The 60948-nt window shown below is 51.3% G+C and overlaps 1 protein-coding gene and 1 long non-coding RNA gene across 9 annotated transcripts; one reads left to right on the forward strand and one right to left on the reverse strand.

Annotated features, from left to right (window-relative positions):
• Positions 1-16110: 16110 nt before the first annotated feature.
• On the reverse strand, positions 16111-37214 carry LOC118910434 (uncharacterized). 8 transcript variants are annotated; one of them, XR_008993426.1, is made up of 3 exons: positions 36780-37014; positions 23299-25131; positions 16111-22629 (listed from the first exon to the last, which is right to left on the reverse strand). It is a non-coding gene; the product is annotated as an uncharacterized LOC118910434 (long non-coding RNA). The 8 variants fall into 8 exon arrangements; XR_005023966.2 differs by having other exon boundaries at positions 16111-21552; positions 22353-25131; XR_005023964.2 differs by having other exon boundaries at positions 16111-21726; positions 22353-25131.
• A 17975-nt stretch (positions 37215-55189) lies between these two features.
• IL17B (interleukin 17B) lies at positions 55190-59763 on the forward strand. The gene is made up of 3 exons (XM_036881560.2): positions 55190-55321; positions 57439-57728; positions 59431-59763. The coding sequence occupies exons 1-3, from the start codon at positions 55301-55303 to the stop codon at positions 59660-59662; spliced, it is 543 nt and encodes a 180-aa protein (XP_036737455.1). The 5' UTR covers positions 55190-55300; the 3' UTR covers positions 59663-59763.
• The last annotated feature ends 1185 nt before the right edge of the window (positions 59764-60948 follow it).

A 60948-nucleotide genomic window follows, 5' to 3' on the forward strand; every position in this document is an offset into this window, starting at 1 on the left:
CAGAATGTCTTATATATGGGTCCATCCAGGTGAAGGTGAAAAAATCTTGGGAGGACGGGTCTCGGGAGGCTAAGGCAGGGCAGCGATAAAAGGGTGTATGGATTTGGGACTAAGAGATGGATAGGGATGATGGCCATGTTGATGAGGCGAAGGTCTTGGACGAGGCGGAAAGATCTGTTGGTTTTTTAAACAGCTAATATGGGGGTATTAAACAGGGAGTGAGTGGGTCTGAGGTAATTTTGTTTAAAAGATCTTGAATGATGGGTTGGAGGCTTATGAGGGCTGAAGTGGTTAGGGGGTATTGGGCCTGACAGATATACTGAGAAGGGTCACGTAATTTGATAGAGGCAGGAGGACATAGAGCCACAGAGGGGCTTGTAATGTCTCAAACTCTGGGATTTACAGGGTGTATGAGGGCGGAATTGGAGCTTTCATTGGGTAGAGGGGGGTCGTCGGCTATGAGGGCCATTAGAAAGGAAGTACTGGGGGCTGTGGGAGTGGATATAGTTATGGAAACATGGAGGAGAGAAAGGATGTCTTGTCTTAGTAAGGGGATGGGACACTGGGGCATAACCAGGAAGGAGTGGGAGAAAGGTATGGGATTGTCTTGGATTGTGCATAAAAGGGATTTAATGGGAAAATCTGCTTACCTCTTACTCCGACTATAGGAGTAATGGCAGGCATGGTAGGGCCCCGGTATTCCCGCAAGACTGAGAAGGTGGCTCCTGTATCTAGGAGGAAGGAGATGGGGCGACCGTCTACTATTAAAGTAACCCTGGGCTCTTGTTTGGTAATGGAAATGGTCAGGCGAGAAGCCCCCGGGCCCCATCAATCTTCTTCTGCCAGCCCCACTACGGAGGGTTTAGGATGGGGGTTGTTCGTCCAGCCTCCCCTTTGGGTGGCTGGGCAATCAGACCCCCAGTGGCCCTTTTTGTGGCATCTGGGGCATGGGGTGGTAGGAGATTTGGGGGAGGGGCATGCCCTTAACTAAAGCCCTTCTTTCCCGCACTTGAAACAAGCTCCTGGGGGGGGCTTGTTTGTAGAGGGGCGCCCAGGTTGTGGTTTTATCAGCTGGGCCAACATTTGGAAATTGGCCTGATCAGCCTTTTGTTTTCGGCGTTCTTTCTCCTCATCCCGGTTATTGAAGACTTTAAAGGCCACTGTTAAGATCTCAGTCTGTAGGGTAGCGGGGCCCTGTTCTAACTTTTTGAGTTAAGCTTTAATGTCGGGGTAGCTTTGAGCTAGGAAGTATGTCATAAGGACATGCCTCCCATCAGGCGTTTCTGGGTCCAGGCTGGTATGCTGTAATAGGGCTTGAGTGAGTCTGTCTAAGAACTCGGAGGGAGCTTTTGAAAATCGACTATTTACGAGCTGCTTTTTTCAGACCTGCTATTAAGCAGCAGGCGAAGATATCTCGAGAGCAGAGAATCACGGTGGTGTTATAATCTCAGTGTGGGTCTTGTTTGGGGACAGCGGTGGGGCCAGGAGGATAGGTGGGGTCAGTCCTGTGGGTTTCGGTGGCGTGCGTTTGGGCGAAGTCCCAAACTCGTCTATGCTCTTCAGGAGGGAGGGTATTGGCCAGGAGCATGAAAATGTCATGATGTGTGAGGCTGTATGACTGGAGGGTCTATTGAAACTCTGATATATGTTGTGGGATCAGTGGAAAAGGAACTTAGGCATTTCTCAAGTTGGGCTAAATCTCTTAAGGAGAAAGGGACGTGAACGCGCACGATGCCTTCGGATCCTGCTACTTCCCGGAGGGGGGGGCGATAATTTTGGGAGGCTCTCAGGACCGAGTCTGAGGAGGACTGAGGGGTTCTGGCTCAGTCTGTGGGGGAGAAACAGGTGATGGGGGCAAGACAGAGGAGGCTCTTGGAACTTAGAGGGGGCCTGAAAGGCTCAGGCTTGAACTGCAAAGGGGTGAGGTGGGGGAGGAGATGGTGGTGGAGGAAGGGGGAGGGGCTGTTGTAGGAGAGGAGGGGGAAGGGAGTGAACGGGAGGCTTCTGTGGGGGAGACGGCTTGCAGGCCAGGAGAACTTGGGGGGACGCGGGGGGAAGAGGCGGAAAGCTTCGGTATAGGGAATCTCCTTCCAGTTTTTCAGGCGCTGGCAGTAGTTAAAGAGATCGTGAGTGATGTCAGGATCATGAGCTCCCCCTGCGGGCCATTGGTTGTGATTGTCTAGGGGGTATGTCGGCCAATCTTGGGAGCAGTATTTGCGGAGAAGTTTTGGTTTTATATCAGGCGTCAGGGAGAGGGTGGCTAGATACTTGAGCAGGCATTCAAGAGGTGAGCTTCCAGGGAGGGATGAGGAGGCTCCCATGGCTAAAGGACAGACAAGGAGACAAACGGGAAGACGAACGGAGACCCTCGGACTGGGAACAGACCGCAAGGAGACAAAGGGCGTCCCCGATGATCCTTGGGGGTCTGCGGAAACTCGTATACGAGTCGGTTTCTTAGGGAGTGTGGGTCGTCACCCAGACTTCTCTAAGAAGGCAGAGTGCCGGAGTCCGAGGTACCTAGTACTAGGAATTTTTGGCGGACGGAACGGATTTTGGCAGGCAGAACGGAAGGAGGAAGGGGCAAAAGGGAGCATTCTCATCCGCAAAGGAGTCACCTCGTTTATGGCTGTTGGAGGAGGGGCCTGGGGGTCCGCCGCAGCCGTGAAGGCCTGAGGCGGGGAGAGTTCCCTCCTCGTCCCTGAGCGTCAGGGCCTTGCTGGACGATCACGGTCAATGGCACTGCGATAGCTCGGGGAAGAGTGGCCCACTCTGGGGGAAAACTTACCTAAAGGCCAGAGAGGAGTGGTGAGTGTGAGGAGCCAGCGCCGGAAAAAGAGGACGAGGGCAAGCTGCTGCTGGTGTCGGGGGGAAGACGGGGCCCAGTTGGGGTGTCCCGTCTCCCGGGTTTCAGCACCAATGAAAGGAAGGGAACGACACACAGCAGCAATTCACCGGAGAATTCTGCTTTATTAGGGAAAGGTGCTGGGTTATATAGGAAGGGGCATGGGGTGATTGTGGTGTTACTTCTACGGGGCTGGTGGCTATTGGCTAGGTGCTGGGAGTGGGAGTGGGGAGAGGGGTGATTGGCCTTTAGGTGGCACTGTTGGGAACCGAGGACCCAGAAGAGAAGCCGGAAGTTTGCCATCTTACTGGTGGGGGCCCTTCAAGTAGCAAACCATGCGATCCTGGCACGCCTCACCCTTGGAAGAATTATAATCCCACAGGGGTTCCTGTAGAGAAACAGCCTCCCTGCCCATAGGTTCCTGCTCATCTGTGGCATGGGCCTCATTGGCACAGTGCTGTGCTGCTGCCGTGACACGGTCATATTCCTCCAGGGTTAGAGTGGATTGGAGGACTACATGTACATCGTGCCAGGTGACCTTGTAAGCTCCTGTGAGATATTTAAACTGTTTAGTGAACATTACAGGGTTGGAGGGAAAGGACCCCAATCGCTGTTCCACTTGGGACAAGTCTGCCAGGGAAAAGGGAACATGAACCTGCACTACTCCCTCAGCTCCTGCTACCTCTCTCAGAGGAGCTAGCACATGAGCTTGAGACCGCTGTGACTTAGAGCGGGTTACAGGAGGGCTAGGCCATCTGGGCGCTAGCCGCGGCAAGTAGGACGGCAGCGGGTTTGAAGGAGGGGATGGAGGAGGCGACTTTGGTAGTGGGGGATACAACCTGGGAATCGCAGAACTTAAAGGCTGGGGACCAGGATATGGGGGGCTTTTACCCGTTTTATCTGAAGTGGAGTCGGCACCTGTGGAGCAAGATGGCGGCACGACCAGAAGAGAAGGGGCACACGATGGCGGAGAGGTGGGAAGAGAACAAGATGGTAGAGAGACCAGAAGAGAAGTGGAACAAGATGGGGGAGAGAGAGGGGAGGAGGAGGGGGTGAGGACATGAACTTTGAGGAAGGAAGCTGGCCCCCACGGTGGGCCTGGAGGAGCGGGAAGGGGGGTAGCCGAGATCCTCCACTGAGTCCGTCAGAGAAGAGCCTCCCAGTAATAGAAGCGGTAGAGGTCGGCGGTCCTTGGCAGAGGCCTGGGCCAACAAAGCTTGGGAAGGAGAACACTTAACACACAGATCTGGGCAGGCGTGCAGAGTCCAAGAAGCCTGCATATATGGGATTTCACTCCACTTTCCACTTTGGTGGCAATAATTAGTTAAGTTGGTGAGGAGGCTAAAATCAAAAGTTCCCTCAGGGGGCCAGTGAGATTGGTTGTCCAAGGGATACTGAGGCCCGGCCTGAGAGCAAAGAAAGACTAGCTTCTATTTGCGAGCTTCCTGGGACAAATATAGAGTAGCCAAATTAGAAATGAGACACCGCAACGGGGTCTGAGCCTCTGCTTTTGAGGGCTGGTTCCCCATGTCTGCATCACCTCCCCAACTAATCCCACTGAGAGGAGCGCTCAGCGTCCCAAGCGCGCCAAGTCAGGGGAGACTGCCTGGGAGCCTGGGTGAGGGACGTCTCCCACACTGCAGGGCCAGGGGTGGGTATCCCGGATGCCCGCAGCAGATGGGCCGGATGCCCAAACCTGGACGTAGCTACGATTTCAAACGGACCAGGTGAAAACAGGTTAGGAAGGGAAACAGACCAGGGGAAACTGAGGGACTCACCGGAAAATAGTCCACGCAGCGGAGAGCGGGCTGAGGTCCTGGGTTGGGGAAGGAGGGGGCAGGGCTGCTGATGGCTGGTCGGGGCCCTGCACTCACGCTCCTTCCTGGGTTTCGGCACCAAATGTAAGATAAATTCTAACCGAAATAAGCAGGCGACGAGAGGCAACAAAGGGCCAGGCAGTTTATTTGAGTGCAATCCCGGGCGAGGTTCACCAGTCTGCACCGGGACAGGCTGGAGAAGTCGCCTCCAGGCAGACAGGCGGGGAGTTTTTATAAGCACAGGGAAGGGAGGGGGAAGTGGGTCGCGCCAGGGGTAGGTGGGGAATTTTTACTGGCTCAGGGTCGGGTGATGGACGGCCAGAGGTCTCCTCCTTCCGGATGGAGGGGGTCTGCATCTGGGGTTTGTTGGCACATCATGGGACTGGAAACCAGGACGAGCTGTTCGTTCCTTCCTTATATGGCACAGAGCTACTCGGTGCTGTCTACTTCTGCTTGCACTGTCCTCGCTTTCCTCCCTCTGGTACCTCCAGCCTTACAGATTTAATTGCTTATGCAAAGAGGTGCATTCTGGAATTTAGAATCAGGAAAATGCTTATCACCAGCTGAGCTCGCATGATTTTCTTTCTTTGTTAACTCAGTTCAGATAATGTAATGGCCCTCTGCTGTGTTTGCCTTTTTAGTGTTATGACCCCTCCTCCTCCTTTTGATAACATCACCTGCTTTCCTTTTGGGAAACCCTCCCTCCTCCACTATAGCTTTTTAGTCCATGTGGTTTGGTGGGGCTAATTCTGCCCCTTCTTCTTCTCTGGGGGGTGGGCACAATACCCAGGCCTGGTTAATTGGAATCATGGTGATTGGTTCCTGGATTGGATCATGGTCCAGTCTGGGCCATAAAATGACGCCCCTGGGAGTTCTGCTGAAATCATTGAGGGTTGGGAGAGAATCACATCTTGTATATGGGGAATGCTAACTGATAAGATGTAAACCTGATTGCTGATGACCATATTTTCACCTTGTAGAAAGAGCTTGCCTGAGAATGAGTGAACATAGAGGACAGAAGAGCGGAAAGTGTGATGTATTCCTGAGGACATCACTTGAGCCTTTGGATCCAGCCATGCCTGAAACCAGTTGGATGCAGCTGAATGCAGCTGCCTGAGTGGTCCCAACCAGCACCCCATGGAGCAGACCCATCCAGACAAGCCCAGTCAGCCCAGTGAGTGTGAGTGCGAGAGATAAGAAATTGCTGTTTTAAGCCACTACACTTTGAGTTGGCTTGTAATGCAGCAACAGCTGACTGAAATACACGTTTGAGCAGCTCTGTCTTCAGGGTTTATCACTGGGTGTCTTATTTGAATGAGGACCTCATTCAGTGGTGGTGGGAAGTGTTGGGACCTAGGGTGAGACGAGTGGAGTATGAGGTCAGAGACTCTAGAATATTGAGGAGAGGGACTCTGCTTCAGTGATGGGTGTGCCCTGGAGGGCTGGGAATTCACTTTGAAGAAGAGAAAAGCCAAATCTCAGGAGTCTGACTGATGGTGGGTGGGAAATTTCATCTGAGAGGTGGTCGTGTGAATGTCTTTTGGTCCAGCCTCCTGGGGAGCAACAGGGAAGCAGAGTCCAGCTGCCCTAACACCCCAGGCAGAGGTGGACACGCTGACAGGGAGTGAGCCCTTCCATGGCCACCTTGGGGCATGTAAGGGAGAGAGAGGCCTGCAAGGGCCACAGTGCAGTGGGTTGTTCTGAGAGAGGCAGGGTGGGCCTGTGGCTCTGAAATTACCATCCACTAGGTCCTTCCCAGGTTAGAAGGCCTAGGCCTGGAGAAGGAACAGCTAATTTTTAATGCCTCTACACTCCTGATTTTCTTTTTTGTTATCCATTTTTGGGGGGATTTAACCTTCTAAGCCACCTCAAACCCTTTTTGGAAATGGGTGCAAAGCAGTGGTTATCTGAGAGCTGGGATGATCTCTGGAACCTCAGCCAGAGGGACTGGAGCTGACAGCCGCACCTGGCTGCACCTGCTCACGTGTGTGAACGTGTGGGTGCAGTAGCCTGTAAAGTGTGCATGTGTGGTCTAAATATATGTAAGAGTTCTGTATGTGATATGTGTGAGAGCTGTGTGAAAAACTAGGTGTGTGTTGATGTGCTTGACAGTATGAATGTGAGTTCTGTATGCGAGTGTGAGTGTGAGAGGGCCTTGGGTGTGCAAGTTGTGTGAAATTGAGTGTGCATTCATGTGTATGGGTATGTTCATGTGAAAGTGTATGAGCGTGATTGTGAAATTCATGTGATTGTAAGTGTGTCTGGGAGTGTGAGGGCTGAGTCTGTGTGTCTGCAGGGCGCCCACTACTTCAAGGGTGGGTGCACTCCCATGACCCAGTGACCCCGTCCAGATCCACGCCCTCAGCGCCCTCCTCCCTTTCCCCGCAGTGCTGGGCACAGCTGGTCATTCCTGCCGGGCACCTGGACTGCCCCGGCAGCCTGACGTCTGCCCTGGGGGGGCTCCTTCCAGTACTGGAGCATGGGGGTGTCAGAAGCCCAGGACTGAGAGCATTCTGATGTTTCAGAGGCCCTTGTGAAACATTTTCCCAAGAGCAGTCAGGCTGAAATCCCCAGGACTCAGCCCCCAAGGTCACTGGCTTCCTACCTCTGGAATTCTGCTCTCTGCTGCCCTCTTCTGGATGTCTGCCCCCCCCCGCCCCCTTCCCCGGCAACCGCAGAGGGAAGCCAACAGCCCCCCACCAAACCAAGCCCCATGCAGAGCAGCTTCCCTCCAGCTTTCCTGCCACATGCGCCACATGGGGCCAGGCTGCACACTCCTCAAGGCCTAGGGCCGGCGCTCGCTGTCTCCTTGATGCTTACCGCAGGCCTGACACTCTGTGGATACGCTGTGAAGAGAAACTGGAAGTGTGAATTGGTTCAGCAATCAAAGAGGTAGCTGAGGCCCAGACAGGGGAAGCAGTGAGCTGGGTGCACATGCAGGACTCACACCGAACCCACCAAGTGCCCAGGGCTTATTCTGCGCTCACTTCAGTGGGGAGTGAGTGCTGGCCTTTTTCTGCTCAGCATGGGCCAGACTTTCTCATTTGATAGGGCTGCCCCAGGAGAGACAGGCTGTCTCCAAATTGGGGCAACTGGGCCAGCTGGGGAGGTGGGCAGTGAGGAGCTGGAATCCAGCCTGCCACTTCTGGGCATCCGGGCTGGTCCCGCTGGATTGTGCTGAGCTGGCCCACGCCCGGGCGGAAGATGACGCAGACACAGACACACCCAGGAGTCAGAGAGTGTGTGTGGGGCCCAGATGCCTCTGCTCCACCCAGTGCCTCCACCCTGATGGCATCGTTATACCCCGGAGCAGATGAGGGTACAGAGGTTCAGAGGGGCCCAAGGCCACAGTTCTGCATGTGCAAGCCTCTCCTACTTGACCCTGAGGGTCCCATACGAGTCCTGTGTGCTCTCTCCAGCTGCCAGGAAGCTGCTCCTGTGCCTCTCAGGAGAGTCAGGGCCACCAGATTCCCAGCCCAGGGCTCCCAAACAATGATAGCTTGCCCCTCTCTCTTCCAGTTGTGCTGAATGCATTATAAGGATTCCTTGCCTTGTCCTCAGAATTACTCTGTAATGGTGGTTCTACTGTAATGCCCATTTTTCAGAGGGAACTGAGGCCCAGAACTACTGAGTGATATCATCAAGGTCATATGCAGGACTCTGCCTTAGCCCATCCCCTACCCACCACCCAGGGTCTGCTTTTCCCTGCCTTATGAGCACAGTGGATATCTACCCTCTTCCCTGTCTCTTTTTCCCATCCTCCCTCTGGCTAGGCCCCAAGGCACGTCCATTCTGCTCTCACTTAAGGCTTAGAACCCAGGGCCTGGGCTGTGCAAGGCAAAGCTGGGACAAGTCTCAGGAGCCCGGCTGTGGCTGGGCATGCCAGGGAGGCTGCAAGGATAGGTTCTTCAGAGAACAGGAACACAGCTGCTCTTCCATGTGTCTGAACAAGATCCAACAGGCAGATTTTAAGTCCTGAAACTCAAGTTCCTGACATGAGCTTGAACTGATGCAGCACTGGAGAGGTCTGGTCTGGGAATCTGGGCCCAGACACCCCCACAGATTGGCTCTGTGAACTTGGGCAAGGAGCTCAGCTTCACTGAGCCTCAGCTTTGGAATCTGTACAATGGGCATGAGACTGTCCACTGTGCAGTGTCACTGGGAGGACTAAGTGTGAGCTGGCACGGGAAGGCATTGCATGAACTCTACACTACAAAGCTGCTAATGGAGGGGGGAAGGGATCCTGCTGTTCTGTGGGATTGGGCAGCCACCGCCTAGTGTAGAGGCTGGGTGGGGGGAGAGGCAGGACAGAGGCTGCTGATGCCAAGCACAGGTTTTTCTGGTTAGGATGTGAAAGGGGAGGGGAAAGAGGCTCATGAAGGGAGGTGGAGCCTCTGTTGGAAGCTGCTGAGGATTCCAGAAGAGCTGCTGAGTCACGCTTTTCCTCTTTGTCCTTTTTTTTGAGTCTTAATTACTTTTTTCTGCTTACCAAAGCAGAGTGTGCTCCTTGTATAAAAGTTCAAACAACACTGAACTGTATAGTGTGGAAGGTAGATAGTTTCCCATGTTCACTCTCCCCAGCTGTAACCATGGCTGACATTTTGGTGTATGTTCTTCCAGATTTTTCTTTTGATGAATACATGTGTATTTTTTAAGTTAAAGAAGCACATTCCTGGAAGATAATTCAAAGCAATGCGGACTATATAATGTGTACTCCCTTCCTCCCATGCCCCTCTCAGAACCAACCACTCTTAACAGCTTTGTAGGTATCCTTGAACCTTTTATATGCATCTATATTCACAAGTGGGCGTACATGAGGTGGGGGCAAAAATGGTATAGACACAAAAGCTGAAACGGCCAAGATGTAAATCTCAGTCCCAACATTACTAGCTGGGTGACTGTGGAAAGTTACTCAACCTTGCTGAGCCTTTTTTTTTCCTCTGTAAGAGGGGAATAATGGTAGTGCCTATTTCAAAATGTGATTGAGAGAATTAAATGAAATAAAGTATGCAGTGCTCAGCATAAAACCTCAGTGAGGATTAACTGTCATTATAAATACACATAAAGAGAGTTGTTTTTTTTCCCCCACAAAAATGGGATCACATTATGCATATAGTCCTGTTCAGTTTGCAGGCAGAATTATGGGGAAAGATTAGTCATGGGGATCCTGAAATTCACACTGGAGATGAGAAGTCTTGCATTAACATTCAAAGAATTGGTTGTGTACGTGCAGAACGGGAGAAACCTAGATCTCCCCAGCTGAGTCACAGCCACTGGCTGCAGTCTGGGCTGGTGTCAGTAAATGCTGAGCTTTCAACTTGAGGGAGGTCATGAGGCTTCTGTAGTCTGGGCTTGTCATCCCCCTGAGGCTTCCATTCCCTGAAAGGCTTTTGCAGCCCCCACCCCGTGTACATCTAGCTGCCTCCGTGGTATCGTCTACACTGAAATATCTGAAACACCTCCCACCCATGTCTCACCTCCCACCTTCCTCGAGCCTCCTTGACCTCCAATCTTCCCAGCCTCCAAGTTCCGCGCCTTTGCTCAAGCCAGACCCAGGCATGGGGGTGGGGACGCTGCTTCTGGCTTCCCCTCCCCTCCCATGTCAGATAGCGCTGGAGTCTTAGGGACTTTTGCTCCCACACATACCCCCCTCCCTCCTCTCCTGCTGTCTCCATCCTGCCACCCTACAGTTCATTTGCCACTCCTGAGCTAGAACGAAGTTTTCAAGTTTACCTTGATCTTTCTGAATAGGTATTGTGATGGGTTAAAAGGTGGTACCCCAAAAGACATGTTCAGATCTGTTCCTGGAATCTGTGAAAGTGATTTTCTTTGGAAAAAGGGTCATTGTAGATGTGATTAAGTTAAGCATTTGAGGTGGGGAGATCATCCTGGCTTTTCCAGGTGGCCCGTAGTTCAATGATAAGTGCCCTCACAGGGGAGACTGACAGACAGAGGAGGAGGAGGCGATGTGGTTGGAGATTCAGTGCAGCAGCCCGGAGCGGTGGAATGCTCAGAGCCACAGGGATGGAAAAAGTGAGGAAGAGGAGCTCCCCTTGGGCCTTCGGAGGGAATATGGCCCTGCCAGCACCTTGATTTCAGATTTCTGGCATCCAGAACTGGGAGAGAATAAATTTCTTTTGTTTTAGGCCACCTGGTTTGTGATAATTTGCAGCCACAAGAAACAAATGCCTGTAATATATACTCGCAGTCAAAATGTCAAAACAATATAAAATGTAAATATTGAGAAATCTTGCTTCTTTTTTTCTAGGTAACCATACTTACTAGATTCTTTTACATTTTCACGAGTTTCTTCATAGAGATATAAGAAATACAAAAGGGGAATATGTTTTGATTCCCCTGCCCTGTTAGGAGAGATCTTTTCAGGGTCTGAGTGTCTCCCTCATGGCAGCGGCCCACAGGGCCTCTCTCGGCCTGGCTCCTCAACCTGCTCTCATTCCCCCCTGGCTGCAAGTCTCCCTGGTCTTCTGGCAAAAGATCTCATGCCCCTGCTGCTTTAGGGTTTGGACACCCATTCTTGCTCCCATCTGACCCTTGAGCCCTTCAGTCCCCCTGTCTTCCTGTCATCAGATGTCTATTCAAATGTCACCCCCAAGCCCTCGCTGACCTCTCAATTTAAAATAACACTCCTAATCCTGCCACTTCTTACTGTGCCACTTGGTTTCATTTTCTTCCTTGAATTTGTCACAATATGAGATGGTCTTGATAATGTGTTGGTTTCCTTATTTGTGTCTGTCTCCTGCTCTAGACTGCCAATTCTTTGAGCTGGGATTTTGTTTGTTCACCCCTCCATTCTGGGCACGCAGTAGGTCTTCCCTAAACATTTGTCAAATATGTAAGTTAAGCCCAAAGGCTGATCATTTTCTAGAAACTGTGACATACACCACACAAAGAATTCTTAGAGGCCACGGACCCTCTAAAGTGGTCTGTAACATCTTGTGCAGACATGCATTATCTTCAACAGAGATGGCTAACAGCTTTTATTAGATTCTCAAAGTAGTCCTGATGCCAGGATGTGAATGGGTTTTTAACAGGGCTTGATTTTATTAAAAATAATAATAATAATAATAAGGGAGAAATGTGGGATTCACATATAAATCAAGTATAAAAATCAAACAAATAATCATATTTGACCTGATTGTTTATAGTTCATGATGCGTGATCAAAACCGAAAGTTTCTATGATATGACTGCCCTTGCACTGTTCACCATGTAAGAACTTGTTCACCATGTAAGAACTTGTTCGTTATGCTTTAGAAGATTGGAGACTGTTGAGAATTAGGCTTGGGGTTGATTAATGATTGTGCTTTGCATCGCCTATACAGAATTTTATTGTTGTTAACAACCATTTGATCAATAAATATGAGAGATGCCCTCTCAAAAAAAAAAATGGGGAAAAAACAAAACAAAACAGGGCTTGACTGGCAGGAAGAGACACAAAATTGAATTCAGACTTGGAGGCCCTCGGGGGCACTGGGCATGTTTTGCCTGGAGGAGAGGAGCCCAGGGAAGCCCAGGCCATTGTCTGTATATCTCTGCAGCAGGTGAAGGAGACTGGGGAAATTGCGAGGCTTTTACTCCCACAAGGTGAGGGTGTCCTAATGACCAAAGCTGACCAAGGACATGGGCTGACTGGTGAGGTGGTGAGGTCCTTTTTGCTGGACGTATGCAAGCAGAAGGTGCATGCTCCTCTGTCAGAAATTGTTCTGGGATGAGTGGACCAAGGAAACACAGTTCTGGGACATAGGAGTCATAGATGGATTGGGTCAGAGGGGACAGTCTCTAAACTAAGGTAGCTATAGTTCCTTCCAGCCTCCCACAGGTCGGAGTGCAACTGACACGACCATCTTTCCCTGAAGTGAGGCCACTTGATTGCCATCTCCATATTCCACATAAGAGGAGCAAGTCTGGACCCATCCTTCTGCCCTTCTGCTGGGCTGGTTTCCACTTTGCCTGCTCCCTGGGCTCCAAGAGTGGCTGTCTGGGTCAGAGATGCAGGGACAGGCCTGGATCCCCTCCTCTGGCCACTGCCCTTCTGCAGCAATGACTTTGGCTTGCATGGCCTGCCAACCAGGCCTGCAGGCCTGCTGGAAGGGTGGACTCCCCACAGGCCAGACTGTCCTCTGGGCTCCTCTGGGCTCCCTCAGATTTGGTAGCTTTCTGTCAAGCCCTTTTTCAGAGACCAGAGCATTCCGTTTCACCTCTTTTGTCTAGATCATCAGACCACATCCTGCAGCAATCTTGGGGTGACCTTCCTGCTGCCCCCTTCTGAGAGAGACAGCCTTCTCTTTGAAGCAGGAAATATAATCTGTCTACTGAGCCAGGGGTGCCAGGCCCCTCAGGGTACCCCAGGAGGTAGGAGATGGGGCTCCACAGGGGCTGTTGCCTTTGAGGCCAATGACATACTGGGATTTATCACAGGGTCAGTCTCCCAGGGCCTTCTTTCCAGCCTGAGGCAGCTGGGAGATCTTCTGGGAGCTGGAGGACCAGATGGGACACTCCTCTCCAAGTTTGTATGGGAGATGTTGGCTTGAGAGCTGAGAGCTGGTGCTAGATTATCCTGGGTTGGCTTCCTGATGTAGCTATTTACCTCTTATGGGGCCCTGGACATATCTTAATACTCTGAACTTCTTCTCCATCTGCACCATAAGGACCACCATGAATCTCACAAATGAGATAATGTGAAAAAAGCAAATTCACAGTGCCAGGCACAGAGTAAGGGCTCAATATATCATAGATGCTATTAGCATTAGCATTAGTATTTTCATAAGTATTGCTTAACCTCTCTGGACCACTGTAGAAATATGATGACAATATGCATCTCATATCAGGATCAAATGAGGTCAAGGGATGGACAGTGTATTTTGAAATGCAAAATCCTATGCAAATGTGTTAGATAACGATAACCCAATAACGGAGTCCTTCTAAGCAAGGAAACCCGTCCTTCCAGGGTTGGCCACAAGAGGGCCCCCTCTCTCCCATGCCTGTGTGCCCCTTTGCCATTTCGGGAGGGAGCCGGTCCAGGCTTTCCGCTCTGTAAAAGGAGATGCAGACCCTCACTGCCAGAAGAGCACTGACAGAGTGCTTGGGATCTGTCAATGGAATTGTCCCTGGGAGTGCCAATCCTTTCTCCCCACAGGATGGAGGCCCGTGGTTTGGCATTTAGGGATGTGTTGGAAATTGCGGTAGCCCCAGGACAGGCACATGTAAGCACTCAGTAAAGCTGGTGGAGTTGCACAGTGTGAATAGAGAGGGCATGCCTTTTGTTGGATATTTGCTGTTATTCTTGCCCAACCCGCAATCCCGGGGGATCGCAAACCACTGTGCGGAGCCCACCTGTTGCAGTCAGGATGCCCTATCACGCTGGCAGTAAGTTCCCCGGCATGTGTGGGAGGAGTTTTAGAAGGAACTGCGGCAAGGACGAGGACTATGAGATGCAGGAAGGCCCCAGTGTCTGCCTGGTTCTCTTTCAAAGCTGAACAAAAATAGGGCGCGGGGTGTGTCATAGGGTGGGTGGAGTGCTGCACACAGCTGGGGCCTGTCTCTTTCACTCCCTCCCTGTGGCTTCCAAATGGCCACATGCCCTGAGGGACCCTGGGCTCCTCAGCAATGAAGGGCAGCCAGGTAGGCCTCCCTCTCAGCTTGTTCCGAGGCACAAAGACAGCCGGAGTCTGGCTCCAGCGGGTCCAGGGGCCCCCGAAGGAGGAACGCGTCGGCACGTGAGGACACAGACACCAGCAGAGACGCGAAGCTGGCCTGTTCATTGACAGAAACCTCAAGCAATATATAGGGGATTGGTTACATGACATCATCATAAAATCATCATAAGGCATGTGTCATCAGGTGATTTATGGCACAATCTACTTCTCGGAAGGTTCGCCTGTTTTCCCAACCAGGAAAGGTCACCATGTTTTCTTCTTCAAGGTTTTTCTGTTGCTCTCACACCATTAGATTCTAATCTCAGGTTAAATTTCTACAAGGTGCCACACTATTTTCTGAACGTGTCTTAAAACTTGCTCACCTGGACTCTCACTCAGCTCACTGTGGGGACGTATTTTTTCTGTAGTTCCCTGAAACCATTCACAGCAGAATGAGCAGCATTCACCCTATTGATCTTGACTGTAACAATGCATGCTGTAATTTCTATAGTAATGATTTATAAGGGAACTCTACCAAGATTTTTCCGCCTGTTTTCCTGATCCACACCTCATGTTGGTCACCTCTTGTTCCTCCTGGGGGCCAATCTGGCCAGGGAGTTGTGCCCCAAAGTCACCTGAACTTTCTTCTATTTCCAACCCAGGGACAAAACCCCCCCATTCCCCCACCCCCGGCCTGAGGAGAATGTGCAGGGACACTAGCTGAGTTTTATGATTGCTTTAAGACCCTTAACAGTCTTTTCTCTGGGGGCTTGTTCTGATTCATGGGGGCTGCTCTGACTGGGGGAATGGTCAGATTAAGCAAAAGAAGAGTAGCCTCCCCTCTGGATGCCTGCTGTGCGGCAGCCACTCACCGGCCTGCTGGGCTGTGCCACCCAGTAGGCCGTGTAGGCCGGCTTCCGGTGACGAGACGAGATATGGGGAGGCCTTGTGCCTCTGGGAACTGTCTTGTAAGAGGTTGTTTATCAGGTTGTTCAGTTTTTTTGCTCAAAAGGTAGAACTTGGAGGATCATGCCAAAGGTGGGGTAATTGTGTTTAAGATGTCCCCAAGTGCTGGCCACGAAGCCTGTGGTACAGCTGAAGTTGAGCTCACTCTGAACCCTGACAGCAGTGTCTTCCCACCCCCGACCTGGTCAGTCACAGCTTTGGGACTGAAGGGGAGAGGCCGCTCTGTGCCTTGGCCGGTGCCTCACACCACTGGATCTCCCCATGTGGGACTCTCGCCCTTCCCTCCCTTTCCACGGTGGAGAGGTCTGGACCCGGCATGGCAGCTTCCCGGGGTGCCTCACCACCCCTCTGGAGACAGAGGGCAATGTGGAGATGCTTGGGGGTCATCTCAGCTGGGGTTGTGCTATTGACTGAACTGTGCCCCCCAATTCATGCTGAAGTCCTGACCCCCAGTACCTTAGAATGTGACGGCATTTTGAGACAGGGTCTTTAAAGCAGTGATTAAGGCTCCGCAAGGTCATTTGGTGGTCCCGCATCCAGTAAGGTTGGTATCCTTGTAAGAAGAGGAAATTCGGACCCCGACTCCCACAGAGTGAAGACACAGGGAAAAGACAGCCCTTTATGAGCCAAAGATGGTGGCCTCAGAACAAATCAACCCTGCTGACTTCTTGATCTTAGGCTTCCAGCCTCCAGAACTATGAGAAAATAAAATTCTATATTTAAGCCGCCCAGTCTGAGGTACTTTGTACTAATATAGACTCTCAGGTTCTTTCCCTGCCTTTTCTTCCTCCCTCCCCCCACCATGTTCCAAGGAAGAAACAGGACACAAGTCAAGGGTCCAGCACTTTATTACAGTCACAGAGCACAGGAGGGTCCAGCTGGGTCTCACTGAAGGCTGGTTTTACCCTCTCCCCCAAGGGAGGTCACATGGAGACAACCTGACCACCAGGCCAGGACAATGGGAGGGAGGGGGAAGGGCAGGTTAAAAGCATAAACACAGACTTGATTTGACCCCAGCTTCACAACTTATTAGCTGTGTGACCTTAGTCTATATCTCTTCACCTCTCTGAGCCTTGGTTTCCTTAACTGTGAAGTGTAATACATAATGGAGCCTGCCTGACTTGTGAGGGTCGAATGAGATAATGCCTGTGAAAGTGTTTAGCACAGAGCCTGACAAATTGTAAATAGTCAATGAGTGGAAACTATTATTATTATTATTATTATTATTATTATGAGCAAGTCAGATCAGCTCCAGTCTCTCTGTGAGATGGAGGGAGATCTCTTACTTCATAAATGTCTTTATGGTGGCCTGTTCAGAAGACAGCCTGGGGATGTGGGGATCAGACCCAAAGTGAGGATTCTAGGGCCATGGCACCTGTTGTCTCTACCAGCAACATAAGAAGCACTAGGGAAGATTTTGAGGAAAGTTCCAGTGTGGCACCTGGACCACTTCAGCTCTTTGGCTTCCCATCATTGGCATTCCCCATGTTTATTCAGAGTGAGTCTTCTTTTTATTTTTTATTTTTGTAGTTTTTGCTTTTGGCTAAGTAATTGCCATAGGCTACTGAACGTGGAATCAATCCTGGCTCTGCCTTTTGCCATCTGGGAGACCTTGGTCCCTTCATGCCTCCCTCTGAGCCTCACCCACCAACACTGAGCTTCAGGGAGCTTTGAGGACAAAGCCAGGCTGGGAAAGTAAAGGTACCTTGTCAAGCGATGGAGGCATCATTGCTAATGAGCTAACAGGTGGGGCTCAGGCCAGTGCTCCTGAAGTGGGGAGAGGCGGGCGTCACCACAAGAGGGTGCTCTGAGCTTTTTTGTCTTCTTTACCTCGATGAAAATGTTTTCACTTTTCTGTAGCTGCATTCCAAATTGAACTAAGACTTTTAGTTTACCTAACTGATTTAATAAATGGTTAAAATAAATTTATGTGTGTGGTGGATCTGATATTGTGGCCCCTACACAGAGCATGCTGGGAAGTGGGGCAAAGGTGGAGTGGACACAGAAGAAACATGCTTTATGGCGTCCTGGTCCAACTGCCACTCAGCTGAGCGCTGGGACAAATTTCTCAAGTACAGCAGTGGTGAAGCTCCCACATTTAGCCTCATGGTGATGTCATGAAATGGACAAAATGGGAAAAAAAGCAACTTAAAGGTCAAGAACACAGTGTGCAAGCCCTCTTGCCTCTAGTGCGTGGCCTTCTACCCAACCCTTAGCCTGTGCTTGAGCTGAGGCCCCACAGGGACAGCTGTGGGCTGGGAAGGACTTGAATCCAGCTGTTAGACCGTGACCTCAAGAACAGTATTTCCAGGAATCCCCATCTTAGCATCTAAGGGATTCCTGGGAAAACTGGACCGTGAGGACAAGGGGAGAGAGTTAGCACCAAGGCCTGGCCACATCCCTGAGGACCTGCTGGAGCCTTCTTCTGCATCCAGCTCCATCTGCAGAAGCCAGTGTGGTTGCCACGCATCACAGCGGCTGATGGCTCCTGGATGAGGAGTGACTGGAACCCCAAATGTCCTGGAAAGTACCTTCTAGTCAACGTCATGCTGTCAACCAGGAGCCATGTGGCATCCCAGCCCCGCCTCCCCCATGATTTCATGGGTCGAGTGTGTTCCTGAGTCTCCAGGCAGAGGGAGGGCTTCATGCTAAACCAGCCGGGCAGATCCACTTCCCAGTCTCTGTTTGGGAACTTCCTCACTGATGATGTCCAGCAAGTCATTTGACCTCAGCTTTCAATAACTGTGAAATTGGATAGTATGGTACCTACCGATAAGCTGAGGTAAATACCACTGCAGGGGGAGGGGAGGAAAGGGGTCTGTAGGAGTGATGAGAGTGTCTGGGTCTGTCTTTGCTAAAAGTGACCCAAGGTGTAAAGGCAAGACCAGAGTGGGATTTATTGTTTGCCTCCTCCTCCCTCACCTCCAGGTTGTGAAATCACACGCAGTGGGTAAGAACGTGGATCTGAAGGCAGACAGGTTAGGCTGCAACCCTAGCTCAATATAGTCAGTGTGAGACCTTGGAGGAGTTGTTTTACTGAGCCTCAGTTTTCTCATCTGTAAAGCAGGTCCATAACATTGCCCACTTCCCAAGCTTGTCGGGAGGTTAAATAAAATTGTTTAATCCAGTGATTTTCCTCTGTTGTTCTCTGCTTGTTTGTAGCCTTTGAGAGAGGTCAGACATTTATGAAATGCCTGGATTGGTTTAGGCAATAGCCTGGAGCCCAGGTTAGGGGCTCAAAGAGTGAAAAGCCTGATTCAAAGTCTAGGACCTCATCTTTAGCGAAATAGGGATTTTTAGGAATTGTGTAATCCACAAACAATGAATGGGTTTCAGCTCTGAATCATTAGTAGTAGCTCTCCAGGACTTAGTGTCGAGAAGGATTCTGAATGCTTCAATAACAGATGCCTTGGCTGATCAGCAGTGTCCACTGTAGGCTCAGGAAGAGAAATCAGAGGCAGGATACTGGGCGATAGCCCCCACTGAATGCCCCAACACTTCATTTTACAGATGGATGAGCTGGAGTGCATAGAGGAGTCAGGACTTGCCCAGAATCACAAGGCAGACAGTGGCCTGGATAGGACTTAAGTCCAGGAACTTCCTTAGCACAAGCAGCTGACAGTACGGAGACCAAAAACACTCCCATCCTCCCTGGTGTCCCCAAACACCACCGCCACTTACCGCTTCCAGGCTGGCCATTGCAGAGCAACTTCTCCCTTCCTGAGCTACAGTGCTTCATCTCAGACTCCCAACTGACCAGAGATGCAGCACTGCACCTCAGGCTGGGAGACAGGGCGCTGGGCCCAGCCAGGGGCCATTGGCAGGGAGTCCACCCCGGGCAGGAGAAGGGGCATCGGAGGGGCCTCAACCCCACCCTCAAGCTTTTGGACCAGAGAGAGACTGCTGGCACTCTCCTGGCTGTGCTGCTGTCCTAAGCCTGGCATTGGAGCCTTCTGCACCAAGTCACAGCCTCCCTTTTCTCTTTATAAAAGCTTGACTGAGATCTAATTACCCACCTAAAATTGTGCGAGGAAATGGTTTTTAATACATTCACAAAGCTGTGCAACCACCGAAATCTTACTATCTAACCCCTCTCAGCTCACCACAGGCAGACCACCTCCTGTCTCTGTAGAGCTGCCGAGTCTAGGTGTTGTAATGAATAGAGTCATCCAATAAGTTGCCTCCACACCCCCACCCTTATGCCTGGTATGCCCAGCCAAAAGCACATTCATGGTACTTAACATTTTACATTATCACATCAAACATTTGCTTGGCCTCTTACCTTGTCTTCTTGTTTCCACTCCCCACCTCTCCCCACCCATCATTCCCAGACATCCTCCCAGAGTGATTTTTCAAAATGCAAACATGGTCATATCCTTCCTATGCTTAAAGTCCTGAGTGGGCCCCCACTGTCCTCTGACTAAATTGTAACACCCTCATCAAAGTCCCAGCTGGCCTCTTCCCTTCGGGCCACTCCCATCCTGCCAGGAAGCCCCAGGCCCACCACCTCAGGGCCCCCAGGTACCACGCTGCTCCTCCTCATGCCCTCTGACCATCTCCTTTTGTGTGCTTACTGCCTGCTCAAATGGCCATCTCTTCTGAGAAGCCCTCCCCGACTTCCTCAGACATCAGGACACCCCTGGTCCATGTCCTCATGCATCCCATGCCCTCTTTCTAATCCTTTACTGCACTTGGGATGTAGTTTTTGTGTATGACCACCTCCACTTGTAGACTGTGAGGGAAGGGCCCCTTGGCAAGTGTACTCACCATTGAATGCAGTTTCCAGCACTGTAGACATCCAGTAAGTGTTGATTGAATGACTGGATTTAGTCCTCAATCTCATTCTCACTAGTGTCAGAGCTATTTCTATGTGGGTCTGACTAGCTAGATCTCCAGTCGCCTGAGGACACTGCCCAAATTTGCTAATTTGGGGAAGTCCCTGGCCCTTGCTGAGGCCTTTGTGTATGATGATGGGCCCCAGAAAATGCCATTTGGTGGATGATTGAATGGCTGTATAGCTGTTGGATTTTTCTCTCAAGACCTGGCTTGGGTGGGAACCTCTGAGTGAGCAGGAGGAGCCCCCTCCACTCCTGCTGCCCTGCTGCGATCTCAGGATCACACCCTGAGATCTTTTCACTTTGCTCGATGCCCAATGGGGTGGCCTTGACACTGATGACTTGAACTTTCAGAGATCTCTGAGGGGCAAAGTGGGGTGGGCAGTCTTTTCCCAGGGGTGGGAAAGAGTGGTAAAAACACATAGTTCCTTAAAAAAAATAGTGTGTCCTGTGCCTCTTGCAGAATTCTAAAATCAGGCCCCAGTCTGAACAGTGTTTTCCCTTGCTCTGCCCCTGGGGGCAGGTCAGTCCAAAGGCTGCTCAGTGGGACAGCCCCTCCCTGGAGTACTCCAGCCAGAGAACTGCCTCCCTCTAATACAGAATTCTCCTGTAGGAACACTTTGCAAACTGCATGTGGCTTGGAAACGATTCCAACATGGGACACCACCCTGGGGGTGTCCACAGCCTGTCTACTCCATCCTCAGATGGTTCCCACCAACCCTGCGGGAGAAAATCCTTGGCCTGGCCAACTGGAGGTTTCTGTAAGCAGCCAGGGAGAGTTGTCCCAGAAAGGCACTCCTCTGCCGCCAGGAGCCAAGCTGCTAACTCCAGTCCCCTGTACTCCCTGGCGTGAGACTTGGTCCAGAGCACTTCCACTTGACCACTTTTGGTTTTCTAAGCACAGGGAAGGAGTGAATTTGCACATGGCCTCTGCACTAACTTGGGAACACAGAGTGACTCAAGTTATTCCCCATCAGTTTGCTTTCAGTGTTCTATTTACCAGGGAGGAGGAAGCCTCAGTTCGGTGCTATCCTGTCTCTGATACTTTTCGAGCCTCTGCTTATCTCCCGCAGGACTTAGGCCCAGAGCCCTGCAAGTACCAGGGTAAAGTATTTCATTTGTGCTGTATTTATTCTTACCTTTATCTCCTCATTATGGACAGCCTTATAGTTTTCCATTAAAGTAGCTACTTATATTTAGGTATTAATAATGACTCATCTTAAATTTTAAAATACTATAATTGTTTGCAGATACAGCAAAAATGGAAAAGAGGGCATCTGAGTGACTGCAGTTGGGATCCCGCCCTGTCCATTTAACTTCAGAACAGCTGGTGAGGCCGGACCAGGGAGGGGTGGTGTGGCTGCAGGGTCCCGGCCCAGCTTGAACCACTGGAATCGAGGACTATTTCCAGCACACTCCACTGGACTCGGTATATTGCTGCAAAGATAGCATCTCTCCTTGGTGTGGAAACAGGAAATAGATGGGGTCAGGGGCAGACCCGTGCTACTCTGGGAGGATCTCTGCCACAGGGACACGGCTTGAATGCAGCCTTTGACCAGGGGGGATATTTGCCTCTATGTCCTCTGTAGCTATAATTTTCTTCCTTTGTATCTAGAAAAATTCATAGTGATGCTGACTGTGATAAGAACGGTCATTTACTGAATATTTTAATTGTGCTGATCCCCATGCATCCCCAAGGCTCAGTGGGAAGGGAATTTTCCAAGGGTATGGAGCTAGTTGCTGAGCCAGGATTCCTGACTCCGAACAGCCGGCCCAGCACCCTCATTTTTAGCCTCTGTCGTGGATGTCTCATCCCCTGACCAATTTACCAATGCTTTGGGTTTGGGACAGGGTCTATCCATTTCACCTGTCCCTTCAGCAACCCAAGTGTGTCCCTTATTTGCCAAGGGGAGGAGGGATTGAACCTGACATGGTCCTTGCCCTGGAGGAGGGCAGTCAGGCTGAGACGGAAGGAAATGCCCCTGGCAAGGTGACAGAGAGAGACCTGAGAAGGGCCTGCGGAGAGCTCCAAGGACAAAGAGGTTCCTGAGTCTGGGAAGGCTGCAGGGCTCCTTGGAGGAGGAGCAGGGGGCAAGGAGGGCGTTCTCCCAGCTCTCTGGCCGGGGGTCTCCTCCCCTGAGTCCTGCGTACTTGGCAGACAGCATGGCCCTGACCCCCGTCTCCTTCAACCCCAGCCTCACTGAGAAGGGGGTCAGGAGCTGCCCTTTTACACTTACCCCATGAGAGGCTCCTTCTTACTCTGGGTCCAGTAGATGGGGGCCACTGGGGAGACCTAGGCTCTACCACCAGCTGGTACAGTCACTTCTCATGGGCGCTTCTCTCTGCAGCTCCACTTCCCCTTCTGTCAAAGGAGGCAGTTGAACAGGTGGCCTCAGAATCTTACCTGGGCAGCCTGCCGGCTGTGTTCCCCTCCCTGCTCCCCACTGTCTTCAGGAAATGTCGCTGAGGCAGGGAACCTCTGTCTCCTGTCCGGAAGCTCCGAGCTCTGGGAGGCTGAGAAGGAGAAAATAAACAGTGGCTGTCTGGGTTTTCTCACCAGACCTGAGCCAGGCCTGTCTCTCCTTCCCTTATATGGCCAGGCTGCCCGGGCCTGGAGACCAGCGCTGCGCTACGCTCCTCCACCCTCCACCGCTGCTGAGGGCCTGGGCCCACTGCTGCACACCTGGGACTCTGGTGCTGCAGAGGCTGGGGCAGGGCTGACGGGGGAGGTGGGCCCCAGGACATGTCCCCGTAGTCACATGTACGGCCTGGCCTCTAGGTGCTTGGGGTAGAGCGGGTAGGGAGGGTTTATACTGGGATACGGGGCTGGGGAGGAGGGTCCCTCCAGTCCTGACTTGACCCCAGCTCACGGTGTGACCCTGGCCACGCCCTTTCCCTCTGTCAGCCTTTTTCTCCTCATGTCAAATGAAGATATGGAAAGAATTAATCCTCAGTTAGCCCCAGGAGGTGGGTCCTTTGGAATTCCCATTTCACAGAAGGGAAAACAGGTCAGAGAGGCTAACTGGGCCACAGCTATTCAGCTGAAAAGGGAGCAAGACAGGACCTCTACCTCCAGGGTCTGTGCTCCGAATGGGCCCGTTGCTGAGGCTCCCCTTGCTGATGCTATTCAACCACTCACATGTGCCATGTGGAGAAGGGATTCTGCCTGCCGGACCTGCTCACCTGGAAGACCAAGGCCTCAGGGCCCAGTGACCCGGCCCAAAGGAGATTGCTCAGTCAGACAACAGGGCCAGAGGCTGTAAGTCATTCATCTCGGTGTCCCTGGCACCCCACACAGGGCCTGGCACAGACTCGGGGCTCAGGAAAGGAGAGGTGTGGAATCACTGAATAAATGAAACTCAGTAGTCACATCCGTGCTATGGGCACAATCTCCTAACTCCCATGCACATCCTAAGGATTAAACAAAACAATGGGGGAGAAAGCACTGAGATGCCACCTTTACGACAGCATCGCCTTTCTGTGTACTGGCTCCTTCTTCCCTCTGCATGCCTGCCTGTGTCTCTTCCCCAGGCTGTGGTCTCCTAAGCTGACCAGTACCCACCCAGCCCTGCTGTGGGACTGAGGGTTGACAGTGGCTCTGCTTGGGCCCTGAGCTCTGGGCTCTGGCAGCAGTGACCGTGGGAGAGGCTGCAGGAGGGGAGGGCAGGACGGGGGCTGCGTGGGCAGGGATTGCTGGGAATAGCTCCAAAATGAGCCTTGCACAAGCGTGAACATCCTGTGTGCTCTGGAGTCAGTCCTGGAACCTCCTCCAGTGTATCCATCATTGTGGCATCCTCTCGGATCTGGCCCTCTTCCTGGGGCCTGGGGGCGGGTGGAGGGGGCTGAGGACTGACTGTCTGCGTGGCCAAGAGACCACAGCTGGCCAGTCTGCAGGCCTGCTCAGTGTCGGAGCCAGCCAGGCAGGGGTGGGTGGGGAGTGCTTGCAGCCCTCCTAATCCAATTTGTTTAGACCCAGTCTCCATGGTTCTTTGGCCAGCAAGGGCGGGCTGGGTGCTGGGCACACATTTAAGCACATGTGCGGAGAGTGCAGAGGTGAACAGGTGTGTTGCCTTATGTAAGCTAGGACTGGGCCTTGTCACATGTCTGGATTGTCAGCTCCTTGCTGGAGCCCTGCTTCCTTTGCTCACCTCCAAATCTCCCTCCACTTTTTCCATCCTCGTGAAATATGGCACCAGAAGTACCCTCTGCAACTGACTGTGCGGTTCTGAATAAGTTCTTTCCACCTGCCTGGGCCTCAGTCTCTCCATCTGTTTAATGGAACTGCCACCCCACCCTGCCTGCTTCACATGTAGGGAAGTAAAAATTGGCAAGTGTCGGAATAACGTGACACACATTAAAAGACTGCTATGGCTCCCTGAGCTTCACCATGAGCCAAGCTGTGTGCACCCCAGGCCCAGACTTGTGTGCTCTTTCAAAGCCCCGTGAGCTGTTTCTGTTATGACCAGGCTCACACAACCCAAGCTCATCTGTTTCTAGAGTCTGACCAGCTGACTCCTTTCCAGGGGAGATTCCGTCCTTCCCCACATGTCCCCCAAGTCCTTCATTCTCCATAGCATGCAGGCTTCCCATCGCATTTGCAGAGAGCATGCGGTGGGGCTGATACTTGACTCCTCGTTGGTTTCCCTGCCTTTGGCTCCACTTCTTCTCATCTACAATCCAGACCCCACAGCCCCAAATTGCCTGCACCCCATCACATCAGCAGGGGTCTTTCTTCAACTCCTCCCATTCTGAGGCCTGATTTCTTGGTCATTCTGAGGGTTGGGTTGGACATGTATCCCAAGGGACCACGTTTTCTGCAGGAGCTTCCAGCAGCGTGCGTTGGGGGTGTGGAGCAGGTATGGGCGCTGGATGGGGACTGGCAGGGAGGCTCTCACAGCTCTGTTTCCGGGGTCCTGTGACCTGTCCTCCTCTGTTCACTGCAAGGTCCCCCGCTGGGGTGCTTGCTCTTCCAGCATCAGGGCTGCAGGCATGACTCCCCGCAGCCAGTGCCCTTGCCTGAAAGAAACAAAGACACCACCTGTCGGAAGGATGGTGGGGTATGCTGCGGCCAGAGCCCTGGCCTTTGTGTGTCCTGATTGGCCTGCCAGGCTCTGAGGGATTGAGGGTGGCTAAGTCCCTGAGATGCTCAGGCTGACCCTACTGAGATTTTCCAGGCCTCAAAGAACATGTCATGTTCCTCAGGCCCTAGGCAGACATTATCCTGCTTTGCCTGCCTGGCTTTCCAAGGTGGGGTCTTCTGAGCATCTCTAAACTCCAAGAGCAGGAGGGGCCACCTTCCCTTCCCAGCACAGTCCGGACCCATCAGCATAAGAACAGGTCTAGAAGGAAATTTCCCAGAGGTCCCTCTGGTCAATGGCCCCTGCCTCCAGCCTTAAACATTGGAAAGGAGCCATTTAGGGGTAGGTCAAAACCTGGGATTAGAATGAAGGGACAGCCCTGGGGCCACCTATGACTGCTTCCAGCTGCACAAGGCTTTCCGCCTGCAAAATGCTCTTTCCTAGAACACAGGAAAGCTCAAAATCACCGCCAGAGTTAAGAATAATGTCCTCAGTTACTGAGCTTCAAAGAAGCTCTACAGTGTACCCAGGGTTATTGGCTGGTGAGCATCAGAAGCTCGCATGAACCCAGAGCTGCTCCTGCTTAATTCAGCTGTCCCCTGAGCTTGGGCAGCAGATGAGCACAGAACAAATATCGCATCATCACAGTCATTGCCAAAGCCCCTGTGCCCTCTCCTGGCCTTGCTCGTTTCCAAGAAATATGAGGGACAGGATGGGCCACGTCTGTGAGCCAGATGGCACTGCAGTGAGAGAGGACTGAGGTGGGGGCTCCATGCACGCACACGGACCCATGCCCACATCTGGTTCTTTCTGGAGGGGCTGCGTTGTCCAGAGCTCCCCTTCCTTAGTTCTCTCACACATGTGCATACTATAGCCTGGGCTGTCCCTGAGTGCCAGGGCCCTAGGATTTCCACCATCTGTTTGAGGATGGAGAATACACAGGTCCTGGAGCCAGGTAGACCTGCATTTGAATCTCGCCCCTAGCACTTTCCAGCTATGTGATCTAGAGCTGGTGGAGCACCTCTCTAAACCTTGGCTTCTGACCTCACAGGCTTGCTTGTGAAGGTCAAATGAGGTAAATGTTAAGTACAAGCCCAGTTGCTGGCATGTAGTAAATCCACAATAAATGGCTGCAATTTCCATGTTGAGCATGAGGCTGTGTCCACAGGCACAGGCACGGGAGGAAGAGAAGGGAAGGACAAGGATGAAAGTCTGGAGACGGCAAAGGTCCAGGGAAGATGTGGAAGCTGGGGTGGGAGCCACTGTGAGGGGCCCCTTTCCAGCCCTCTCTGTAGCCGGGCTTCTGTGGCTTCTGTTTTCCCAGAGCGCCTTCTCACCCCCTTGACACCCTAGCTGAGTTCACCAGCCTCACACGCTCCCCACTTCCTCCCCAGGGAAGGCTGCTGCAGGGGACTTTTGAGCGAGCCCTGGGAATGCATTCTGAGGCTGAAGCAAGAGGGAAGCAGGAAGAAGGGAAGAGAGGGAAAAGAAGGGGCGCAGGCCTGCCTGGCCTAGAACGCCAAGCCCTGCCTGGAGGGGCTGGACTCTGGGAGGATGGGGTAGAGACCAGGACCCCCATGACTCCCCATCACTCTCACCTCCCAGTGAGGACAAAAACTGGAACAGCAGTGACAGTGAGAGCAGCTACACCTGCCCTGCTGACATGGGCCATGCTGTAAACCTAACCACAGCCAACGGCTGTTAGAGCTCATCCGCCGGGTGCTTGCGATGGGCTCCACACTTGCTTTATTCTACATGGATTTTCCCAAATGAGCCTCACATTTGCTTAGGATTTAGGCCTCATTCTTATTCCCACTTTACAGATGAGGAAACTGAGGGTCTCCTTCAAGGTCACACAGCTAGTGTCAGGATCACGGTTGGCTCCAGGCAGCCCAACATGCATGTTCACAGCTCCCTGGTAGGACCAGACCATTCACGGCACCATTTCACAGAGTGGTGACCTGAGTGAGTGTCTCGCAGTGTTTTGTCAGGTGTGTGTTAGTCTATGGAAATGGGCTTGTGAACAGAGAGAGCGTGTTTGGTTTGAGAGGTGCCTGTGTGAGCTCTGTTGAGGGCCGCATGTCTCCAGAAGCAGGGAGACTGCTCATTTAGGCAGTTGTTAGGCCTTTTCCCCACACCATTTCTCCCTTGTATGCTGTCTGTCCAAAAAACACGACAGTGAAGGCATTGCGTCTCCCTTCTGTCCTGTCCACTTTGCAGAGAACTGGGACCTTGGGGCCCCAGGTTGCTGGGACTGGCTAATTCTCGCTAGATAAACAAACAGTTTCTTCTGGAATGTGTTGCACCAGGTCTCCTTGTAGACAAGCTTTGTGATTATGAACAAATACCTTCCCCTCTCTGGGCCTCACAGTGGTGTGAGTGTCAGAGGGAAGGAAAGTTGAGGTCTGCATGGATCTCCATGGAGTGAGAGAGACTGGGGTGTTGGGGGGTGCAGGCGTCAAGGGTTGGGGCTGGAGCTCCCCTGGCTGGCTCTCGCTCCCTGTGCCCCATCCCATCTCTCTACTCAGCCCAAAGCAGGCCCCAGGGCCCTGGGCAGGATGGATTTTCTGCAGCAGGAGTCAGAGTCTCAGAGCACTGGTCCTGGTCTTATCTCAGGCCCACTGTTCAGACAAGGAACCTGAGGGGTGGAGAGGAGACATGACTGGCTACATGTGGTGCGTCGGTCAGAGGCCCAGCTGAGACTGACCCCTTACTCACTGAGGGGCAGTAATTGGTTCGATCTTGACAAAGGGGCCCTGGGAGGAAGGAGGGAGAGAGGAGGCTTTCCAGTTCCTTTGGCTTTGAAGATGGAATCATCATGACTTCCTTTCTTAAATATCTCTTGGCCCTTCCTAGAACCAGATGGCGGATGTTTGGAATTTATGTTGTAAATAGTGTTGAGGAAGGGACTGGCAGTGCAGATGTGTTACTTTCTCCAACCTGCAGGCACAAGAGCTCAGGGAGGGGTGGGGGAGGGGAGCCGGCTCTGAGGGGATCTGGGGAGAAGGGGGACAGGAGGGAACAGCGAGGCGACAAGGGACGAGAGACCAGAGGGTGAGAGTCAGAGGCGGGGAGAGGGGAAGGACAGAGAGAGGGGAGGCAGGCGAGGGGGCTGGGAAGGGGGCTCTGCGTGCAGGCGAGGGCGGGAGCCACCTTGAATTCAGGAGCAAACCCTTCAGTTTTCTAAAAATAGCCCAGTCTTCCCCCAGCGGGGCTGGCAGCAGGGACCAAGGGAGGCACGCTTGTCCTTTTATGGTAAGAAAAATCCAGATCCCAGTGAGGAGGCTGGGACGGAGCCTGCAGTTCCACGTGAAGCCCAGCCCTGGGGTCTGGGGTGGGACAGGCTGGGTGGGGGACGTGACCTGGTGGGGGTTCCTGGCTTGGGAGCCCCATCCTCTGTGAGGAAAGGGCTGAGGTGCCATGCTGGAGAGCCCTGGGGCCCTGGCAGAGTCCCTGCGTTGGGGTAGAAGGGCTTGTGGAGACAGCAAGTGTGCTCCATCTCCCTGTGTGTAGAAGAACCCGAGTCCAAGAGAGGGGAAGAGATTGTAGGCTCCCTAAGTGGGGGTCTGAGGCATCAAGGTAAATTGGTGCCCAGTCCACACGAAGATGGCTCATGTGCCCATTATTCTGGAGGACAGTGTGGTCAGTGGATACAATACCGGTGTAGGTGTCAGGAGACCCAAGGCCCACTCCCAGTCTGCACGTGATTTGCTCTGTGACCTTGAGCAATCTATCAAACCTCTCTGGTCTCAGATTCCCTCACTGGGATGATCTGAAGGGCCTTCCCAACTTTTTGCCTCTTTGGGAATTTCAATGCTAGAAAGTGAAGCTAGGGCCTCGAGAATGCTGCTCCCAGACAGAGGGGATCTGCAGACACTCTTTGCTTCCTGTGCCTGGCCTACTTCCTGTGCTGAGGCGAAAGCTAAGATTTTTGCTGAGACAGAGACAAGGGAGGCCCCACAGGAGACTGCAGCAGATCATGAGTGGAATCTGACTGTCCAGGATGGGTGGGGGTGGGGGTGGGGGTGGGCCCAACCCTTCACTGGACGCACTAAGGTAGAGAGGACCTCCTGCTTAAAGTCATGCTCAAGGTCATGTGGTGAGTTGGGGCAGAGCCAGGAATCCCCTCCAAGCTTTGGGCTATTTGCTCTGCAGGAAGCCTCCCAACTGCAGTCACTGATAACTTTGGGGACCATCTCTGGCTGGGGAAAGGGCCTTCCTGGGCAGAGCAGCCAGAGTTCAAGATACCGTCATCTTCAGACTACCTCTTGGAGACAATTATGCCCTGGTGGGGCAGCCACCTCTCTGCCCCCATCCTTGACTATGAGGACCATACCATAGGCTCCATCTCTGGCTAGAAGGCAGGAAGAGGCAAAGAAGGACGCACAGAGCTGAGTGGCCACTCTGGCAGTGTCATCTTGGGCTAGTCCTTCTCCATCCTTGTCCTCGGGGTCTGCATCTATAACAGGAGATGGCCTTGCTGCTCTTGATGGTCCCTTGCACCTCTAACAGGACTGTGACTCTATGAGTTTAGGATTCACCACCAGGAGTGCTGAATAAGCAGGATCTACCAGGATCACCAGGCTGAATGAGGTGGATCTGGTAGCAGTCTGTAGCTTTACAGTCAGTTGGGGTGGGACCCAGTGACCGAGTTTCCTGGCAGCTCCAATCCTGAGGCCCTCTGTCTACGCGGGGAATCTGGGCTGGCTCTCTGATCCCCCTTGGACCTGGAGCTCAGGTGGCTCTGGTCTTGAGTGCCCAGGGGTGCCTGCTGGCCCGGTCGGTGTTCATGCCCACTGCCCAGGACCCTGCCACGCCCTGCCTATCGCCTTCTTGGCCCTTCCCTCCAGCCTCTCCCACACAGCCATCCACCTCTCCAAGCCCTGTCTGGTCCTCCCCACCACCTGCCTTGTGCCCCCACCTCTCGACACTTTGTCTTTCTGTGATCCGGCCCAGTGAGGAGGCTGGCTGCCTTCTCCCAGCCTTCTGTGACACCCTCGCCCACTGCTGGGGGAAAGGAGACACAGGAAAGAAACGGGGACAAAAGTAAAGCATCCTGTTCTGAATTGGGAGCTTTCCTGTGACCCTCCAGGGATTCCCACATAGACTCTCTGGGCTGTGTGAGCAGGGCTTCCATGGACCCTGGCCTCCTCTGCCTTGTTCCTGCTGGGTGGAAGGCCATTGGCCAAACGTTCCCCAGGGACCCAGCCTCACAACCAGGCTCCAGGTCCTTCTGGTCAGGCCTGGTGCTCCCTGGAAAGAGCAGGGGCAGCAGTGGGGTAAAGGAAGTGGGAGGGACGGGGTCCCTAGAGGCCCCTGTGTGAAGTCAGGGCAGAACTGATGTCACGCCTAGCTGGGAATCTGACATTTAGGCAGCAGGAGGGCTGAGTCCCAGTAAGATTGTCCCTAGGCAGCTAGGGCTATAATGTGGAGTCCCAGGTTGATAGTAGGAAAGGCCATGAGTCCTAACTGACTCTGATGTTTTCTCTACAGTGTCCCTGCTCTGTTTTCATACCTCTGGTGATGGGGAGCTCACCACTTTACAATTTCCTCAGTCTTTGGACAGACTTGTGGAGACTCTTTCCTAACATCCCACTGACATCTGCCTCTCTGATGCTCTATGTCCTGTCCTTTGGGGCTGTAAAGAGCAAGTGCGTCTTCCCCAGAAAGCTCATCAGAAATGGGAAGACTGTGACTGCAGCCCTTGGGCTTCCTACCCCTCTTAATCCTGCCCCCAGGTCTCCTGTCCTTTACTTGACATCTCAGGGTCACCAATGTCCCGATTTCCAGGTCTCTACCCTTTCATTGGGGCTCTTGGCTTGATGGGTTTTGGGAAAGGGGACAAGCAACCTTAAGAAAGGGACCCCCGCCCAGCCAGATATCAAGGAGTACTTCTCTGATTTCTGTTGATCAAAGCCACTCGATGACTGGCCTTCCCCACTTTGCCAGCCTCAAACCTCACTGAGCTGCTAGGCCAACCCTCAGTTCCAGCCAAACAAGCTTTTCGCTGTTCTGAAAATTCCTGTCCCATGTCCATCTCTGTACGCGGAGCTTTCCAACTGGAATGGCTTTTCCTTTCTTCTGTTTGTTCAAAGCACACCACTGCTTCTATCCCAGCTTCTCCCTCCCTGTCTGAGCACCCACCACCACACATGCAATGACCTGAGCTGTCCCCCTTCTGTCCCGAGTCATGGGATATCACAGCCTGAAGGGCCCAGAGGGACAGAGGAACTTACTTGAGTGTGTTGGCTGCAGAGCTGGGGCTAGAATCCTAGCCAGTTTCTTTCCCCTGCCTCCCCATCTCATTCAGCAGGTCTCAGCAGATGCCCCTGGACGTGGTGGAGCTGTTGGGTCATGCGTGAGGTCTGGCAGGCTCCGGGCAGACTGACCAGGGGCCTCCAAGCCTGACAGCCCAGCCAGGGCTGGTGTCACGGCTACTGTGGGTGCCATTTGAGGTGGCAGCCTCCCTTGGACACCACCCTATCCATTTCCCTGAAGGAGGAGGAGAAGGGTGGGGGCGGACACTGGTGGCTGCTAACAGTGTCTCTGTTAAGCTTGAGGGGTCCAGTGTGGCTTCCCGTTGGGGCTGGAATAGCCAACTGTACTTCCTCACATCTCAGATGGGCTGTGCCGGAAAGGGGAAGCCCAACTGCTGAGGCCCCCCAGGGTGTTCAGTCCCCACTAGGGGATGCCTGTCCTCCAGAAGGGTTGTTCTGGCAGGGTCTGCATTTTTGTCCCTGAACAGGTATTGGGGAGGGGGTGGCAGGCTTTGGATACCCCCTTCCCAGAACAATGCCTAATCTAGAAGAGGCATCAGGCTTCGAATGGCCCCCTCCCCAAATGCCAAGAGTTGGTCCTATTGGGCAGGGTAGAACCAGGACTGGCTCTTGTTTGGAGCCATTGAGGTGGTGCTAGAGTGTAAGAACATGGGCTCTGGAGTCAGCCAGACCTGGGTTTGAGGCCCCAGCTTGATCTCTTATAAACTGTGTGATTCAGGACAAATAACTAAACCTCTCTGAGCCTCTGGGTTTATGACAAGATAGTGGTATTTACCCCAGAAAGTGCTGGGTGAAAGGCTGGGCACTCAGAAAGACTTAATATAGGGCCATTGTTATTGTTGAAGGCATACAGGCAGTTTAATGCCCGAGGTGGAAAGAAGAGCCGGAGCCCGGTGTGACGCTTCCTTCCCTGCCCTCCGGCGGTGGTGCCCCCTCGCCCGTGGTCTCTCTGCCCACAGGCACTAGCATCTCAGCGCTGCATCACAACGCCCACATCGCTCACCTCACTTCATCTCATCACGTAGGCCTTTTGTCATCTCACATCATCACATGAAGAAGGGTGAGTACAGCGCAGTAAGATATTTTGAGAGAGCGAGAGACCACATTTACCTAACTTTTATCACAGTGTATTGTTATAATTGTTCTGTTTTATTATTAGTTACTAATGTGCCTAATTTACAAATGAGACTTTATCATACATGTACATGTATAGGAACAAACATAGTATATATGAGGTTTGGTACTATCTATGGTATCAGGCATCCACGGGGGATGGCTTGGAACATGTCCCTGTGGATAAGGGGGGACTGCTGTAATCACATTTTAGCAGTTATTTTTGTTGAGTACTTACTATGTGCCAATCACGATTCTGAGGGTTTCATGACTTTTAACTCATTTAATCCAGGCAGCTCAGTAACCTAACAAGACAGCTATTCTTATCATGCCCAAGGTCACATAGTTGCTACTTGGCAGATCTGGGGTTCACCCCAGGCACCTGACTCCCACCTGACCCCTTCCCCCGCCAGTCTCCTGCATCCTAGCCCCACTCTAGCAGCATTCTGACTCCTGCCTGGAACTGTCCTTGTGTGGGAACAGGGATTCACCCCACTTCTGAAAGTCCCCTGCCTCCAGGGTCAGCCTCTATCTCCCCACCAGAACAAAAAGGGGCCTGAATTTGGTCTCCATGGGCTGTGAGTGTGGATGATTCTTTAATGCTGTGCACTAGGTCATGTTTTGAACAGGAGAAAAGGTTTCTGGTGGTGAAGCAATGTTGCCAACAAACCTCTTTTGCAAGAAGGGAGGGGGCTGGCATCTGCTGGCTTTTGATATGTGTGGTGAAGCCCCAGGGGGCCTGTCTGCACAGGCTGTCGGGAAACTGTCAGTCCACTGAGGGCGCTTTCCATGGCCGCAGCATACTGCTGGGCCAGGGAGGGCCACGTGGGCAGTGCCTACTCTGACCCCAGGGCCTGCAGGGTACTCTGCGACCTGGGGCATGTAGAGCAGATTTCTAGATACCCAGGGGGACAGGAGCATAGTAGCATTTTTATTTGTTCCTTACATTCTTTATTCTACAAATCTGATAGATACAAAATTAAGTATGTAGTGTATGTATTTCAAGAAATCTGATAATTTCAAGTGTTGTCAAGGAGGGGAAGGCCCATATACTGATGATGGAAGTGTAATTGGTTCAGCAACTTTGGGAAATAATCTGGTGCTGTCCTATAAAGTTGACAGGCACGCACTCCAGAACCCAGCAATTTCTCTGCAGGTATAAATCCAGTAGAAACTCTGGCTTATGTGCACCAGACGATGTGGATAAAATGGTCATAATAACGGTAATTAGAAAAGGCCTTTATCCTGGTTCTTTGCACAACCCCATGGCCCTGAGCCCTGGGGACTGTTTGGTTGGAAAATTGCAGCTTGAGGCAGAGCCCATGCATAACTCAGCAGTGAGGACCCCTGAGACCATCTCCCCCAGGCCCTCAAGCCTCCCATGGGGAGTCGGGCACAGTCCCAAGGGTCAGCGGTAGCACCAGGAGTGGAGCTTTCTACCTCTCAGGGCTCTGTGTGGCAGCTTTCCCCCAGAACCTGCCAGGTGAGGAAAGGCTGACTTCTCCCAGAGTGTCAGGGTAGCTCCTAGGGACCAATGACAGGCTGACTCCTTTCTGTCCTGGGGCTTTGGCGGGACTGAAGGGAGAGTAGTGGCCTTGCACCCAGAAGACTTAGGTTCAAGCTAAGGTGCAGCCACCCTCTTAGCCTGTCTCCCCTGTGAAGTGGGATTCCTTGTCCCTGCTCTCAGTGATGCTGTCGCAGGGAGGCTAAGAGCATGCAGTTTGTGGTTGCAGACTAGGTTCAAACCCTGCCTCTGCCACTTTCGTGTGACCTTGGGCAAACTCTAGTGGTTTCCTGCCTTACAAATGGGGGATGATCGAATGATGCTGATTCCTGATTTACAGTAATCCTGGGAGGATTAAATGATAATGCAAGAGATTCAGCCCAGTACCTGGCTCCCAGGAAATCCCCCCATGTACTCATGGGGTATACTGGAAATTTCCCAGGAAGGCCGGGGTGGAGCAACCTAGGGGCAGGGCAGGAGGTGGGAGACTCCTGGAGAAAGAGCAGATGGGGACAGGCACACATACAGTGTTCAGGCTTAAATATTCAAGAGCTGTGTGATCTTAAGCAAGCTACTTAACCTCTCTGTGTTTGTTTCCTCATCTGTACAATGGGAATAATGATTGCAACTGTCTCACAAGGTTGTTGTGAGGATTCAGTGAATTAATTTGTGTAAAGGCCTTAGGTAGTGTCTAGACCATGATAAATGCATTATAATGCTCTTCTCTTCACCATCCTATGGGGTCCTAGATTAGGCTTAGATGCTGGCTCTTTTCCAATTCTGCCGTCAGCTTTCTGTGTGACCTAGAGCAGCGTTCTCATCTTGTGGATTCAGTTGCCTCTGCTGTGTTTGCAGGGGTCCCAGGCTGCTTGGCAGCACAGCATTCTCAAAACTCCCTGTGTATGGGGATTCCCCGGGAAGCTTGTGATGCAGATTCTTGGACTCCACCCGGGGCTCCCTGACAGTAGATGAGCATGGAGTGGTTCAGACACCACACTTTGGGACACATTGCCCACACAATACCATAGAAATGTGGGAAAGGAGACCTCACCTAGCCCTTTAGGCATCTCAGGCTGATCCCTCTTCTATGCTCCTTAACCTCTGACCTCTGAACCTACTCCTCCTGCTTTTTTCCAGACTCTATTCTCTCTTCAGCAACTCTGGGTGCTCCCTGGCTGGGTCTCATTCCCACTTCTCTCTAAACATTGCTAAGGTCATCCTGCCCCACAAGAGGAGTAGGGGCTAACTGTAACCTGACACCAGACCCATTTACCCTGCTGTCACATGCATATGTCCCTCACTCCTCATGACAACGAGGGAGGTCAGACCTAAACCAGACCCGTTTTATAGAGGAGGAAGCTGAGGCTCCAAGATGGCAGCAACTTGCTCAGGGTCACCTGTCCAGTAAATAAACAAGTCAGAACCAGACCCAGGCAGCTGGATTCCTGAGGCTCTTTTCGGCCATAGCGTGTGACCAGAGAGAGGTGGGGCTGCCAGGCAGGCCAGTGCTGGAGGACTATGTCCATCCTGGGCCCTAGATGTGGCTGGAGCATGTCCCGTAGAGTGATGCTGCCTGCGTGCCTTCCATCCCTGACTGCAGGCCTCTGCCTCTACCCAGCCCTGCCTCCACCTCTCCTGTCTTCCTCTGTGTCCGCTGGCCCAACCATTTCAGTCCCTGAAGCGTTCTGCTGTCTTTTCTGTCCCCCTCAGAGATCCTGTGCCTCCTGATCAGGGATCAGTTCCTTCCCCAGCAGAAGCTTTGCACGGGCCAGGCTCGTCCGGAGGCCCCTGGGCTGTGGGCTGGCCATTCCCTTGGCGAGGCCTGCAGTCCGAGACCCTTCACCCCTTTCCATCACTTGGGGCTCAACCTCCAAAGATTCCCACGTGCTTCAGGCGTCTGCTTGGGCTCTAAGCCTGTGGTCAAAGGGCGGACTCAGCTCAGGGGCCCCAGGGGCACCTCCCACCGTGGCTGCCCTTTAGACTCAACTAGGGCTCAGAAATCATGTCTGGTATGGAGAACATGTCCTTCAATGGCCTGGTGACACAGATGGGAAGCTTTGGCCCCTGTTGGGTCAGGCGCCCTCCCATGGCCACAGGGCCAGGCAGCGAGCAGCAGAGCTGGGGCTGGAGCCCGTGCCCCTGTCCCTGGACCAGCGTGCCCTTCCCCCTGCTGTGTGCCAGCCAACACCCAGACTTCCCCTCCTCTCTGCTGCTGCTGGAGCCTAAGCTGACATCACTGCTCCTCCAGCTTTGCTTCTTGAAACCATTATTTGAACACAGTTTTCCTTGTCAGGAGCCCTAGGCTCTTTGGAGCTGTGAAATCAAGCCTGACAGAACAAGGAAGAAACATTGTTTCCAGAGAAGCCAGGGAGGCTGGCCGAGCCTCGGGCATGGCGGCAAACCTCAGGCCCACAGGACACTGACACTGCCCACTCCCCCTGCTCCCAGCCCCCCATCGAAGCACAGCCACATGGAGCCCTGGAAGCGCGTTTGCTCAGGACAGGATCGGAGCTTAGAGGTCATCCAGGCCTAGTTCCTGTGTAGATGGGGAAACTGGGACCCAGAGAGGCAGAAGACACAGAGAGGGTCAGCAGGAGAGAGAGGACCAGCCCCTGGGGTGCAGCATCTCCCTGGGGAAGATGGTGCAGAGGCCCCCCGTTCGCAGACCCCACATCTGCCGCTGGTTCTTACCTCTCCTGTAGTCCGGTCCAGATGTGACTCCTTGTGGTCCCGATACAGGGGCCAGCCCATAGGGGATGGTTGGGAGTGTCACTGCTTCTCAACTAACTTGACTGGACCTCTGACACCCCTCAGTGGCACATGGGCATTTTTAAATGGCTGGCACCGGGCTTCCCTCCCCTTAGCCCCAAGCCCACTGCTCCCTGGATGCAGAGACCCCACTGCCTTTTACCTTATATGAGCTGAAGAGGCGAGCCCAGTGTTGGGGCGCGTCGGGTGCTGAGTCCTCTGGGGCCCCCCATTGGCCCGGGCGTCCACCACGTGACCGCCTCGCCTTGACCTGCCCCTGGTGCTGAATGTTGCTTTTACCCCCTAAGGAAGGAGTGGTTGACAATTTTCATATTTCTTCTAAATTTGGAGATTTCAGACAATGCTGGGAGGCTTGGCTCCAGCTGCCAGAGGCCCATGTGGAAGTCATTAAGCAGGAGAAGGGGGGCCTGGGGAGAGAGGGAGGCAGGGCGAGGAGGAGGAGAAGGAAGGGGGTGGGGCCGGAGTTCTGAGGGTTGCCATTTGTAAGCCTGGGAACATGAGCAAACTCCCTGGCAGCATGTTGTGTGTGAGAATTTCCTTCCTTTTCCCTGGTCCCTGTGTCCCAGGACTGGAGTGGGGGTTCTGAGATTTTCTGGGAACTCCCAGTGAGAAAAACACCAGTCTTGGCTCCTGGCATCCAGGGGGACGGTGTGAATGGAAGGGGACAGGGGATCATGAGGAAGTGAATCCCTTCTCTAGGAAGCCAGGATCCTGGGAGGCCAACCCCGTCATTGTACAAAGCAAGCCCAGGACCCCAGTGGGAAAGGGCCTGCCTGTCCCGCAGGAGGCTGTGACAGCACAGGAGCTTGAGTCCAGGGATTGCCCACTGGTGCTCTCTTTCCACTGCAGTCCTAGTCCTGAGAAATGCCCATCTCTCACTATAGTCCCCCTTTCTCATTATACTTCAACCACATTGGCTTCCAGTAGGTTTCTTAGCATCTTTCATGCCTCAGGGCCTTTGCACTTGCAGTTCTCTCTGCCAAAAGAGCCCTCTCCCCAGAGCTTCCCATAGCTGGCTCCTTCTCCAGCTTCTGGTTTCAGCTCAGAAGTCCCCTCTGGGAGAAGCCTTGCCTGGTCAGTGTGTTATGTCCACTTACCCTGTTTGTTGCCCTCCAGGACATTCATGCACCATGTTTATTTTAATATGTACTGGTTTAGTTGTGCATTTTCTAGCTCTTCCAGAATAGTATGAAGCAGACTTGGGCAGGGTCTGTGTCCCCAGGCCTCCCACAATGCCCTTGAAGAATGGCCAGAAGGACCAGTGTGTTGAGGGGCAGCCTTGAGGATAGAAGCGGCCACTCTGAGGTCCCTGGAGACCTTCTCCCGGTAGCCGGCCATGGCCTGTGTCAAGGGCTGCCCCCCCAACCCCTGCCTTTTGTTGCTCTGATGCCGGAAGGGAAGCTCACATTCTCCTTTACAGTCCCCCACACTTTGCCCATTCTTCTCTTCCCAAGGGGCCCACATTCCTTCTAGCACACAGATCCATGCTGTCCTGTGTGTGGCGCTGAGGGGCGTGGAGTGGGGAACCTGACACTGTGCCTGACCCCAAGAGGCCCCCAGTCCGCAGGAGAATCTTCATCCTTTCTTCATCCCTTCTGAGGGAAGATTGCCCTTGATGCTGGGAGCCCTGTGCACTTGCTCCTGCCTTGGCTGCGTCCTAGCTGGGAGGGAGGCATGCGGTCATTTAACTGCTGCACCGATCCTCACTTTCCTGCTCTGTGGAGTGAGGCCTATAATGTCTGCAGCATTACCATGAGGGTCAGGTGCAGTGACACCTGCAGTCCTGGGGGACAGGTCAAGGAGGGGTTCTGGAGTCCAGCTGTGCTCAGCAATACCTCTGCTACTTCCAGGGGAGCTGGGGTGCTCAGGAAAGTCACTTACCATCTGTGAGCCTCACCTCCCTCTTCTAGAATGGGGCGAGAACCAGATGCCACCCCCCAGGACTGCTGTGAAGGACTGCTCCCATGCTTCTGAGGGGGTTAGCCCCTCCTCGGAGTGAGTACTCAGTGTTAGGTGTTAGCAGGGGCTCTGACTCCAGACCCAACACACGGCAGACTTGCCATGCATGCCAACCCCTCTTCCTGAATCAAGAAGATGGATTCTCATTCGCCCACCTCTGAGCTGTAAGATGGTGGGCAGGGAAGGCTTGTAACCCCACTCCCCACGCCTGCCCAGCGTCCCAGTTTAACACTGCAATACACCACCAACAGGACAAAGATAGAGGCAGCTCAACGGAGCCCTCAAACCTATGGAAAATCCACTGTGATTCAGAGGTGAAACTTCTGTTTTCATCAAGACAGAAAAGAGAAACAGGGAAAACCTACCAGCATGAGTGGTGGAGAGACCTACCATTTCTTCACCCAAGACCTGTGCATGGCCAGCCACTGATTTGGCTACATCTGTACACCAACAGGCTTCATAGTCAGGAAGTCCGTCACTAGACACCAGGACAAGGAACTGAGGTGACCCGGAGACAGATCCTAGGGGATGAGGTGTCCCGGCACCAAAATATCTCAAAAGGTTAGCTAAATGGCAGCCATTTGTGACTCAATCTCCATAAATCTGTCTCAAACATTTTTTAAGTCATTTCTGTTTCCTCCCATATCCTCTCTTGGGAGTTATGCATACATTATGTTTATTAGCCACTGTGTGAAGTGGCTTTTCTTTTCAGACTATGGCAAGCAGTCTAGAAATCCCTCCATTCCCAGAGGAAGCAGGTCAGTGAGGCTCCAGTGTAACATGTGTAAGGAGTCATGGGAGGTGAACAGGCCTCTAGTTAGGAGCCGGGTAGGAGACTGTGTTTGGGGAGTTCTGGGTCCTCAGAGGGTGGTGCAGACAGCCCAGGGGCAACCCCAATCAGCAGGGTGAGGGGTCTGGAGAAAAGGAGGCCAGGAAGAGCTGCTTTACCCTTACAGGTGATCAGAGCAGAGGATGAGCTGTTCAGTTGAAATCAGGAAGATGGAGTTTAGATTTGCTTCAGAGGGACTTTTTAAGTCAGTGGAGTTACTCAAGGATGAAATGGGCTAATGGGCTCTCTTAGTAAAGTGATGAATTCCCTGTCACTAGAGGAATGCAAGCAGAAGCTGGGTGACAATTTGGCAAGTCCCTTCTAGCCTAGAGATCCTATGAACTTTATCTCACATTTCATGTCCTCAGTCCAACCTGTCCTGAACCTCCAGCTCTGATGCCATGCTGATTTGACTCAAAAAGCACAGATTTGTACTGTGGGAGGCAATTATGTGTTGGAAAGGGCCATAACCCATGATTTAAAAATCAACCCCTGTATGTTTTCTTTATTGAGCATCAGATTTTGGTTTCATTGCCCGAGTATAATTCTGAGAAGTTAGTAATAGAAAATTAGTGAAGAAATGCTTATATGAGTTGATCCTTGAACAACACAGGTTTAAATTATGCAGATCTATTTATATGGAGTTTTTTCAATAAATACAGTACTGTAAATATTCTTCCTCATGATTTTCTTAATAACATTTTCCTTTCTCTAGTCTACTTTGTTGTAAGAAGATAGTATATGATACATAGAGCACTAAACAAAATATGTGTTAATTGACAGTTTTGTTATTGGTAGGGCTTCTCCTCAACAGTAGGCTGTTAGTAGTTAAGTTTTGGGAGAAGTGAAAATTATGCATAGATTTTTGACTGCATGGGAGTTCGGTGTCCCTAGCCCTCATGTTGCTCAAGAGTCAACTGTAATTGTAATCAAACCTTCTCAACATTAATTCGTGGACTGCTGTCCCCAACATATTATTAAGGCTAAAAATCATGGTACAGAAGAAGATTCGTGGTATAACCCCATTTAAATAAAATGATATGTCTGCAGAACTAAAACAAAATACCACTCATTGGATGAGATACCACACTGTTAGGATGGCTGTACTAATAACAACAACAAAAAAGCCCTAGCTACATAGACATTTGTACACCGATGTTCACAGCAGCATTATCCACAATAGCCCAAATCTGAAAACAACCCATGTCTGTAAATGAATGAATGGATAAACAAAATGTAGTGTATACATACAATGAATCTTATTCTGCAATAAAAAAGGAATGAAATTCTGATACATGCAACAACATGGATGAACCTTGAAAATATTATGCTAAGGACAAATACTGTATGATTCCACTTATATGTAGTACCTAGAATAGACACATTCCTAGACATAGAAAATGGAATGGTGGCTGCTAGGAGCTGGGGAAGTGGAATGGAAGTTAGTGCTGAGTGGGTACAGAGTTTCTGTTTGGGATGATGAAAAGTTCTGGATGTGGATAGTGTAGTTGCACAACATTGTAAATGCAACATAATGCCACTTAATTATATACTTACAAATGGTTAAGATGGTTGATTTTAAAGTTATGCATATTTTATGCTAATAAAATAGATGATTTTCTGTGTGTGGGGTAAGCGTGGATGTAGCAAGAAGCCCTGCTGGCAGCTGAATCTGTATCGTCTGTCCCTTAGTCTACTGCACAGAGCAGGGCTGAAGGACACTGTGAAGTGCCTGAAAGGATTATCTATGGGAAAGGCAGGGGGGCGAGTTTCCCACTGTCTCGGGAGAAGGATGTAACTAACTTCTTGTGCTGATCACCAGGAAAGAATGATTGTGGGGGAGGAAACAATGGTGTAACACCTTCACCCCCAAACTCTGTGACCCCTGGCATGTGAACACTGGTAGGAAGCATGGCAGGCTTGTGTTGAAGAGCCTTGGGTGCTTGGCTTGGAGCCCTTTCTGGTCTAGGCAGAATATTAGCTTCACTTCTGTGGCCACTTTGGGAGTTGTGGACTTGACTCATGATTTGGGTTATGCCTCACCAAGACCAGCTTCTGCTCAGACGTTTGTGTCCTACCACAGTCAGCACATTGATACAGCTCCAGATGGGACTGGACACTGCCCTGTGCCCAGGACACCTGTCAGGACTAGGGGACCCCTAGATGCATAAGGTAGGGGTGGTGAGAATCTCAGGGAGGGCTGCTGCAGTTCGTTTCTGACCTCCTGCTCTTACCAGCAGATGGGCCTGGAACATTTGAGCTCTTGGGACCAGTTGGGCCACACTCATCATACCCTGAACCATGCATGCAATGGAACACCCTAGGGACACACGTGAGTGTGCATATGATTGCACATGTGCATGAAAAGGTACAGATGCTTGAAAAAATTTGAGTTATTTTGGCTTACTTCATTATAGTTTTCTTCATTTGATTTTTTCCTGATTTATGTAGAACAATTTATTGTTTTTCACTATTGAAAAAAAAAGCAATTATGACTTTAAAAAACTCATTCAGAAAGTCCTTGACAACTTACTTTGTGTTAGAACTTGCAAATGCCAAGTGTGCAAACTCTCAACTTTAATATGGTGTTAAATGTCCAATGAAATGGGACCAGTCAGGGTTCAACTGTAGTAAAGCATTCCTGCTATTTCAAGCAGAAAGGGATTTACTACAGGGAATTAGCTGCTTACACAATTGTTAGGAAGGTGAAGCAGCCCTAGGCAGGGCTCTGGAAATGACTCAGTCGACAATCACACAGGGCTGTCTCTACAGAACAGCTGCTGTCTCTGCTGCCGTCGGAAGGGCTGGCATCAGAAAACACAGCTCCACCATCATTCAGAGTACACGGCCGGGTCTGAGTGCTGGGGTCAGGAAGCTGCTCTCCCCTCTGCCACAGCTGCCCATCGATGCCCACACAGCCAGCAGTGGCTCTGTATTCTTTTCTTAGGGCTGTTGTAACAAAGCACCACGGTTTGGGCGGCGAAAGTAAGAGCAATGTATTGCCCCCCAGCTCTGGAGGTCGGAGGCCCAAGACCAAGGCAGGGTGGCTCCTCCGAGGCCCGTGAGGAGACGCTGCTCCAAGCTCTGCCCATGCTCCCGGCGGCCCGCTGGCCATGTGGCATCTCTTGGCTTCTGGGTGCATCGGCCTGTGTGTTCACATGGCGTTCTCTCTGTGTGCGTCTGTCCCCCAATTTCTACTTTTTATAAGGACACCAGTCATATTGGATTAAGGTCCACACTAGTCCAGCATGATCTCATCTTAACTAATTACATCTGTATCGGCCCTATTTCTAAAAGGTCAAACTGAGGTGTTGGCAGTTAGAACTTCAGTATGTGAATTTTTGGGGGATACAATTCAGCCCATAACATGAGTAATGGAACATTGCTGTGGAGAACCCTGTACAGTGGTGCTTGACATCGTCTGTTTAGAAGAAGCAGGGATGTGACTTTCATCTAGAACCTGAGGAGGTGTGGGAAATGTTTTTAGTTTATTAGACTCTGCAGTAATGAAGGTTAGGTTGGGGCTCTGCCAATCCACAAATTCCCCATGTAAACCCAGTGCCCTCCACCCGCCATCCTCCACCTGATCATTTTGTAGCTGGTGAAACTTCACAGCACTGAGCACATGGACCTGAGGTACTTGGAACAACACCATCCTTAGAAATCAGAAGACGGGAGGCTGGGGGTCTCCTTGCTCCACTCAGAGTTAAGGGGTGCCAAGTTTAAAATCCTAGTCCAGGGGCCCTCAAATCTTTTTGGTCATGAGTAAACAACAGTTTATTTAAATAAATATATTTTGTTTTAAGTAAGTTATTTTTTAAAATAAATCTTTCTAAGTTCTGTAAATACTATTATACTAACATATTATATTCCTTGAATACAAAAACAAGTAAAAATTAGGAAAAAAATGTAAGTCCCTAGTATTTTTCCTGAGACTTGAACAACACCCCACTTTGAAAACCACAGACCTCGCTTCAAGAAAGTAAAGTCAGGCTGTCCAAGAGACTTGGAGGGCTGTGTGTGAGGGCTGTGTGTGAGCATGAGCACGTGTACTAACTCAGAAATGGAGGTGCTGGAATTTTTGGAACACTTGGGACATGGCAGGGGTTTGGGGTTTTTTGAATGGTGGGGCCTGGGCTGAGTTTGCCGTGGGGCCCTGAGAGAGGAGGGATCGTGGCTGTGTGGTGGGTGGGTTAGACCTTAAGTATCTCGGCTTGGGAGCAGCTTGGCAAGATCTCTGCACCTCAACGTGGGCTGCATGAGTGGGGGAGACTTTCAGCTTCCTAAGGATCTCATGCCACAAACCCTCAGCGTCTCCTTATATAACCCCTTGCCTCCTTAGATATGAGCTTAACAATAGGGACTTTGTTATGTATTATATTATAGCTATTTATAACATTAGGAACTTCTATTTTTACTTCTTTTTTTTAATTTCTATTTTTTGTGTTAATATAATATGTTAGTATAATAGTACTTTGAAGAATTTAAAAAGATTTATTTAAAAAATATCTTACTTAGAAGTTATTTATTTAAAGAAACATGGAAATTGAGTCAGTCCCTAGCCCATTTTTCCCTAGGAAGAGGGAGGCTGTGTGCTAATAGCAACTGCTGTTGCAGGGGGTTCAGTTTGACAGAGAACATTACAAAAAGCAATGTGATCGTTATTTCAACTGCTTGCCATACAGCAAATCCATATTCATTGCCCCTCTATGAAGGGTTATGATAACAAATGGGAGTTTGTTGGGATTGATTGCTGGGATTAGGGAATATTAATGTTCCCCTATAGGGCTTGGCCTAAGCTGATCTTAGTTGGCCATCCCTCCCTCTACTTCTGAGGTCCCTACCCTGACTGTGCCTCTGCGTCTGGCACTCCTCAGCCAGCCCTCAGGTCTGCAGGCTGACTTCAAGCCTTCATAAACCTGCCGGGACTGTTAAACAAATCCTATAATTAGAAGCCACGTTTCCTAAACGAAGTGAAAAATGTAACGTTACCCTTTGTTTGTTCACTGGATGCTCAACGCATGTCCCATGACCCAGAGGAGCTGTGACTTAGGGTTTCTAAGAAGCCTTAATAAGGTAATGTTTATGAAGTTCTTAAATTTACAACTTCACTGGAGTACAACTACGTGAAATGAGGACAAGCTGTAATTCCAATGAGATTCCACCCCCCGCCCATCCCAATGGTGAAGAATGTTGTCCCCTTGTCCCCTTATGTGGTATGTGGAAAGCCCCAAGACTGGGATTAAATGAAGTAGGTTCTGGTCCCAACTCTGAATTGCTGTGTGACATTCTATTGATCTCTTTCCTTCTCTGGACTTGTTTTCCTCATCTGTAAAAGAGAAGAAATGATGAAACTTGCTTATTCTAGAAGTCCCTTCCAACTCTGACATTCTACAGTCTGATGTCTGAGCCTCTCCACCACTGGATTTTATCTCAAGCAAGCATTCTTTTCCAAATTTGACTTCTCTTCTCTGGACTCAAAAGGACTTGGTAATGAACCTTAACCTGGGTAAATCTAGTTTGAGGCTGGCAAGACACACAGATATACCTTTCTCTGCCTCAGCTTTGAACCCCTAAGTGCCTCCCTCATGAGATAAAACACACACAAAAAATGAAAATGACACATGGTAAAAAAAAAGAGAACTCCTTAACTCTTCTAAGGAGTTCAAAGTGGTCAACATGAACAGTAGGAAGAACCGAATTGTGCTGTCTGGAGATGGTAGCCACTATTAAGTTAAAAATATTATATTCACATCATAAGGACTGACGTTTATTGAGTTCTTTCTATGAACCAGAACCTGTGCTGAGGGCTTACATCCATCCTCTCAGCTAACCTCACCGCAGATCTCTGAGGTAGGTACTTGTTATTCTCATTTTACAGATCAGGAACTGACACTTAAAGAGATGAAAGAATTTACCCAGAGGATAAGTGGTTGGAGCAGAGATTCCAGAATCCATTCTTGACCTCTGTAAATCTTCCCCCTGTGAACCTCTGTTCCTGTTGTGATGCTTATAGGAGCAAGGGTCATGGTGAAGCTCCCATCACTCTGTGTCCTTGAGATCCTGATGAGCAGCGCATGCCCTGGGAGCCTACATGGCACTTGCAGGCTAGGTGAAAAAGACACCTTTGCTGGGCTGTGCCTCTGAGAACTGGGGGTTGTTTGTTACTCTAGCATAATATGGCCCATCCTGACTGACACAACTTGTCATAGGGCAGAGGGAGCAGCTTTGTCCTGTATATTCTCAAACAGCATATTGGTTATCAGCAGATGGATGGAGCAAGGAGGTAGACATCTCAAACAAGTAGAAATTAATAAGAGACTCAGGAGTATTTAATAGAAGTATCATTGAGAAGCCAGCAAAATGACCTATAAGGTCCTGTTGAGCCTGAGATACTAAGAAATGGTCCAAAAAAATGAGAAGATTTGTAAGTGATTCTGAAATGACAGGCTCAGAGCCAGCTTTGTGGTTGAGGTGATGGAACAGAATCAAGGGAATGCCTATATGGAAGACAAAGAAATTATAGACATAGCTGCGTGATCAGCTGTGTGACCAGACTGAAGAGCCAAACAATCCTAAGTTTTACAAGAGCACCCTTCTTGGGGAAAGGGAGACTGGGGTTAGCCTGACACTTGAACTCTCTCCAGAGCTGACTCAGAAAACGTCCTCCTGGCACCAAGCACTCTCACCAGACACATTTCTCTCCAGTGTAAGTTCATCCATAGTGCACAGCCAGGCCGTGTCTGAAATAATTCGGACTGACTTTGGTGCTCTGTGTATGCTGCCTAGTGAGAGGGATGCCAGCATCTAACCACTGCTCGCTCCAATGCTCATTCCTTAAGCGGGGGCAAAGGTTAGGGTGGGGTAGTGGTCAAAAGTGGTTTCAGGGGCCCAGGCTTTCATCCTAAGCTCTGCCCCTTTTTCCTCACTATACGACCATGGCCAGATTATTCCCCTTCCCTGGGCCTCAGTTTCCTCTTCTGTAAAAGTCTGTATTCACGTGGGGTTTGATACAAGGGAGTAAATACAATCATGAGTGTACAAGTGCTTTGTGAGCTGCAGAGGGCTGTGCACATGCAGGGGGAATCAGCTGCCGTGCCAGGCAGTCACTGACAGCAGGTGCCTAGGTTTCAGGACTGGGCCACCTCTGTTACCCAGGGTCAGAAACCTTGAAACAGCCTTCAACATTAGAACAAGTATGGAGACTTCTTTCCTGGGAACCAGAACTTGGAAATGGTCAGATTCCATACTAGCCATTTTTTTTTCTTTCCTCACAAATGTAGTATTTATGAGAAACGACCTTTCAATGGAAATTTGGCAACATGCCACATGCGGGAGATGCTGTACCTTCGTCCCCATGTCCTGAGGGCTGAGGTCATGGGCTTCCCAGCAGATCCATCAGTTCCCACGGATGCAGGAGGTGCAGAGGCTGGGAGGAGAGGGGCCCGGCAAGAGTCTTTAAGCTGTAAGCTGCTCCTAAAATATTGATGTATTTGTCATCTTCTAGTAAGAACATGAGCTCAGAAACTATTTTAGCTGTTCTTTGCTTTGTGCGCAGTGCCTAGAACAGTGCCTGGCACATAGTAGGTGCTCAATATATATCTGTCAAAGGAGTGGATGGACCCTTCTCAGGAACTCTCAAGGCTCTTCATTGCCCATACCTAGGAGGTCATAGCTCATAGGAACTCCAGGAGGGTCCCAGGTCAGGTATTTAAACCACTACCGGGGGCAGATTCTCAATATCATCTCCCTACAGCTTCAGACCACAGAGACTAGCTTCCGCAGGGAGGCCGTAATTGGAATTCACTGTAGCCCTAGAGTCTGTACTGTACAGGATGGGGACAGAGGTGCTGGCTATGGCCATCAAGACTGCTTACTGAAGGGTGGTGGGATGTCTCAGAGTTGCTGCCTGTCCACCAAGCGCTGGGTAGCAAGCAGCCGTCAGAATTCCTCTGCTCCCTCAGTAAGCCCCACCCTGGTCCCAGCAGGCCCCAGGCTTCTGAGCCGGGCACTGAGAAGCACATGTGTGAACGAGACCTGTTGGCCACCTGCAAGAAGCTCCTGCCTGATGACCCTTCAAAGCAATGACAATACAGAACAGGCACGTATGAGACCCCATCCACAAATTCACACTCACACAGGAAGATACCCCAAGTGTGACCAAAACAGCACGATCTGAGCCAGTAACAGAAGCTAATATGTAAGGCAGACTTTGATAAGGACCATCCGTTTTTAGCTGTGTTCAGGGAGCAGGCCTTTGAACCCAAGCTGCAAAGGAAGTCCTTTCCCCCCATGTTCCCCTTCTCCTCCCAGGCCTCCTCTCCTATAAACGGCCAGGAGAAACGGACGCAGTTCTCCCATCCCCCACGGCACAGGCTTCTTCCTCCACCCATCGGGGCTCTGGGGGTCTAAAGAGAGCATTTCTCAGGCTGTACCCTTTTCCTGCTTCCGCTGGAGGATGGGGCCTCCCACCCAAAATAGATGCAGACCCGCTCAGCAAGAGGAGGGGCTGAAAGCTTTGGGGGAAAAGTCAGAACTCTGGGTCTTATAAGTCCAGACGTCCTGCAAACTCTGACCAGAATGTAAACATCCCCTGGGACAGAGGGGAGGATGCGTCGGTGGGCAGTGGCGCCTCCGTCTGCCCTAGAGATGGGCTGTTTATTACTTGTCCCATGCAGGCCCCCTTGGGCTCCTTCCAGTCCCAAGTCTGAGCAAGTCGAGGCAGAAGGACAGCCCCAATTGCGGACGTGAGGCCTTGGACAAAAGACTCAGACTCTCAGGAATGGAAGGGAAACTTTAAAGCTCAGCAAGCCCAAACCTTTCGTCTTCTCAAGTTCCCCTCACAGCACTTCCAGCTGGTCTCTGGCCCCTGCTAAAACATGTGGCAGATGGGGAGCTCACGCTCTCCCAAGGCAGTTCTTTCTACGACTAAGCGCCAGTAGCTGGTAAGTTCTAGAAGAGAACCGACTAGAATTGTTCTGTGCCACCTGATTGAGCAGAGCTATGAATGTGTACAACAAAATAATAGCAGGGCCATTTGTTGAGCACCACTCTGGGTTAGGCACTTTACATGCATTATCTTGTTAAATCCTTCCTTCTTTTGAGAAGGACACAGGCTCAGAGAGGTCACGTCACTTGCCCAAGGTGACCTAGCTGCTGTGTGGAGAGGCTGGGGATCAGGTTACCCTGGCTCAAAGTCCATGCTTTAAATATTAGTCTATACTGGTTCTTCACAATCAAAATGGGAAAATAGCATGCACACACACAAAACACCGTACAACACACACACACACACAAGCAACCAAACTACAAAAATAAACCCCAGGCTAAATTTGCCAAATATTAGGTATCAGTTATGTGCCAGGCAAATCATAAGTTTTATGGTAAATCCACTTGAACAAACTTATGAGGGAACTGAGGCTTACTGAGGTTGGGAGAAGTGGACATGGCCACAGACGAAGGGGCAGAGCAAGTGTCTAACCACCATTTCTGAAGTCTGCAATCTCCCATGACACCATATTATATCATAGGAGGCGACTTTAGCATAATAAAAGAGAAAACTTTTTTATTGAAGTATAGTTGATATTACAATCTTATATTGGTTTCAAGTATACAACATAGGAGTTCAACAGTTACCTACATTATTAAATCCTCACCCCAACTAGTGCAGTTACTACCTGTTGACATAGGAAGATGTTGCATTGGCTGTATTCTCCATGTTGTACTACTGTCCCCATGACCAACTTATATTATGACTGAGAGTTTTTGTGAGAATCCCTGTCAGCCTCCCCACCCACCCACCTCATATCCTCCCCAATGGTAACCACTTGTTACTTCACAGTGTCTATGAGTCTGCTGCTGTTTTATTCATTCTGTTTTGTTTTGTTTTCAGATTCCACAAATAAGTGAAATCCTGTGGTATTTGTCTTTTTCTGCCTGGCTTATTTCACTGAGTATAATACCCTCTAGATCCATCCACATTGTCCCCAGTGGCAGGATTTCTTTCTTTTTTATGGCTGAATAATATTCCATTGTGTATATGTACCACATCCTCTCTATCCATTCATTCATCTGTTCATGGGCACTTTGATTGCTTCCATATCTTGGCCATTGTAAATAATGTGGCAATAAACATAGAAGTGCATATATTTTTTCAAATCAGGGATTTCTTTTCTTCAGGTAAATTCCTAGAAGTAGAGTTACTGGGTCAAATGGTATTTCTATTTTTTGCTTTTTGAGGAACCTCCATACTGCTTTCCACAGTGGCTACACCAAATAACATTCCCACCAGCAGTGTAGGAGGGCTCCAGTTCTCCAGTTTCTCACCAACACCTGTTGTTTCTTATCTTTTGGATAGTGGCCATTCTAACTGGTGTGAGGTGATATCTCATTGTGGTTTTAATTTGCATTTCCCTGATGATTAGCAATGTGGAGCATCTTTTCATGTGCCTGTCGGCCATCTGGATTTCTTCTTTGGAGAAGTGTCTGTTCAGGTCCTCTGCCCATTTTTTAATTGGGTATTTGTTGTTTTGGTGTTGAGGCATATGAGTTGTTTATGTATTTTGGATATTAACCCCTCATCAGATGAATCGTTTATGATTATAATCTCCCATACTGCAGGTTGCCTTTTTGTTTCGCTGATGGTGTCCTTTGCTGTACAGAAGCTTTTTTAGATTGATGTAGTCCCAATTGTTTTTCTTTTGTTTCCCTTGCCTGAGGAGATGTGTCCAGGAAAAAAATTGGTCATGCTTATGTTCAAGAGATTTTTGCCTATGTTTTTATCTTAAGAGTTTTATGGTTTCATGTCTTACACTTAGGTCTTTAATCCATTTCGAGTTTACTTTTGTGTATGGAGTTATACAGAAATGCACTTTCATTCTCTTGCATGTAGCTGTCCAGTAAGAGAAGACTTTAATGTTATTATTTTCAACAGCTAGAGCTTTAAAAGGTGGGATGTGCATCCTCAGAGAGAAATGATCTCCCTATACTGGAGTGTCCTGCCACGATGCTTTAGAAGGGGTTTCTACATTGGTTGGGGCCACACAACATATCCCCCAGCTCTGAAGTTCTATAGGTGGTAAGTGCTAACAAGAGACTAGGTATAGTGTGGAGTCAATCTGCAACTCAGAAACACAGCCTTGGTGTTTTCACCTAGTAAAAAGGAGGCCTTGGTGCTTGGCCTAGGCAGAGGCTCATGTGGATGTGGTGGCCACTCTGCACTTCCCAGGAGCCGCCCATTCGCCCAGGCCTTTCCCTTTTTTGAGAACTGGGAGCTTGCTAGCTGGGTCTGTTCCCACCAACAGTGTTCCCATCCAGGGAGCTTAAAATAGTGTTTCTTTGGCTGGGGCTCTGGAGTGAGCAGTGAGGCAGGCATTTGTGCAAATATGGGCCTGGGAGAAGGACTCCTACCAGGGAGGGCAGGGGTGGACACCATGGCAGGAGAGCCCAGACCTCCAGTGGAGAGTGCATCCTCCTAGCCACGGCCATCCTCCGTCTCACAGCAGAGGCGCCCACTAGTCTCCTCCTGCCCCCGCCAACCTTATGGGGTCCACTTGGTCTTTAGACCAAGTCCTGCAGGCCCTCCTGGCCCAGCTGAGGCTCTAGGATGAGCTCACTGGGAAATTCTGCAGTCTTCTGCTGGTTCTATCCTTGTTCCTACCCCACAATGCCCTTCTTACCTGGGAACACTCCAGAAACATCATTGAAGGCACAACTCAAGACTTGTTTTAACAGTAACTGTGACAACTACAGCTACCATTAATGGAACACTTACTTTTTTCAGGCATTCTACTAAGTGCTTTAACATGCATTATCTCATTTGATCCTCACAATAATCCACTGAGAGCCACGTTATTATTCTCTCCACTGCGCAGAAGAAAGTAAGGCTCAGAGGAGTCAAGTAACTTTCCCAGGGTCACACAGCTGTGAATTGGTAGATGTAGGATTAAAACTCAGGTCTGTTGATCTTTGGAATCTGAACTCGTAACCCCTGGGCTGCACCTCTTCCTCCAGCTCCCTGCTGCTCTGGCCTCCTGTTCTCCACCTTAGCATTAATACACAGCTGGTTTGGTTCAATGCATCAAATATTTAGTGAATGCCCACTATGTGCCAGGAACGTTGCTGGGTGCCATGCCCACACTCTAGGAGCACTCATATCCCCTGGAGGACTCTACTTCGGGCTTGGGCCAAATGACCTGCCCAACACGCAGGGTCCAGTTTGTTTGAGGATGTCAGGGTGAAGCAGGGCAAGCACAGACCCTCCTCAGTGCCCAGCTGCCCAGCTGGATATTCCCCTCCTCTCCTGGCTGTGCTCTTCTCCCCCACTCAGGGAACAGCACATGCAGGAATCGTACAGACTTGCTTTGAATCCTCTGGGACGATGGGTCCCCTGAGCTTCAGTTTCCCCATCCACAGGTCTGGGGTAAAATTAGTACCTCACCAGGGAGTGGCTGAGAGGATTTAATGAAACATTGCACATGAAGGACTTAGCACTGCCTGGCCGTCAGGAAGTTGATATGAAGCTGAAGCTAATATTGTTACTGTTATTTTCTGAAAATTACAGTGTCCAGGTGCCAAATATTCAAGGCCTAGCATGTAGTAGGTGCTCCAAGTGAAGGGAGGGACTAGCTCCCACAGCAGCCCGAAGCCCCCATGCCAGCCCTGCCCCCTCACTCCTGGCTGCTTGTGCCGTGGAAGACGTCCCAGTGCTGGTCCTCATCAATAAGAGGGTTTCCCAGGCAGCCAGGGGCAGGCACAAGACCCATATCCCCTCCTCAGCCCCCTCATTCTCAGCCTTGGGGACCCAGCCAGGGAAGAGCAGTGGCCGTTGAGGAAGCTTGTCAGGGTTCGCTAGGCTTTCAGGTGGCGCCACCTGGTGGTGAGCGCAGCACCGGCTCTGGTGGCCCCTCGCTCAGCCCATCTGCTCCTTCCCTCGGTCACCTGTACTGACCACTTGCCATGGGAAAAGATCTAAGGTCTCCGACTTTGCTGTGGGGCAGAAAGCCCCAAAGCCCAAGATCCTATGCCTCCCTCTCAGGCCTGGCTCTGCCCTGCGGAGTCAGGTCCCAGGGCGGCCGGCCAGTGTTGATGCTCAGGCCATCCCTGAAGGCAGAAGACCCTTCATGGTCTCTAGAGACCCAGTCTGGGGGTAGGGGCCTGAGATGGCCCAGGAGTGGGAAATCCAATGGTGGTCATTAGGCCCATCCTTGACTCCCCACAGCACCTGCCTTGGTACCCCACAGATCACCCTCCCCATGGGAGAGGGGTCAAGGGGACCCAAGCTGGCCCAGAGCTGTACGCATAAAGTTTGGGGGAAGAGTAACAAGACAGGAAGACTGAGCTGTTGTGCTCAACCCAGACTTACCAGGTGTGGCACTAGCATGCTGTGTGAGCTTGGACCATACCTCTCTGGGCCTTGGTCTGTTTGTGTAAATGGGGGTGAGGGGATTAGCCAGAGGATGGGTATGGACCCCTGTAATGGCTAGACTCGGTCCTTGTTAAAGTGCAGATTCCTTGGGCTATGTTAGAGCTCTGGGGCCGGGACCCTGGAATCTCTACTGAAGCACTGAAGTTGGGAGTTGAGGGAGCTGGTGAGTCCTGTCTTCTGGAGATGGAAGCAAGCAGTGTGTGTTGCTAGGAGCTGAGGAAAATGTGGTGTCAGGGGTCCTGAGAAGCAGAGGAAGTGCCCTGCAGCCCAGTCTCCATCTTTTAGTCTCCCTGCCTTTGTGTACGTACAGCAAGGAGCCACCCCAGCTGCACGTCTATCAGGCCCCACTGGCAGCAGCAGTAGAGGGGTAGCACGGAGGCTGCACAGAATACAACCAGGCTGTCCCCATCCTTTGCCCCTCACACTGGCTACCTCGCTTGTTTTGAGGACAGTGGCAGCGGGGCTGGCATAGCCTGGGATGGGAGCAGGGGCCCTTGTTGCCTGAGGAGGTATTTTCAGAGTTCGCCTCCCTCTGGAGCTTCCAGTGATAGAATAGAGCCCTGTCTAGTATTTGACCAAATATGGTGGTATCTCTCCATGAGCTCAAGCCTCAGCCAGTTTCTCAGTTATGCCGTGGAAACCTGCCCTGGACAGATTAATCTTGTGACATGCAGGAGTGCCTTGCACCCCGTGTTCTTTCCCTCTGCTGATTCCTGTAAATGGCCAAGAGTGGCCTCCGAAAGACAGTGCCATCCTGGATGCCTGTGCAGCGTCCCTCCCCTGTTCTCTTCACACTCCCTCCCACCCCCTCCCCTGCCTCCGGGGGTGGGGGACCTGCTTACTCACAGCTCACATTAGGCTGGGCCCTTCACTTGAGGTGAGAGACCTCAACAGCAGCACTGGTCAACTCAGCATGTGATTCCAGAACCTGTAGATGGGGTCACTTGAGCCCATAAAGTTGTAACCAGAGCCTATGAAGTCCAGAGCTCTCTCAGCCCGGAGGGGAGGCCCAAGGGTCAGGAGAGAGAGCTCGCTGAGCAATGGGAGCCATGCTAGCCCTAATGCTAATCAGAGCAGGTAAATTATTTTATAACAATAATTTTCATAGTAAACAAACAGCCAAGTGTTTCTTGAGCACTTATTATGTGTCAGGCACTGTGTCAGCTATTCAACAAGGGCTATTTCCTTTACCCCTTATAACAGCCCCAGGAGGTGGATGACATGGTTATCCCCATTCTAGAGATGTGGGAGCTGAGACTCAGAAAGATATCAGGAAGAAATGAGCCAGGGCACTGTCAATGCCTAGGCAGGACTCACACTTTACAGAGAAGGAACCTGAGGCTGAGAGAAACTCAAAGTCCCAAGCAGGCCCCTGGGGTGGAGCCCTTCGATGAGGTGGAGTGCTGTGGCAGGAGGGCCAGAACACCCGGCCATGCAGCCCTCAAGGGTCCTCCACGTGGCTGCTGTGAGATTAAGGATTCAGAAACTTGTTCACAGGGGGCCAGAACTGCACAAAAATATCACAAGAAAAACAGCCTGGGATGGTGGATAAAGCCTGCTCAGGGACCAGGTACAAACCCCAGCACTGTCCCCTCTAACTCACTCTGTGATCCTGGACAAGTCCCTTCCCTGCTCTGGCCTCAGTTTCCCTGCCTGTGGATCAAGGGGGTGGGACTCTGGCTATGGAGGGCAGCTGAGCCCACCTGGGGCTGGCTGAGGCCAGAGTGCCTGAGGCTGTTTTCCCGGGAGATGCGGCCTATGTCCCACTCCTGGTGAGCACACTCCGAGAACATTTGCTCTCCTGACCAATGGACTGCCCATCCCTCCTCCGCCCTCACCCCCCAGCTGTCCCCAAAGCAGACGAAGCTGATTGTCTCAGCTGGCCCTGTGGGTGCTGGCTGGGCAACCGGCCGCAGGCCGCAGGCAGAGGGGCCACCCTCCAGAGCCCCGCCAGACACACAGGGCATTGTCCCTCAGTCAACAGCCGCTGGGCACCTCGGCCCAGCTCCTGGCCTGCCCCCACGCCCCTCACAGCCTGCCACTGTGCCAGACCCAGCCAGCTGGGGGCCCAAGGCTCCCAGCTGATGATGAGTCCACCCCCCCAACCCCCCAGCAGCCCCCTGATGAGCTATAATTGCTTCGCTCCATCCTGTTGCTGCCATTCTCTTGGCGGAGGCCTCTGGGCTTTCAGGCGGGTGGCAGCTGTCGGCCGAGGGCTGGGCTTGCAGGATGGACTGGCCACACAGCCTGGTACGTGGCACTTCCCCACCCCACCCCCACCCCTTCTTAGGACATGAGTGTTTCGTTACTTCTTTCCTATTGATTAATGGCTGCCTCTGTTTGGCTTGGAATCTGCAGAGGCAAATACTCAGGATGAGAAAGAAACAGACTGGTCTCAGAGCCTGCAGCCATGGCCAGTAGCTCAGACTTCTGAACTGGGCTCAGCCCGTCTACACTGAAGTCCTTTCAAACTGCCGAAGGCATCTGGGGAGATCCTGGCAAACTCGGTTGCTGGGGTTTTCCAAAGAGTTCCTGGGTCCTGAGATCCAGGCTGTGTGACCTTGGGCAAGTCCTTCTGTTTCTCTGTTTCCCATCTGTAATGTGAGGAAGGGTGACTGTGATTATATTCTGGGTTTCTCTGAGTGGAGAGCCAGAGTGTAAGAATGCCTTGTGAGACGTTCAGATGAGAAAGCATATTGTAAGGGAGACATTTTTCTGCAGCAGAATCAAGACCAAAAAGGAAGAATTTAGTGACTTGAATCTCTGTTGTGGATTTGTGCCAGGAAATCCTTCTGCCATGAGGGGTATGTTGAAACTTGTTCCCAAGGGTCAAGACTTGCTGGGTCACCTGGATAGATCAGGCATGGGGCATGCAGGTGGCGGGGTGTGGGACTCAGGGTGGGTAGGAGCCTGGCTGCATTCAGCGGGGAGATGGAACTCCCTCTGACAGTTCTTCCTTCTGGCCAGCTCTGGCCCCCCATGCAAGTCTTGGTCCTTCTGTCCCCAGCTTCCAGAAGTGTCTGGGTCCTGCAGGCCCCCAGGTCCTCTCCCCCTGAGCCACAGTCTTCCCAGGGTCTGGGAGGTGAGGATGGGTGTGGGTGGGTGAGGTGTGGAGAGTATGGAGGCGAGCACAGGTGGGAGGCATGGAAGAGGGCAGCGTGACTGTGGTGGGGTCCAGCAGGGATCCTTGGCCATGACCTTCCTGTATCCCCAACTTCATCTCCCCCCACCAACACTCTATTTCAGCCTCAACACTTTCCTTTCAGTGAAATGTTTCATCCAATGCAAACCTCCTCTTACACCGTCCTCCCCCCTTAATACTTTTAGACTCTGTCTGCACATATCTGCCCCCTCTTATCCTTCAGCCCTCACCTGACATGACTGCTCCCCAGAAAGGCTTTGTGGGACCACTGCCCTGCCACAGGCTGAAGGGGGGGCCCTGATGTCTGACTGCAGGTAGCACTGTCCCACTACTGCTCTTGTCCCTAATGGTGCTTGTTTTCCTAGTCACTGTCTGTCCTCCCTGCTGAGACTGTGAGCTACAGAATGGCTGGGGTGGTGCCAGCTATCATTGGCTCAGACTCGGAGGATAACACAGTGTGTGGAAACTGATGCAATGCCTGAGCTCACGGAGTCAGTGCTTAGTGGGGGACGGACATATAAAAGATTTACATGTACAAACTGGAAGTCTGCAGTCATGCAAGAGGCATATGGTGTTGAGAGCCCAAGGAGGTCTCTGAGGCATCCTAGGAAGTGACACTGGGGCTGAGACATGAGGGGTGAGAAGCATTTAGAAGGTAGGGAGAGGCAGGATTCTGCAGGTAGCTGCCTGTGCAAAGTCCCTGTGGCAGGAAGGAGCATGGCGAGAAGGGACTGAGAGAAGGCTTCAGGCTGAAGTACAGGTACGAGAGGAAGTTGGGAGTGGCTGGAGGAGGGGGCACTTAGCAGAAGTCAGCCCACCAGGCAGGTAGGGGCAGAGGCATTGTTACCCTAAGGATGAAAGGTGTTAAACTGGAAGGTGATGTTATCAGCTTTTCATTTCAAACAGCTGTCCCTGGCCATCATGTGGAGAACTGATCGGAAGGTTGCAGGGGGATTTGGGAGACTGGGCAGGAGGCTGTTGAGCTTCCCAGGGAAGGGAGGCAGGTAGAGAAGTGGGGGGAGTGAGGAGCCTTTTAAAAGGTGCAACAGACAGGACTTAATGATGAGTGTGGTGCGTACAAGTGTCGATGCACGTGTGCGGTGGCCTGGTGGGACCAGGGGCAGGCAGAATGACCCCTTGGAGGCTCTTACTCTTCCCCCTTCCCCTCCCGGGCCCGGAGGGAGACTTGGCTCTCCCACCTTTGACCTGTGACCTTCTTCCCCAGCTGTTCCTTCTCACCATCTCCATCTTCGTGGGGCTGGGCCAGCTCAGGAACACCAAAGGCAAGAGGAAGGGGCCAGGGCGGCCTGGGACCCTGGCTCCTGGACCTCACCAGATGCCGCTGGACCTGGTGTCACAGGGGAAGCCATATGCCCCCATGGAGGAATATGAGAGGAACCTTGGGGAGATGGTGGCCCAGCTAAGGAACAGCTCAGAGCCAGCCAGAAGGAAGTGTGGAGTCGACCTGCAGCTGTGGCTGTCCAGCAAGAGGAGCCTGTCACCGTGGAGCTACAGGTGGGCCAGGCTGAGCAGCCGTGGGCATCCTGTGTGTCGGGGGTCGGGGTGGGGATGCTGCTTTGCCAAATGTTCCTGTGACTGCAACAGCTAAGAAACTTATGTTCAGAGGCCTGAGTGCCTGGGTTTGAATTTGGCTCTTTTTACTGGCTGTGTGGCTTTGGGCAAGTTGCTTAGCCTTTCTGAGCCTCAGTTTCCTCAACTGTATATGGAGGTGATATGAGTACCTACTTCATAGGCTTGTCATTAAATGAGATATCCATGCTGAGTCCTGCCATTGCTGTTCTCCGAGTCCCCACTGAAGGGCCTGCAAGGCCTACACTTCCTCCACCTCAGCGGGCCTTGTACACGCTCTCAGTTACACACTTCCAGATGTTACTAAGTTAGCTGTGTCCACATCTGTCTCTTATGCTAGACTGGGACCTTCCCCATGCCTGTATCAGAATCATCCTAGGAGTCTCATGCCCCTCTCAGTCAAAATGTCCAGGGGTGAAGCCTAGAAGCTGGCATTTTCTTCATCACCACCTGATTAGGGTGCACAGCCAGGCTTGGGAATCAAGACCTGCTGTCTCTAGATGACAAGGCTGAGTCTCACTTTGGTCATAAGCTCCACTTCTTATCACAGAACCTGGCACACAGCAGGTGTATATGAATAATGAAGAACTTGCCTAGCCCTGAAGGGTCCTCGCCCACAAACCCAGGCGAAAGGTTTTTTAGCTGCACAACTGATGTCCTGAGACTCTAGAACAGCATATTCAGTAGAACTTTCTGTGATGATGTAAGGTCCAATAAGGTGGCCACTAGCCTCATGTGGCTGCTGAGCACTTGAAATGTGGCTAGTGTGACTGAGGAGCTCAATTTTGATTCATTTAAATTTGAATAGCCACTTGTGGCTAATAACTTCCATATCTGGCATGTGGCCACTGGAAGGGTCCATAAAGATTCTCCAAAGCTGGGCTTCTCACTTTACTGTGCCCTTAGCTTTCTTGGGGATCTTATAAAAATTCAGGGTCTGACTCAAAAGGTCTGAGGCAGGGATGCGATTCTGCATTTCTAACAAACTCTTAGGTGCTGCTGACATTGCAGGTCCACAGTCAAGTCCACCCCTCATTTAGCAGATGAGAAAACTGAGGTGCGGAGAAAGAAAGGTCTCAAGGCACATCCCTATGCTCTCAGCTCTAGGAGCGAACTTGTCTGTGTTGTTCATCAGTGAGCACTTCATGTCCAGGACAGACTCACCACCAGTGGGAGTGTGAAAAGTATTTGTTGAATGAGTAGAAACTAAGTCAGAACAGAACCCAGACCTGCTGATTCCTCCTCCAGCATGGATTCGGCGTCAGTGTGCTCACATATTATTTCTCATGGATTAAGTTTCCCAAGAATATAAACTAGGGGGGGAAGTGGGCAAGGCAAGAAGGGCCTTAGCTTCTCTGGGCTCCCACAGCACTACCACTGGGACAAGTGTCTTGCTAGATGAAAGAAGAAAACTAGCTGGGACCTTGAACCTGGACAACCTTGGTGCACCTGATCTTGAGGTCAAAGATCTTTGGTTTTCTTCTCTGGAATGCGGAGTGAATTATTACCCTTTCTCCAGCATAGCATAGTCTTGCTGTGGGAATGAAAATTCCAGTTAAAAAAGGCAGGACCAATTTGCTTTTTCCTGATCATCTCCCATCCTGTGTTTTCTCCTGCCTTCCCGCAGCATCAACCATGACCCCAGCCGCATTCCTGTGGACCTGCCAGAGGCGCGGTGCCTGTGCCTGGGCTGCGTGAACCCCTTCACCATGCAGGAAGACCGCAGCATGGTGAGTGTGCCCGTGTTCAGCCAGGTTCCCGTGCGCCGTCGCCTCTGCCCGCCGCCTCCACGCACCGGGCCCTGCCGCCAGCGCACGGTCATGGAGACCATAGCTGTGGGCTGCACCTGCATCTTCTGAACTGCCCAGGCCCAGAGCCTGAGGACAGCTGGATACTGCCCTCCCTGCAGCCCTGTGCCAGGCAAGGCCAAGTGAAGAAGTAAACATCTTCTGTAAATCAAGATCTTGGGTTTGCTGCTTGCGGTTCCGAAGCCAAAACCAGGGTGGGGGTAGGAGGTTCCTGGGAGGTAGGTTTCAGATCAGTATAAAGGAGGATTTTCCATCATTCAGAAGTCTCCAACACTGAGCGAGGTTATTAAAAAAAAATACTGAATTCATTTCTACCATTTAGGACAGTCACATTGCTTCCTTTAATCTGGGTTTATAAGACTCATTCCACCTATGTTCTTGGAGCTTGGTTTGTATAAACCTACGTAGGAGTGAACAAGCAGTAACTCCAAGCAATACTCTTCCCAATTAAGTGAAAAACCATTGCAAACAAGCTCTTCAAAGTGGTGAGTTCCCTGTCTCTGGAAGGGTGCAGCTAATGCTGAGCCTCTAAGGATATTGTGGAGCAGATTCCTGCTCTGGAGAAGAGCCTCTGGGCTGCCAAAGAGTGGGGCTTCATAACCCAGGCCAGAGAGCCACTGGAATTTTCACGCGGGTATTCATTTTTCAGGATGGGAATCCCTGGTTTTGAACCGACACTTAAGAGTTGAGAAGCATCAACACAGATCAGTCTTTCATCCATCCTTATCCACAAGGGGATCTGGTTAGATGATTCGCTGATATCAGTGGTTCTCCAACTTTACATAGCACCAGAATCACCTGGAGGGCTTATTAAAACTCAGATTCCTGGATCCCACATGCAGTGGTTTTGATTGAGTAGGTTCGAGGTGGGAGCAGGGACTTGGCTTTTTGAATGATTGGTTCCCGGGTAATACCCATGCTGCTGGTCTGGGGACCTCACTTTGAGAACCACTGGCTTATAATAAGATGCTTTGCTGATCATAAGGCAGTGTGTGTGAACTGACTTGTCCTAAAGCCCCTGCTGGCCCCTACCCCCTGGATGCTACCCCCCAATAGGCCTTTGCAATTCAATTCCCCCCTTGCCCTCCTAGGCCCTGCAGCAAATCCTTAATCAGCTGTTCTGGGATCTAAAAATACCTTCCCTCCCCCAAGACAGCTGAGGGGCTCAGGCTATTTTCTAAGGGTAAGGAGAGCTGGCACTTTGCAGTCAGTTTCAGTAAGAGGGCCAACAGCCAGTATAAGGATACTTTACTTGGCTGCCCTAACTTCAGCGCTTTAAAGCAGCTTTAGTTCTGAATGTTTAAAGGGTCTAATTCATGAAAAATCAATGGTTAAGT

Source organism: Manis pentadactyla, chromosome 2, assembly GCF_030020395.1.
Source record: "Manis pentadactyla isolate mManPen7 chromosome 2, mManPen7.hap1, whole genome shotgun sequence".
NCBI classification, from domain to species: Eukaryota; Metazoa; Chordata; class Mammalia; order Pholidota; family Manidae; genus Manis; species Manis pentadactyla.

Excerpts from the sequence above, each read along its gene's own strand:
- IL17B (XM_036881560.2), top strand. The coding sequence starts at position 55,301 with ATGGACTGGCCACACAGCCTG. Across the intron at positions 55,322-57,438 it reads TGGACTGGCCACACAGCCTG|CTGTTCCTTCTCACCATCTC; the intron begins GTACGTGGCACT and ends CTTCTTCCCCAG. Across the intron at positions 57,729-59,430 it reads CTGTCACCGTGGAGCTACAG|CATCAACCATGACCCCAGCC; the intron begins GTGGGCCAGGCT and ends GCCTTCCCGCAG.